The following is a 72089-nucleotide window of genomic DNA, read 5'->3' on the forward strand; positions in this document are numbered from 1 at the left end:
GCTCCCTCCATGATGCCTTCGTTAGAAAGTTAAAATACTAAAAAAGCCCAGCTTTGAACTGGGAAAACTCCGGGAGCTTCATGGCGAAGGCAGCTGTCTGGAAGAGCTCCTGGCCGTGAGGCAGGTGCTAAAGTTGAAGAACTGATGGAAATGAGTCCCCAGCCCAGAATCTGTTTAAAATCCAGACATTTAATGGTGACAAATAAAAAATCCTATTTGTGGAAAAAAACCTGTTGATAGTTTTTATTGATTCCAAGAGGGTTAGCCTGATAAGGGCTACTTGGCTCCAGCCGAAGCAGAACACTCTGCAACACTCTTTATACTCTCACTGTTCCCGTGTTGCGTCTTTCCCTTTATTTTAACCTCAGTCAGATGAAGTGCCTCTTCAAATAATGTTTTAGAATATATAGATGCAGGGTATATATTATAAATACATGTGTACATATATGCATGTATATATACACATATATACACATATACACATATATATTCTATGTGTGTATGTGTATACACAATCACATGTGCCAGAAAGTGGCATTCTATTTCTTTCCTACACACAAAGCAACTTGTCTAGCTAAATAAGCATCACAACTGGCATTGAATGTTGCAGGGAGGAATACTGGAGAGAGAGGTACTGAGACAGGAAAACTCTCTATTCGATTCTAACAAAACCATACAATACAAAAGCAATAAATTCAAGGTATAAATGTGACAAGCAGAACTGACTAAATTGACTACTACCTTTTGATGCTATGGCCATGGAAACTTCACAAACCCTTTGGCTATCTAGATAGAGGACTTTCGAGTAAAGAAAGAGGGAAAAAATAGCAAAATATAAAATCGAAAGTGAAACTTTTATTAATCAGGACTCAGGGAAAAAAACAAAGAAACAAAAACTGAATACAAGAAAATAATTTACTAAAGAAATTATTTTTTCCAAGGTGTGGGCAGAGCGTACAGGAACCACGGGAAGATAATGCAGATCCCCAGGGTTAGCAACCACTGGCAGCCACTTGTACCTCACGTTTGAAGGGGCAAGATCAGAGGATAGTTCTTGGAATATACAGAGGGTAGCTAGAGAGAGGCTCCCTCAGAGGTAGCGTGCCAAGTCTCAACAAGCTGGAACAAATGAAGCTAGGAAAAGAAATATTCCAATAGAATTCTCCTCTTGCAGGTGTTCCCATTGGCTGAACCCAACCGGAAGCCAGAATGTTCTCTAGCCTGTTGCTGAAGTTCATACACAGTAGCTTCATGGGGCACACTGTAATGTCACACAGGGTGATTTAGAGGGGCAAGCAGAAAAACACCTCAGTGCAGAATTTATGAAAAAGTGTATTGCAAATGAAGGGGGAACAAACTTCATCCTGAGGCAAAAATGAAGGCACACATCCCAAAAGTATTTACTTGTGAGCTAACAGAGCATTTTAAAATATCTTTGGCATTCCCAGTAGGCTATGGAAAGGAAAAATCTATATGAAACAGGAGCAGAAAGCTTATAAAGAGGGAACAGATTAAGACCTAAGTAGAAGCAAATAAAATAATAACTTTAAAAAAAGATATAGAAGCAAAACAGTAACAAGAAAATGGATATGTTAGAAAATCAAATGGGTTTTAGTCAATGCAAGAACTTTAGCTGATACTGAAAACCTCAAACACAAAAATCTTGTATTACTTGTACTTCCCTGTGGGAAGTAAACAAATGTCCCACAGAGCACGTGGATTTAGTATCTGTCTACGTGGCTGGGTTTTTAGGTGGAACTGCAACTTGATACTTACAGAAAGCACAATATCAGAAGAAAGTGCTTTACCAGGATGGAAATGGAATCTATAAGGAAGGAGTTCAGACACAGTATTTTTAAGGTCTTCATCTTCTCCAGGCAGAAGATATGATGTATCTTAATAATAAATTTTGTCAATACATATGTGCACATAACAATGTAACATAATCTATAAAACAGTGGTTCTCAGCTGGAAATAAGTGTCTCTTCTCTGGAACATTTGGCAGTGGTGGGAGGGGTTTTAGTTGCCAAAGACCAGAGAGGGGGTGTGCTACTGCCATCCAATGAGTGGCGATTAGCATGCTCTTAAGAAGTGTCCTACAGCGTACAGGACAGCCCTCACAACAAAGAATTGTCTAGCCCAAAAGGTCATTTGCACCACCGTTGAGAAACTGCAATTCAAAAAAATACAGCAGAGAGTGTAACTTTGAAGCCAGCAGAGGAAAAGATGAAATAAGGATGTTAGCCAAGGAAGAAATGAATCCAAAGAACTTACTTCTTTACATATGGTAAAGAAATAAGATGATATGAATATAATAATTATAGTAAATACCAATATAAGCCAAATGAGCTTATTTAAAAGGCATATATTCTCAACTTGAATAAAAAAATAAAATTCAGCTATTTATAAATCCATGCGTACCACTTAATGGCATAGGAAGTTTTGAAAAAGAGGAATGGAAATGATATTAAGCAAGAGAAAGATAATATAACAAATAATATTACCATCAGTGAAAACAGAATTCAAAGTTACAACCATTTTTATGTTCAAATATGGACATTACCTGATGATATGATTATTGTGAACTCAAAGCATATTATAACATGTCTATTATAGCAATATAAACTCAATATATGAAGTCAAAATATATCAAACAGCTTTCAAAAGAACTCATAAATTTACCAGATAAAACAAGAGTAAAACTGGGGATAATTTGTACAATATGCTTAAAAGGCTTGATCTTATATGAAAAGAGAGGAATAAATATTAAACTGTCTTCTAGTTCCAGTGCCATGACAGAAATATCGAGCATTTTACAAGCGCGCCTGGCTCTGGCCTAGGTTAAAAAGACCTGTAACTTTCTACTCTGCAGCTGGCAAGATGTTCCATTTTTGACTAAGCATAAGAACACTGATAGAGCCTAAACCTCCAAATACAACATTTTTTCCACTCTGGTATATGGAAGGAATGAGAAAGGTGTGCACATTTATCCCAGTTCTTAAGGCCTCTGTAAGTTCTCTATGTCTCTACAGAGCAACAACAGCAAAGACAATTCAGCCCCATTTTCTGGATCTCAGCCCGGGTGAGGCAAGGGCTGTCCCTTGGATTCTGAACCTCACCCTAGACATATGTCTACCACCCACGTATTCTTTACAGTTCTCCTTAACTCTCACAGTTTAACTCTATGTCACCTCATTTTACTATTAGCAGTTCTTTATGTTTAACTTCTCCTGTTCAAAACACTCTGTGGTTTCTGTCTCCTGACCTGATCCCAAGTAACAGACATGTGAGTCAGGAAACCACTTATCACTTGGGCCTTTATTTAGCATCACAGAAAGAGGGAGGGTGGGAGGCAGGGGGAGAGAGAGAGAGATTAGTAACAACAAAGCTAAGCTAGCATCAGAATGCTAGGCTCCTGATGGACATGTGCTTCTTGACTCCCACAGTGCCCTACGAGGTGTCCATACTATTAACGCCACGTGACAGATGAAGAAGCGTGCTGAGATTCCCACAGCAAAGGAGGCAGGAGTGACACTTGGCCCCTAGTGTTTCCAACGGCTGAGGGAAAGGGGAAACCCTAGGGAAGTGTGGAGGGGACCAAGTGGCAATAGAGAAAAATGTAATAAAGATTAAATTTTAAAAATAAATAAATAAAAGAATTATACAACCCTCCCAGGTACATGATACCTTAGACTGAAAAATAAATTTTTCTTTTTAAAGTGTTCCTTGTCATATTATAATATTCCATTCTTAAATTATCCCAAATTGTAATAAATGAATTATTGGCTTAGTATGCTCAGCTTACTATAATAAAATACTGTAGACTGGTTGGTTTAAACAGCAAAAATCTATGTCTTGCAGTTCTGGAGGCTGGAAAGTCCAAGAGCAACGTGCCAGCCCACTCTGTCCCCGGTGAGAGCCCTTTTCCTGGCCTGTGGACAGCTCCCGTGTCCTTCCCTGATGGAGAGAGCAAGCTCTGGTCTCACTGCTGCTTCTTCTTATAAGGACACTCATTTCATCACGTAGGATCCACCCTCAGGGCCTCATCTCAACCTACTGACATCCCAAAGGCCCCACCTCCAAAGGCCATCACGTTGAGGATATGGTTTCAACTTACGAATTGTGAGGGGACACAGACATTTGGTCCATAACATCACGGGAGGACTAGACACTCATCTGTCATTTACGCAGTAGTCCCCTATTTTTACATGAAGTGACTTTTAACCTGGCAGTACTAAAGGAGACATCCAAAGGTTGTCGAAATCATTGCCTAACCTTTAAGTTCAGTAGACAAGTAGTTCTATAAAGAGCAAAAAATTGTTCCTCCAATAAAAACTGAAGTCAGTATTTCTAAGATACTGTATCTAGTTGCTCAGTGAGCAGTTAAAAATCCTTATAGTCTACCATTCTTTGTATTATGCCAGCAGAAAATACCTTAAGTATCCAAACTAACATTTACGTGGTATATTATAGTCAAACTTAATTTTCCATATCTGTAAAATGTCTTCAGTGATTATTATCTTTTAATATTCAAGATGATATTCTAATTACAGAAAATAGCAATTTAATCTAGATTATCATTCAGAAGCAGCAATAAATTAATTTGTTAGGCATAACTAGAAAGAGAAAAAAGGTTAAATGAAAAGAAAAAATGTATAAAAAGTCTCAGACTCCCTGACATTTATTTCTGTGAAAGTGAAATCAATTAATAATAAATGATACTAACCTATTATATATGCAGCTCTGCCATTGCCTTTCTCAGGTGTACTTCATAATGGGAGCTTGGGCAGATTTTTAAAACCTCTTTACACTTGTTTTCTTATCAAAAAAATGAGCATAACAGAAACTCTTGAAGATTGTTGTGGGTATAAGTGACCATAGAAACGCACGCGTGGAAAGCGTCACAAAACGTCTCTCGTCTGTCCCCTTTCTCGGCACACTGTGGAGGATGTGCTCCTCCTGATCAAGGAAAGGAAGACATGGAATTCAGTAACTAGAGATTTAACAAAGGAATCACGGGGAACCACACCCCCTGCCTCCTGGGGATGGTGAGAAGAGCCCCAGGAGAGCTACTGGATTGTAGTGGGAAGGTGGAGGGCTAGAGGAAAGATATCAGTAACGAAACCAAATCTGGGGGCATGAGTAACTGATTGATACACAGGAAAGTAAAGTAATAGCTGTTAACTCCAAGGTTACTCAACACTGGATGACAAGGGAGAATGAAATGAAAATAAGCCACCTGACTCATTAGTGAACAATACCTACAGTCAGTACACTGTCTAAATACAGCGTTGTGCTACCCAGATATATTGGGATGATAAAAGAAGGGCTCTAAAAGGTCTACATCCTCACCTCCCACTAACAGGAAACTAAGAGATAATACATAAAACTTTTTTAAAAAACAAGAAATGGAAGAATAGTCATGCTTTTTGATACTGATAGTCATGCTTTTATACTGAATGATTGGAGCTAAAAGTCAAATCATTCTAAAATGTGTGAAGCAACAAGATAGTAGCAGCCCCTGCCCCACCCATTCCCACCCCCAAAGTCTCTTTCCCAAGGAAACCACTTCCACTCTATTAGTGGTTTTTTCTGGTATTTACCACCATATTGATAAAAGTTAAGATTAAATTTGTGAAGAAACAGACTTTGGGTTTACCCACCTCTCCCAGGGTCTTCTAGTGCACGGTGAGCAGCTACTCCTGCCTTTGTGGTGTTGCCATGGTGATGCGAGGGGAGCGTCTGTCCTGTTGCAGACACTGGGGTGCAGTGCAGGCGCATTTGTGCTTTCCCCCCTCTGCGGCAGTCGCAGAGAGGACGTTAGAAGAAAAGTAAAGGGAGAGGGGAAAGAGGAGTTGAAGAGTCTGGGCATTCTTTCAACTTAAAAAAAAAGGTCAGTAATCTAGAATTGCCCTCTTCAAAGAAAAGAAATTCCTTCTGGTAACACCGCAGTATTTCAAATATGTCAGAAAACGGTTAACACTAACATGGTACTTAAAATTGGCCAAGCAGTAGCCAAGAAAACAGACATATAGTAATTCAGTAAATACCAACAACATTAGGTGGTAAATATACTACTTTTATCCCCATTTTACAGAGGAGAAAACTGAGACACAGAGAGATGAAATGATTTGGCTGACCTTTCACAACCAGTACCTGAAGAACCAGGTCCAGAATCCGCCCACTGGCTCTGAGATCCTGCTCTTCACAACCAGTCCCTGAAATGGGGCCGGTAGAGACCCCTCTCTTAGACACTGACAGGAAGCAGGGCAGGGGAAGTGGGTGTGGACTCTGCCTTCAGGGACACCTGTCTCTGTTGGAGGTGCTATTTGGTAGACGGAGGAGGTGAGTGAGAATGAGCTGGTTGGTATCAGATGTGCACGTGAGGTCGGTGCTGTGCAGAGAGCCCACTCTGGACCCAAAGTTACATACGAAGGCTGCACATCAGGCCTTGCAGTATAACTCCTCCCACAAGCTGAAATGTACGATTCCCACAATGGGGACAGGAAACGACATCACAACCAGGGCTGGGAAGTGACTTATTTTTGGCTCAAGGACAGGAAAACGAATCTAAGGGGCTGCCAAAGCGGAGTGTCCTAGAGCCAACCAGGAATGACTGCGATCAGTGTGTCTGTTCACGAAAAGTGGGATGAAGAGAAGGGCAGCGGACAGCGCTCTGCCCCGAAAGTGCTCTCAAAATAAGATACCGTTCAACCACAATGAGCTTTCAGGGTGTTTAAAAAAGAAAAATGAATTTACAAAAAGTCAAAAAATAAAAAAGGTGAAACCTCTTTCCAAGAACTTAATAATTAGGAACCAGAGCAGGGCAGGCCTTCTGCAAATCTGCTCAGATGTTCCCATTATCGGTAAAGCTGTTCCAAGGCTCAAATGCATCCCTAATCCTCACCTGAGCAGGTTCAGTCATGTTCTAAAGTTCCCTGGAGTGTAACATGAGAGGACATAATGGGCACCTTCGGGATACAACCGGGATGTTTAGTATCTCACTGCAGAGTGGGGTAACCTCCTGCTCTCCCCCACCTGCGTCCCGGCACTTGGCTGCCAGCAGAGCTCCCCAGAGCTCCGCCAAGTCCCATTCTTTGCTGAAGGGATTTCAGCTTTCAAGAAAGAGATAAGCATTAACCCTTGGCTTAGTGACTAAACTCATCTAATGTTTTCCAGAATAAAATATAAGTCACACAAGAATGGTTTTTCCTGGTTGCTAACACTAATGCCAACTAAGAAGGTTGATTTGGTTAAAGGCACATGCGGGTCCCACCTCTGGGATTCCCAGGTCAGTCACAGCGACTTCTCCATGGTGCAGCGTGGTCTCACCAGGGTCAGCCTTGGAATCCCATGCTGCACAAAGTAGAGGCGGGCAGGCCCTGCCTCTGTCAAGTGAGGGAAAACTCCTTCACTTTCAAATTGACATCTTCAGGGGTTACTGCTTGATAGGAACTCTTATATTAGCGGAACCTAGGGAATCTAGCGAGGGCTGTGTCTTCCAGAACCCATTTCAATGGGTAATAACAAAGGGGCAAGAGATGATGTAAGCATCCTGCCAGGTCTCTGTAAAGAGAGAGGTCTAAGGAACTCACTGTGGGGTGTAGATGTGATCAAAGGAACAGCAAACTATTATGGCATCTCGACATGAGTGTTTTAAGCTGTGAGACATTTTTCAAATTCCATCACTAAGTTATAAAACACAGTTTTTGGCTGCTTTGAATAATTAAGAGGGTGTTTTTCCTGAAAGTGCCCATGTGTCTGTAGTAAAAACATCTGTCCAACATCTGCCACGAGCAAGAATGCACACACTGAGGAAAATTGCTTTTGTGCATGAACAGCAAACCTCTGGTGACAGTCAACAAAATTCAAAAAGAAAAGCTTCTAGTTTGTTGAAATTATGTTTTTGATTTCTGGCATTGCAAAAGGAATATTTAATATGTAAATTGATTCACAGCGGTCCTGTTAACCGAGGCCAGCTGTGCAGACGAGCACTGGACATCATTTGTTCGCATATTGATTCCGTTTCCCTTCCCCAGTTCCCTCTGCAGGCACCCTCACAGTGTGAAAACACATTCCACTATTTGCTCAGTGTCATTAAGGTGCAAAGAAATGAAACGAATTCACAATTTACAGCTCCCTGGGGAAATGCTTCCAACAAGCCATAGAAGAGAGATCAAACTTTTAATCTATAAAAATGAAAAATTTTTACATATCCTATGGCCAGGCAAATTTGTTTCTTGTTAGCTACCTGCATCAGTTAGCATTGCATCAGAGAAGCAGAACCACCAAGGAATTTATAGACATTTCGTGTATATAATATATATATTTTATATACATATGAATAATTACAATTAGAGGAGCTGGTTGCACAGTCTTTGTGTAGCTATTGTTTCTCTGTCTGGTGCTGGAGCTTGAAATCTACAGGGAAGGAGATCAGGAGGGGAAAATGGAAGTAACATAAAGAGAGGAAGGATGAACTTGAACCTGGGAGGCTGAGCCTGAGGCCACCAGGAAGGATGAGAATCTGCCTTAGTCTCTCACCCCCACCACACTTCTCAATTGAATGATCAGAATGGCCTGTCGAAGCCGGCTCTTGTCATCATGGAGCTTAACATGTTCTTTCCACAGAAGTAGGAGAAGCTGCAGCAGGAGAGTGGGCTGCAGCTGACCTCGCCGTGGCGCTACTGCTGCCCCACAGACTCCCAGGGGCCAGTAGACAAGCTGTCTGAAAAGAGCATGGCTCCTGCTGGCGTCCACCTTCCAAATCCCACACAAAATAATGTCTCATAGAGCCCACACCGTGTAGGAACTATGTACAAAAGGGAATCCCAGAAACACAGTTTCAGCTTAGCAAAGGTGAAAACATGCAGATCTGTCACTCCACCCCAAAGAAATACACCCTTATATGCCCAAGAAAGCAGGTACAGAATATGCTGGTTACATTGTACTTATTGAAATCAGAAATGCTTTAAAGTACCTTCATGCATGAGCTATGTCCATGTAAGACACACTCGCAAATTCCAACAAATGAGACTGAGATACACACTGCCATGGAAACAGTTCTGAACCCTAGTGTTAAATATAAAAAGCAGGAGTTGTACGTGCAGTATGGAAGTATGTTTTTAAATCATATGACACAAAATACTATTAAATAGTCCCATGGGTACATTTGTTCATTTATTCAACACACACTTATTACCTACTATGTATCAGGCACTTTTCTAAGCACATGGGGTATAACAATTAAAAAAAAAAAAGCCCTCAGTCCTCGGGGAACTTATATCTAGTTGAGGAGACAAACAATAAAAAGTAAATAAATAAGAAATGACTTAGATGGTGATAAGCGCTACAGAGGCAAAGAAAACTGGGGGGAAGAATAGTGAACATTTGGGGTAATTGAAACTTTAAATGAGGAGGCCAGAGAAGGCCTTTCTAAGAAGATGGTAGTTAAGTAAAAGTTTGAAGGAAATGAGAGAGTAAGCCATGTGGATGTCTGTGGAAGAATGTTCTAGGAAGAGAAACTAGCACAGGACCTACTGGGGCTTAGCAAGGAGAATAGCAAGGAGATCATCATGGAGAGGAATACACAAGGAGGAGTCGTGTAAGCTATAAATCAGGTCAAGGTCAAGTAGAACCTTGCAGGCCATAATACACCTTTGGATATTACTGAGAGAGATGGAGGTCTTGGGAGGGTTTCAGGCAGGGACTCTATACATTAAAACACATCATGCTGGCTGCTATAGTAAGACTAGAGAGTAGAGAGATCAGAATGAAAACAGACACCCGCTAGGTGGCGACTGCAATTATCCAGGCAAAGGATGGGGTGCCTTGGACCAGGGAGGTAATGATAAGCAGTTGGGTTCTGAATCCATTTTAAAGGTAGAGCTGAGAGGATTCTCTGACACACTGGATGTGGACTGTTAGAGAAAGAGGTGTCAAGGAAAATTCTAAGCAAAGTTTTTCTATCCTGAGCAACTGAGGCAGGAGAAGCCACGAGAGGAGCAGATTCTGAGGAGATGAGTTTTGGACTGCTTAAATCTGAGACGACGATTAGACATCCTCATGGAGGTGTCAATGGCTTACTGACTTTTCAAAGCCAAAACCTTCCTGCACCCATTTTAAAGAGAGATCTGGCTCCTGGTCATGCCCACTTCTGACAGACACCGCTGCAACGTAACTGGTTTACATGTGACCCTCAGAAGTTCAAACGCTACCTCCCAGCCACCAAATTTGTCCTTGGAAATAAGGCAATATGGCTGGCTTTCATTTCTCAGTCATCAAGCTCCTACCACCCATACCAGGAAGCAAACTCTACTCACTATTCCATCACGTACACAAACGTTGGGGAGAAATGAGATGGAATTCAGTTTACAATCTACTTGAATTAAACCTTTATTTTTCTTGTTAAAGATAACCAGTTGTCTGTCTACATTTTTCAAACATTTTAATGTATTGATGTAGCTCATTTTTTGTTTTGTTTCTTAAACTGATACGGCTGAAAATGATCTGTAAGCCCCATATCATCATTATTCTTTTATTTTACAATGGTCTTCTGGGTCTGTGAACAGTAGTTTCCTGAGACACCATTACTGAAATCCACCACAGAGAGTGGATAAGGCTTTAAAACTCTAACTGGGCAAATCTAATGGAGACAGTGCCAGGCTCAAATACCCTATGTTAAAGTTCTTAAAATACAGACGTGCCAGATACAGATGAATGATATGAATAGCAAAAACTCTTCTCAAAAGCAGACACTTGCATTGTTATTTTTATTTTCTACTATAAATTGCTTAAAATTAATTCATAAGAAGGCAATTTTTCCGTTAATTGAAAGAATCAGTTTGTCTTGTTTCTCTTTTCTTTGGTTCCCAGATATGAGGGACTGTGAGGCCGAGTAAATCATTAGATATTCTACATGCAATTCTCCGACAGCCTTTCAAGAAGCATTAGGAAGCTTGAATATTAAATGCCAACAATCCATGACTAGGATAAGGTCAGTTTCAAGGATAAAGATATTTTTGAATTGAGTGGTTTGTTACACTTCCATAGAAACAATTTCAAAAATCAGGCTTTGTTATTGTGTTTCTACTTTATGAAGAAAGTCATTGTCTCCCAGTAACTTCATTTAAAAAGAGAGAAGGTGTGTACATCCTCATTCTCTCTCTCTCTCTCTCTCTCTGTCACACACACACACACACACACACACACACACACCACTGAAGGGAATGCCAATGGCTTTTTCATTCAGGTAAAAAACACACATTTTTACAGAGAACACAGGCACAGCTGGCCTTCTCTTCTGGAACAATATCTACTTTTGTATTCTCATTGATTTGCTCTTTAAACTGTCATCATCGATGGCCACGTCTTTGTGTGAATGTGATTAACTCACACTAAATTCTCTATTTTGACTAATAAGCCAACCTAATGGGACAACATTTCTTCTGGACTGTTAAAATTACACATGTGTCTGGGAGTGATGGATTAACTGTTTTTTATTCACCGATTTCTATGCACTTATTATTGAAGCCCCTAAGATATGAATAGTTCCCTAACATTTAAGAGTTATTTGGGGGGTGCCCGTTTTTTTCTCTTCACAGAGTCTCTTTACACATCTACATTTTGGTTTCAATCACTATTTAATTAGATTCTGTTTCTCCAGCTTCAAACTCATGTATCTAGCTACAAGTTATCGAATGTCCTGCGATCAACTTGGTCTTGCCACGCCCCAAACTAATTACTAGAGCCCCAGTGAAAATGCTGCTCTTACCACTACATTACTGATCTCTGTTGGTGGCCATGTCATTCACATCAGATCGAAATCTCTGAGTCATCCTTGATGCCTTTCTTATCATTACTTTCCACATAAAATCTGTTAAGATCTGCTTGATGTCTATACAAATCATTTCCTTGATTCCTCCCTTCCCTTCACCCCCATATCCAATAGACCTCAGCGGTTTTCTAATTTAAATTCCTAAACCCTTCTCAAGTCTATTCCTTTTTCTCCAAACCTAGTAAAGCCGTGTTCAAAGACAGCCTCCCTGCTTGTGTCTCAGTCTGGACTTCTAACTGTTCTCCCACCTTGCACCATCCCCCCTTCAAATGGGTCAGTCTTCAGTGACACCTCACACTATCAAAAAAATGAATTTTTTTTAGGCTAATGTGTGATGTTCTCCATGATATTATCCTGGCTTCTAGTGGCTTCTAGTCTTTTCAAAGATAAGAACCCCCATTTATATTATGACTCAGGACACATACGTATTTCAATAACTGAAATTGTTTACCTTTACTGTGTATGCTATTGATATCTGTTCTGCTCTGATTTATTTTTATTCGTCAGCCCACATTGGTTTGAAAAGCACAGGTCTCATGTCAGCCTATCTCTAAAGTCTCATTTCGTTACTTCCTGACACACAGGCGACACTAAAGGGATGTGCTGACTGCACCTGGGAGCACCTGCACAAGGACCCTGGTCATTAAGGGCTGTTCAGAGAGGCACAACAGTTGAAGATGCTGAACTTTCATTGTTTGGAAAAAACTTAGAGTTTGGGAAGTAGAAAGAAATAATAAAGACCTGCCAGATATACTAAATAAATACAAAACTCACAACCAGACTGTGTATCAGTTATCATTAGCCATGTAACAAATCCTCTAAAGCAGCTAAAACCAATGTGATTTATTATTTCTCATGAATCTGTAAGCTGACCTCCTGGTTCTGCTCTTTACACCCAGACTCACTCACGTGGCTGCATTCAGCCAGTGGGTCAGCAGAAAGAAAAGGCCCAAGACGGCTCGCCTCACACATCGGGAGGTCGGTGCCAACTCTTGGCTGGGTGCCTCAGCTCCTCTCCATATAGCCTCTGACTTTCCAGTAAGTGAGACTGACTTCTTACATGGAAGTTTCAGGGGAGCATCCAGGAGGGCAAAGGCAAAGCTGCAGGACCTGTTAAGGCCTGAGCTCTGAATGCAATATGTTGTCACTTTCATCAAAGCAAATCACAAAAACAATGCAAATTCAAGGAGTGGAAAATACAATCTATCCCAGACCCTGTAGTAATCAACTTTATAGTTCTCCTAGTCCTATTGGTCATCCCTTTCTTTAATCAGGTATCCTCTTTTTCCCTCCGCTCTTTCCACTCGGCACCTGTAACCTAAGAATGAAAGGCAGGCTAAGTTCTTGAATATGAAGAGACACGCAGAAAGATAAGGAGGCTTTTTTTAATGACCATCTGCTGAAATACAGTTTAGATAGAGATGTTTCATGTTGGATTTTGACACCCCTAATTTGGGTGGTGCCTACCTGAGCTCCCATACTGTAACCTGCTATAGACCACTTGGCTGATACTCCCCTGGAGAGGAGTAGACCTTGCGCACGGAGGCAAACACTTCTTCTTTGGAAGTATTTACCCCTGATTACTCTTTCTTCATTAGACCTCTGTCATTCACACTGACCCACCCGATACTGTCATGTGTTCACAAATCATAGTTGAGCTCACGTCCTGTATTAGCATCTGTCTTAAGTCGGCCTCTGGGAAGCACCGCACTCACAGTGCAGCCAAGGAAGGTTTGTGCTTAGCCTGATGAAGCCAGTGTTTCAGCATCTGCTCATTTTGCCTATAGCTGTGATTAAAAAAAGAAAAAAGACAGATTTAGCCTAGATCTCTGAACACCAGGGACAGGGCATAAGCAACATACTTATGCATACAAAGCACCTTCACAATGACCTGCAGATCATGTAATACTCCACGTTTCCATTCAAGTCTGTCTCAGTTGCTGAAATGCTAGATTCTCTGTTACAGAACCATATCAGAGATACCCAGGCCCAGTATTAATTTTTCCCTTTAAATTAGGGCAACTACCAACTCAACCTGTTGAGATGCTAAACTCTAAATAAAATATGCATTTCCCTTTTATTTAAGCAATGAGTAAGTAAGCAATTTAAGAATTTAATACAAGTTTGAATCAGCCTTTATGAAGTTAGCTTTCATTTATTCAATAAATATTTGTTGATTATTCATGTGCAAAATAGTATGTAGTGAACACCTATTCTGTGCCAGGCACTGTTCAGAGTGCTAAAGAAATAACACTGTGTCAAACAAAGTTCCTTCTTCCCAGAGCTGACATCCTATGGGAAAGACAGCGTGGAAGATATAAAAACCCGTCGGTCTCTTGGGTTCCTGCCTCCCTGCACTTTCAGGTACTGTCTAGAGAATGACACATGCTGTAAAAGGAAGTAAAATATGCTTTGGGGCTTTAAAAAAGCAGTGTGTTGTTTTGGTTGTTTTTCCAGAGAAAATGGTTCAAGCCTTTGAACTGGACTTAGAGAATAGGTAATACTCACACCTGCAAATGAGGTGGGAAAGGCTTCCAGGAAAAGAAAAGGGGCAAAGATGAAGTGCTAGGGATTGAACTCATGATTCCACGTGGCTCACAGGTGGTTTCCAAGTGAGAGTGGTAGAGAGGAAGGTTAAAAAGGTAAGTTGTGGCCCAGGGCCAATCCCAACTTTGAGGCCTCAACACTGAAAAGGAAATGATTCCCACGCACGATGAAATAGACCTTTAAAAACACTACAGAAATGAAAGTTCACACTTTTCTCCCCCAAATTCTGATTTTTTTCCATGATGGCTTCTGTAATAAAGACTGACACTATATTTGGTGCTTGGTTGTCGACATCTTTTAAGTCTCATCCCTTCCTCTTCCCTCCTGCTCTTGATCTGGTCAAGCTGATACGAAAGCCCAGGTTCTCCCTCCTTCGGCACCAGCGGGAGTGTTCAAACCATACAGGAAGCCCAGCCCTGGCCCACTTCCTAACTGCCACGGAGAATCTTCTTTGCTGCTCTGTTAGGTTCAGACCTGCCTGGAAGGTTAGCAATCAATCTCTTCGTACGCCTGGGCCCAGTGTCATCATCAGTCCTGACATCAAACCACTATTTGGGGTGGTGCCCATCCCGTACCCATGGAGGGCCGCAGGGAGAATTTTGATACCCTTTTTAAAAAGGTAATATTTTTTGCCCTGGCTGGTGTAGCTCAGTGGTTTGGACACTGACCTGCGAATCAAAAGGTCACTGGTTCAATCCCCCATCAGGAGAGGTGCCTGGCTTGCAGGCCAGGTCCCTGGTTGGGGGCCTGTGACAGGCAACTGATTCATGTTTCTCTCTGTCTTTCTCCCTCCATTCCCCTCTGTCTAAAAACAAATAAAAATAAAATATTTAAAAAAATAAAAAGGTAATATTTTTCAAAACAATTCAAGGCCTCTGCTCTGTTCTAACTGGAAAACTCAAAAATCTGAGGCCCCATCATAGAAGGTTTTAAGGTACTATGGCCATCGGCATTTTACAGTATTTTAAACTATTTTCTCTGTAGCTAAAGAATCCATGTTTCTTGAAGTTAGGTAAAATAATTGAAAATTTTATCTTCTCTAAATACACAATAAACATTTAATGGAAGAATATCTTAGCAATACTTGTTGCAAAGCCAGCAGATATTTTGATAAAAGTAAATCTGAAAAAAAATATAGTTGTAGTAGACACATGCATTTTACCAAAATGAATAATTTGAGAAGTTGACCAAATTTTCATTTATTGAGGCACTTATCACTTGCAGCACACTCTGTTTGTCCCTGGAGGGGACCTTTTTTTTTCTCCGTAGTTACTTTCTATGCATACCTGCCACATGCATTCAAACAGGTGCACCGCAGGTGGTTAATTTGCCTACCAAAGTGAAAATAAATGGATGAATGATGAAAATGAACTAATTAGTTCATAATGAGCCACTTATATGCAAGCCATTCAGGGGGCATTAGGCTCTATTCTGGAATGAATTTCATGTACAAGTCATTCCTTGCAGAAAACAAACTGCATTAAAATTTCTAAAAGCTGATAATTCTAGATGATGAATAGCAGTTTTCTAAACTAACAAATAAAAGCTATTATGTGATTCTCATAATTAACTATATTTGACAGTCATACTGAGAGTATTTTATCATTGATGATATGTTACATCTTTTGAGAATTTCCTGGTTCTATGGAATGAGCCAATATCACCTTTGAAAATATGAATATTTTTGAATTATTTTCTACTAGTACAAACTGGAAAATAAAGTGCTATCATTTATAAACATTTTGTCCGAGAAAGGTTTCCAATTCCTATTAGAAAGAAAGGCCATAATCAAGCTAGACAATGGAACAAGATGAATGCAGGAACTAATCAAGATATCAGATGTAAATTGATGGTTGTCAGACTGGAGGGCGGTTAGGGGGATGGATGAAAAAGGTAAAAGGATTAAAAAGTACACATTGCCAGTTATAAAAGTAGTTACAGAGATGTAAAGTACAGCACAGGAAATACAGTCAATAATATTGTAACAACTATATACAGCATCAGGTAGGTAGTACACTTACAAGGATGATCACTTCGCAAGCTGCATAAATGTCTAATCACTGTGTGGTACACCTGAAGCTAATATGGTATTGTACATCAAGTGTAATTGAAAAAATTTTCAAAACATATCAGATGTTTTCACATATATATGTTCCTGGATTAACTTGGGAGATTTTCTTTCTGTAAATCTATTTATTAAATAATTACAGAGAATGAGAGTTGCTAAAAAATTTGCTAATTTCAATTCCAAAATAAAATACAAGCATTAAAAGAGAAGCCTAAGTAACGTCACCAGAATGTGTGGTTACAACAAAATTTAGTACAGAATTGAAAGGTGAGTTGCTTGACTATCAACACATCGAAAGGGAATATTGTCAAATTACTTACCAAGCTTTTGTCAGAAGTGGCAAAAGTTGTCGAAACTAACTGAAAAGCATTTGGTACAGATTGAAGACAAGACTAACACGGGGGAGCGTGTAAAACACACGCCATTTTTTTCTTCCGATGGCAGTACTAAGTCTAAATATGGAATAATTGTTATCCATTTCATGATAAATCTATTTCTAATGTGGACAAATTTAATAAAAAAGTAGCCATAACCCTTTGACAAAAGCTTCCTAAGTGTGGGTGTGTCTTTGGCAAAGACGCCTCAAAGGAAAGGAAAAATTAAAGAAAATGGACTACTGTCTAAAGGAACTAGGATGCAAATGTGTATAATTTTTTCTTATGGATGGAAATTGTGATATGGAAGAAGCTATTTCTTCACAGCATTTCAAATCCCTAAAGCCAGTAGTCCCTTTTGTGTCTGCTAGGAACTGCTTTCAACTATGGAAAGAGACTCAAGGTCAAATGTAAACAAAGAGGGAACACTAGCCTTGTGCTTTTGCCTTTAGGCAAATCCTCAACCTGAAATTCATAAAATATTCTTTCAACAAATATGCTAAGTGCTTCAACAAATAGGCACCAGGTTTCATCACAGACGTTCTGAAACACATCTGGAAAACTTAATGACAAAGATGTCTGAACCAACATACTCTCTCGGGCAGGTTTCCACGGCAGCCTTTCCTCTCTGGGCAGTGACTGTCCCAGTCTCCTCAAACTGCCAAGCCCCTCTGCCTCAGGGCAAACTACCTCATTTCTTATTCCTCAGAACAATTGGAAGCCAAGAAATAGAAAAATCCCTCGACTTCCTGCCACCAAATTTGCTTCTGCACCTTCCTCTCTTCCCTGCTTGTTATGTAAGCCATCACCTTTCAACTGGCTAGAATCTTAGGCTACCAATGTTCCCTCTTTTTCCTGTAATTTAAATAACTCTGTCTCTCCACTAATTCTTTCCTATGAGTGTTTGTTTGATCTGAACTAAAATCCCCATTTAAAATGCATGCAGACACCCTCCTCCCCCACCAAGATCCCACATCACCTTCAACCACTACTCTACCCTGTTTCTCCCAAGGCCATACTTCTTTAAGAAGGTACAAAATTCTTACTTTCCAGCTTTCTTATTTCACAAGTCCACACACATTTCAATACACCATTGCCCCCTCCACATCACTAAATTTATTTTTATTGAGGCCGTCGGTGACTTCTGGGCTAAGTGCAATTACCAATTTCATTGGTCATCTCCTTCAGAAGCATTGGACATGTTTACTGCCTCAACATCCTCTCTTCCCATGGTTTTTGTCACATCACGTCATGTCTTCTCATTTTCACCCTCCTACCTTTCAGCCACATTTCCAATTCTCAATTCTCACTTCCCTTTCCTCACCTATTTTTAAATACTAGACATCCTTGGAACTCAGCCCAAAGCCCTTATCCTACTCATACTCCTCTCCCTCCATCTGGTCAAACTCACTCATTCCCACAATTTCAAATGCTATCAACATTTTAATGACATCAGAAATTATAGCTCTATCCTGACACTTTCTTTTTACTGTGGAACTGTATTTGTAGAGTTTTTTTGGATGTCACAAGAACCCTCAAACTCAGTGTGTCCAAACCAATCCACAATCTTCCCTCTAAATCCTGCTCTTCATCCAACACTCCCTATTGCAGTAAATGGCACCACTATCTGCCCAGCTGATCACAAAAATACACTAGATGTTGGCCCTGTCCTCTCAATGCTACCTCCCAATGTGTAGAAATGTGCTACCACAAATGTGTCATTTCGGCCCAGTGTCACAAATTTAGGACAAGTCACCATTATCTTTTTCATGAAGATTCTCATCAACCCTTCCTGGAGGCACTTGTCTTTCTCCAGTTCTTTTTTTACACGGAAACTAAACATTTCCCCCTCTTCATACACATATTTCTTTAAGGCATTGTCCTACATAAGCCCATCGGTAGTTTCACATTGCTTTTAGGATCAAGGCAAACGTCTTAATCTGGCCGACAAGGCCCTTCAGGATCTGACCCTTGACTGCCTCTCTCACCCTTCTCACACCTCCTTTCTCCTTGCCCACCTCACTCCAGCAACTAGGAGACCCTCCTGCCTCAGGGCCTTCACACCTGCTGCTGCTTCTGTGTGGAGCTCTCTTTCCCTACCTCTCTCATTTCTAGCCAGATCTTAGCAGAAATCTTATCTCTTGTACAACCTTCAGCAATTTGCCAAGTCACTCATCTCCTTATTTCCTTCTCTGTAAAGTGGGAGTGGACATGAAGATAAGGAGCATTAATACAAGTAAAAAAATTACAGTGGTGCCTGGGATAGTGCTCAATATACGGTAGTATCATCATTTTCATTATTGTTACTATTATTGTCACACTTATCTTGCTTTTCAGAAAGGCCTTCTCTGATTCCCCTCTCTATATCAGATCCTTCCAGTATATGATTTTGTAACATTCTGAACTCTTCCTTCACTAGATTTAACTCAATTATGATTAATTGAATATTTATACATTCCCTACAAAACTCCAAGCTCTAAGAGGGCAGATATCACATTGCCTTGTTCATCACGGTATGGTCAAGGTCAATTCATTTCTAGCACTTGGAAGGTCCATAATATACAATGCTGAATGAATGAGTGAATGAATGAATACATAAATCACACTCCATAATTTACTTTTTGTCTCAAACATCTCAGAGCGCTCCTAGCCTATTGCTACAATTGATTCAACCCTTTCAGCTAGTGCCAGAAGAAGTAATTCGCCTCCTTGGATCCTGAAATGGATTGAACTGTGTCCCAAGGTGACATGGTAAAGTCAACCCTGGTACCGATGAGTGTGACTTTATTTGGGAATATGGTCTTTGCAGATGGAATTCAGTTTAAGATGAGATCATTAAAATGGGCACTAATCCAATAAGACTGTTGTCTTCATACAAGGAAAAATCGGTCACACACACATGCAGGAGACCACCAAGTGAAGACATGCACATAGAGGGAAGCTGGGGAAGACGACCAGAGGCAGATAAAGGCAGAGATTGGAGTTATGTCGCCAAAAGTCCAGGGATGCCTAGGACTGCTGAAAGTTTGAAGAAGAAAAGAAGAATCCTCCCAGAGACTGTGGAGAGGGCATAGTCCCCCAACGCTTTGACTTCTGTCCTTTAGAACTGTGAAAGAGTATATTTCTATTGTTTGGGGCCAGCCAGTTTGGAGTACTTTGTTACCACAGTCCTGAGAAACTAACACAGATTCTTTCAGAAAAAAAAGTTAATTCAGATGCAGATACACTGAGAGCCTGGACAAGTAGACAAACAGCAGAATCATCTCTGTCTGCCCCTCTGTGACATTCCTTGTTTTTTTTTCGCCCCATTATACATAGGACTCCCTTTACCAGAAGCCTGGGCTCTCTGATAAATGAGCCAGATTAGGTGCCCTCCAGGTCCTGCACCTGGCTCACCAAGCAACCAGAGGTTTCCAGACAGGACAGCAGTCCTGGTGGTTCCTGGGGTGGCGTCCCATCAATTGGGGAGGTTAGACTGACTCCATATAAGCCATTTTCAGTAGGTGGTTTTGACTACTGTTTGCTCCTCAGCTAAAAAGGAAATGTGTCCTTGCAATGCATTTAGCACAGCTGATTATGGAATGACTAATTGAACATGAAAAGCATTCTTTCTTTATGCCAGTCAGAAAGCCATGATTAGTCTGAAAAGGCTGAAAAGGCCAGCTCAAAGAATGTGTTTTTAAAAGCATGCAGCAATAATATACACTTAGTCAATTGGTGGAAAGTATTTGTCCTGTCGTCTTTTGTATGCTCAGTGATTACTGAACTGCCAACATTATTATTCTCACCAGTTCGCATGACTGCTTGACAACCTCTTATCCATTTGCATTTCTCAGTGACTTTCCAGGGGTGTCACTGGGAAGCTTTAAAATACAAAAGTGGAAGGCTAGAGAACTCTATTGATGCTTCCTATCTTATTTTGAATTATTGTAGCCACAGTCTTATTACTACTGATAGTCCTTAATTCAAGTATAATCAGAGTCTTTTGTTCAATATGAATAACACTGTAGTATAGATGTTTTGATAGCCTTGGAACAGGAACATTGAAAAATGTAATGTTATTTCTACCCCTCAAAAAAGAACATTAGGAATACTACCATTCTACCTCACAAAATATTTTTAATAAAATTTTATAGTATTTTCATCATTAAAAGAACAAAACCTTAGCTGTTTATAATTAAAAATTCAGAAAAAATCTTTTGATTGAACTTTGAATGAAGAAAATAGAGCAGTTGGCAAAAGTAGGTTTATAATTGTAAGTGTGTGAAACAGTGTATTTTTGTATAATTATTTACTAATTATTTTATTATTTATGTGTATTACAACTGCAAACCTAATTTGCCCACCCATATATCTAATGATAATAATTCAATTAACTTCAGAACTCAAAATCTCTAGAGGGTCTGGCAAAAATACATTTTCATCTTAAGAAAACTAATACATGAGCCACTTTTATCAGTATTTTCTTCATAGGTCAGAATATATTGATATTCTCCCTCAAAACATAGGGTTCTAAAAAGTACACGTAAGCACATTTATTCTTTATGAAAACATAAGACAACCTTAGAAAAATAAAATCAGTTCCCAATTCACATAAAATTTGGTCGGTCTTGAAACCCACGATCAAGTCCACGAAATTCGTGGCTGTTTGGATTGGATAACTACATTTGTGAAAGCAGGGGTCACCGCAAAGGAGCTTATCAGTTCAGGCATTTAGCCAGCTCAGCAAAGATCAGTACAGTGGTTCCAACCCACATATCTTTGACCCTTGGGAGGCCATTAATTAAAACTTATCTAAAAATCTGCATCCTAAAACATATCTAAAATATGCATCCTGGCATTGTCTGTAGTTGAAGTAAATAGTTACACAGATAATTTTTCAAATGTAAATAGAACATGATGTGATTAAAATAAGAATGTTCTTCAAAAATTACTGAATTCATAATAGTTTTTAATGGTAGTTTTAAAATTTACTTTTTCAATCCTCAGATTGAAAGAGCAGTTACTGTCATGCAGCCTCACCAGAATATCTCACAACTACCTATAGTCAGAAATAGAGATCAGTGATTGGATGCTTAGGATGTTTCAGGAATTGTGTTACACACTTACCTTATTCAATTGGCACAGCAAACCTTTGTAGATTTAATAAATTCCAAATTATTGGATAAAGCCAGAGAGATTTTCCTCTCAAAGTCATACTTCACAAAAATATAAAACCAAGAATTCTAAACTAAGATCATCACAACCCGTGTCTTACACTGTCCAATAGTCTTTGGTGTGCTGGAGCAACCTATATGGGCTATGTCAACTATTACATATCCAGCAACTTCGCAAGCCAGTCGTTAAAATCTGGTAATTCGAACTTGGCAATTGTGGACATATGTGCACCACAGGATTCAACAAGCACCAAATATAAGGGCTTCCTCCCCAAGCTCCGGAGAGTTCATTTAACTGCACACAACTGAATACAGCAAAAGAATTCAGGTGTTATTTCACTTTTATTTTGGTTCAAAGGGTTCAGAAGGATCTGTCCTTTCAAGAGTCTGTTAAAATGGGGATTTGAAAGGGGTTATGGGCACATCTGAAAAGTAAAGAGTTTCCTGGTAGGAACTCCAAATGTGTTTTCTGCTTTCTGGTATGGAGAGAGCTTTGAAAGCACGTATCTGCCTTTTCACAATGTCCAGCATTCAATCTCCAAAGCCAACAGAGTAAGAACAACATTTTATTCCTCCCTAAGGTTTCTAATCTCCAAGTAACCACAGGCCATAAAAAACTACCCTCACACATTATATTTTCAAGTTTTTTACTATTCTGTATTTTTCCCCAAAGTACAAAAGGCTTTTTCCCTCAATCACAAAATACGTGATACGGGTCAGAGTTTAGCGCAGACATTAGAGGTTGTTCATTTTCTCTGCCACGTATTTGGTTTCATGGCCCCATTCTGCTCAGTTCTTCATGAAAAACAGAAAAGTTAAAAATAACCTGCTGATGGAGTCAATGTCATTGCAATATCAGCATTCTAAAATCTTCCCTAAAGATCCTCTCTTAGTCAAGTCTCAAGCTTTTTCTTAAAGGCATGCTTTTTGTCAAAAGGATGTTGTAAAGCTATGGCTTTCTGCTACTCTAAATTTCTGAGAACTGCTTTGGTATTGAAATGAGACACACCATGTACTCACTCATCCAGATGAAGGGAGATGCTCCTCACAGCTCAGTGGGTTGGGTAAGTTCAGCTAGATGCATCCTGTCTGTCAATACCCCTAGCATCTACTCTCTGTGGTAGGTTTTATAATGCACAAGCAATTTTTCATTATTAGTGAAAACTAGCTGTAGCACAAATAAAAACTGCAGAAAACCACCCACTCATCAATGAGCAGTATTCTTCAGCGGCTTTGTTGTTAAATAATAACTCACTTGTATGTGCGAAAGAAAGACATTGTAAAAGTTGAAGTGTTTATTTAATGAGAGTACAGAAAAAATAACTGCTGTAAAAACTCCTTTAATAAGAATGAAGAAGTGACAATATATTCTTAAAACTTACTTTAATAAATAATACTTTCATTTCCTAACCATCGCAAGTTTCTTTTTAGCCGATAATTTTATAACATTAGCAGCTACTTTTTAGGACTTAATCTAATTTTAGCAAGACTCCCAATGTCAGCCATGATGGATTTAACTAATCCTGGATTATGCCTCCTTCCATAAAAACTAGAAAACTGACCAAAGCATATCATTGGTTTTCAAATGCTAAACAATAAGTAGCACAGGACTTTGAGAAGGGAAATAAAGGAGAGAAATCCCACAACTGACTCAGACTGCTCATGAGGTCACTTTAAGAACCAAGGAATGTAAGGCAGAAATTAAGCTGAGTACAGTAGTCCCTTTGAGATTAGGAGACAGAGATCAGAAGCTAGTAAGGTGAAGTCACCCAGAATTCGAGGGGCAAGAGAGAGCCACACAGGGAAGGAGCCCCAGAAATCAACCTTAGTCCCCTTAAATTTTTGGTTGAACACTAAGTTGCACTTGGGTGGAGTGAAGTTACATGGAACCAGGCAAAGAAGAGCTACTGACTAGAGAACAACTACCTGAGGCCATAACCAGACTAATCACCAGAACTAGCATAACGTTGAGAAATATTCTGACCAACTAGTGTGGAAAGTCTTTCTTAAACACGCAGGACATTCAGAAGAGACTCCAGAAAGACGACAGCTGAGGAGAGGGGCTCATTCAGCAAAATCTACTTTCAACTTGTCATAACAGAGCTTGAAGAGACAGAGTGGGATCAAGCTGGTCTTGAAATATGTTAAGTATCTGACATAAAATTCAACAATTTCAGGGAAGGAAACAACATCCAGACCTTCACAAGCAAAACATGCACATTATCTGGGGTCCAATAAAAACTTTTTAGACATGCAAACAAGAAGAAGGACATGACCCATAATCAGGAGAAAAATCAGAAAACAAAAATAGAACTGGAAATTACAAAGGTGATTCAATTAGCAGACAAGGACCCTGGGTAAAAGGCATAATACTATACTTATGTTCAAAGGTTTAAAATAAAACATGAGTATAATGAGGAAACAAGTAGGAATTCTCAACAAATAAATGGAAATCATACAATGGAACCACATGAAAAGTCCGCAGCTAAAAATATAGTGTAATGAAATAAAAAATTAACTGCATGGGCTTCCCAGAAGATTAAATATGACATGAGAAAAGTACAGTGAATTTCAAGATCAGGCAATAAAAACAACACAAACTGAAGCCCTGGAAAGAAAAAAAAAGCTTAAAAATGAACAGAGCTTCAGTGATCTCTGAAGATATCAAACAGTCTAATAAATATGTAATTGGAGTCCCAGAAAAGGACAAGAGACAGGGTGGGGCACAAAAATTTGAAGCAACAATGGACAAGGATTTTCAAAATTTGATTTGAAATATAAACATAGTTCCAAGAAGCTCACAAATCAAGAGCAGAATAAACATAACCAGAATCACATCAAGACACATCATAATCAAGTTGCTGACAATGAATAGTAAAAAAAATCCTTAAATCCTTAAAGCAACCAAGGGAAAAAAGAGACCCTACATAATAGAGAAAAATGATAAAATAACCTTTGACTTGTCATCAAAAACAAGCCAGAAAACAAAACAAACAAAAATGATAACATTAAATTGCTGGGAAAAAATGTCAGCTTAGGATTCTACATCTGAAAAAAATATTCATTAAAATTGAAAATGAAATAGACATTGTCATACAAATAAAAGCTGACATAACTTGTTACCAGTAACTTTCCCTACAAGAAATGCTAAGGGAAGTTCTCTGGACCGGAAGGAACGATACCAAGTATAAACTTGCGTCTTTACATAGAAAAGAACATTGCAAATAGTAAACATGTGGTAAGTATAATTTATTTTCCTTATTTTTAAAATTCCTTTAAAAGACAGTTGACTCTTTAAAGTGCAATTCATAATGAAGTCTTGTAGAGTATATAAAATGTGGAAGTAAAATATGATAACAAAAGAACAAAACATAGGAGAGAGTAAGTGGAAGTATAAGGTTGTAAGTTTCACAAATTATACATGAAGGTATACAGTAATATTATTTGAAGGTAGATTATAATAAGCTACAGATGCTTAACATAAATCCTCAGTTACCATTTAAAAATTTATAGATAGTTGTAGCAAAAGTCCAATGGAGAATGTAAAATAAAGTATTAGAAAACAATAAACCCAAAGCAAGGTTTAAAAATTAAAAAGAAGCAAAGCTTATACGAAATAAGAAGAAAACAAGAAGACGGTAGACAAATGCAAATATATCCGTGATTTCACAGAAAAGGACTAACTACACAAATTAAAACGCAGACATAGACAAGCTGGATGAGAAACAACAACAAGTTCCAACCTACTTGAAATATAAAAACACAGGCAGAACAAAAGTAAATGACTGAAAAATATAAACAGGCACCCCTCGTTTTACTGGGTGGCTCTCTGATCCACTTCACAGACACTGTTTTCCTCCAGTGGAAGGTTCCTGGCAACCCTGCCTGGGGCCAGTCTGTCGGAACCATTTCCCAACAGCACTTGCTCATTCTGTGTCTCTGTGTCACATTTGGGCAATTCTCACAACACTTCACATTTTTTCAGTATCATTATATTTGTTATGATGATCTGTGCTCAGTGATTTTTAATGCTACTGCTGTAATTGTGTAGGGGCACCACAAACCACCCCTATATAAGACAGTGAACTTAATAAATAAATGTTGTGTGTGATTGGACTGGTCCACGAACTGGCCATTCCGTAGTCTCTCTCCTTCTCCTCAGGGCCCCCTACTCCCTGAGACACGACAATATCTAAATTATGTCAGTTAATAACCCTATAATGGACTTTAAGTGTTCAAATGAAAGAAAGAATTTCATATTTTTTACTTAAGTAGAAATCTAGGAATGGTTAAGCTTAGTAAGGAAGTCATGTTGGAAGTCGAGATAGGCCAAAAGTCAGGCCTCTTGCACCAAACATTAGTCAAGTTGTGAATGCAAAGAAAAAGTGATTGAAGGAAATTAAAAGTGCTACTCAATGAACACATGAATGATAAGAAAGCAAAACAGCCTTATTGATAATATTGAGAAATAGTTGTCTGGATAGAAGATCAAGCCAGCCACAATAATGCCTTAAACCAAAGCCTAATCCAGACAAGGCCCTAACACCCTTCAGTTCTATAAAGGGTGAGAGAGGTGAGGAAGCTGCAGAAGAAAACTTTGAAGTTTGTGCAGGTAGGTTCACTAGCCTTAAGAAGCCACAACCATAGCATAAAAGGGCAAAAACGTGAAGCAGCAAGTGCTGATGTAGAAGTTGCGGCAAGTTATCCCATAGATCTAGCTAAGGCAACAAATGTGGCTACATCTACACTAAAGAAACAATTTTTAGTGTAGATGAAACAGCCTTATACTGGAAGAAGATGCCGTCTAGAACTGTCATGGCTAAAGAGGAGAAGTCGATGCCTGGCTTCAAAATTTCAAAGGACAGGCTGACTTTATTGTTAAAGACTAATGCAGCTGGTGAGTTTAAGTTGAAGCCAATGCTCATTGACCATTTCAAAAATTCTAGGACCCTTAAAAATTATGCTAATTCTACTTTTCCCATGTTCTATAAACAGAACAACAAAGCCTGAATGACAACACAACTGTTTACAACTGTTGAGACCTAATGCTCTGAGAAAAGATTTCATTCTAAAGGCTGCTGCTCATTGTCTAAATGACAATGCACTTGGTCATCCAGGAGCCCTGATGAAGATGTGCAATGAGATTGATGCTATTTGTATGTCTGCTAATACAACATGCATTCTGCAGCCCGTGGATCAAGGAGAATTTCAACTTTCAATTCTTAATATTTAAGAAATGTATTTATTGAATTGTGTGTTTTGGGGGTGCTGAGTCATATAAGGTCTTTATAAATTATTAGTTACATCATTGGCAAATATGTTCTCCCATTTGATGGGTTGTCTTTCTATCTGGGTGGTGGTTTCCTTTGCTATGCAAAAACATTTTAGTCTGATGTAGTTCCATTTGTTTACTATTCTTTTGTTTCCCTTACCTGAGGAGATATATCAAAAAAATATTACTGAGAGATATACTCAAAATTTTATTGCCTATGTTTTCTTCTAGAAGTTTTATGGTTACTGTTTGTAGAAATGCACGTTGGTGCAGCCACTATGGGAAACACTATGGAGGTCTCTCAAAAAACTAAATATGAAACTGCCTTATGACTCAGCAATTCCACTTCTGGGTATATATCCAAAGAAACCCAAAACACTTATTTGAAAGAGTATGTCATTGCAGTGTTATTTACAATAGCCAAGCTATGGAAACAACCCGAGTGCCCATCACTAGATGGGCAGGTAAAAAAGCTGTGGGACATATATGCAATGGAATATTACTTGACCATAAAAAAGAACAAAATCTTATCACTTGTGACAGCATAAATGGACCTGGAGGGTATTATCCTCAGTGAAATAAGTCAGTCAAGGAAAGACAAATACCACATGGTTTTACTTATGAGTGGAATCTAAACAACAATATAAATAAACAAAATAGAAATGGACTCATCAATACAGGGAACAGACTGATAGTTGCCAGGAGGAAGAAGGGTTTGGGAACTGGATAAAAAAGGTGAAGAGATTAAGAGGTACAGATCAGTAGTTACAAAATAGTCATGGGGATGTAAAGTACAGCATAGGGAATATAGTCAATAATATTGTAATAACTATGTATGGTTCCAGGTGGGTACTGGAAATATCAGGGGGAACACTTTGTAAAGTATATGGTTGTCTAACCACTAAGCTGTCCACCTGAAACCAATGCAAAATAATATTGAATGTAAACTGTAACTGAGAAGAAATTTTAAAAATTAAGAGAGGAAATATATTTCGTAAGGCTATAGTTGCCATCAACAGTGATTCTTCTTGACAGAGTAAATTGAAACTTTTCTGGAAAAAAAATTCACCATTCTAGATGCCATTAAGAACACATGTGATTCATGGGAAGAGGTCAAAATACCAACACTAGCTGGAGTTTGGAAGAAGCTGATTCCAACCCTCCTGGATGACTTGGATGGGTTTAAAACCTCAGTGGAGGGAGTAACTGCAGCTGTGGTGGAAACAGCAACGGAGCTGCAATTGAAAGTGGAGTCTGAAGGTGTGACTGAATTGCTGCCGTCTCATGATGAAACTTAAATAAATGAACAAGGAATTGGTTCTTATGGATAAGCAAAAAAAAAAAAAAAGCAGTTTCTTGAGATGGAAACTACTCCTGGTGAAGATGCTGTGAAGACTGTTAAACTGACAAGAAACGATTTAAAATACTATAGAACTTAGCTTATAAAACTACAGCAGAGTCTGAGAGGACAGACTCCAATTTTGAAAGAAATTCTACTGTGGGTAAAATGCTATTAGACAGCATCCCATGCCACATAGAAATCATTCACAAAAAGAAATGTCAATTGATGTCAAATGTCATCTGATGTTAAGAAATTGCCGCGGCCATCCTCCCCTTCACAACCAGCACCCTTATGAGTCAGCACAGCAGCCATCAGCATCAAGGCAGGACCTTCCACCGATGGGAAGGTACGACTTGCTAAAGGCTCAGATGGTAGTTAGTGTTTTTAAGCAATAAATTTTTCTTTAATTAAGGTATATGCATTTTTTATACAATACTATTGCACACTTAATAGACCACAGGATAGCAGGAAAATAACTTTTACATGCACTGGGAAGCTAACACATTTATAACTCACTTTATTGTGATATTCGCTTTCAGTGGTGGTTTGGGACCAAGCCCACAATGTCTCTGAGGTATGTCTCTGAAGGGTGTCTGTGAAACCCCACAGCAAACATTGTAGTTAGTGGTAAAAGACAGAACACTGTCCCCATAAAATTAGAGACAATGATGGCCCCCACCACTTTTATTCAACAATGTCATAGCTAATGCAAAAAAAGGCAGAAAAAGGAAAATAGGCATACAAATTGTAAAAAAAAAAAAAAAAAAGTACAACTGTCTTTATTGTCAGATAAGATTGTATAGATAATTCTAAGGGATCTGTAAGAAACTTGCTCAAAGTTGTTAGTGATTTTAGCAAAGCCATATGATACAAGGTCAATATAAAAAAATTTTAAACAAATATATGCATTAGCAATAGAAAACTGAAAGATAAAATTTTAATTGTACTATTTATAATTACATCAAAAATCAAAAACACCTAGAAATAAATTTAACTATATATGTGCAAGGTCTCTACATTTAAAACTACAACACATTTCTGAGAACAATTTACACACTAAATAAATGAAGAGCTATACCATGTTCATGAAGTTAAAGACTCAATGTTGTTTTAAGAAGTTGATTCTAGCCAAATTGGTCTTAGATTTAAAGTAATCTTAATCAAAATCCCAGAGGCTCTTTTGTAGAAATGGATGAGCTGATTTTAAAATTTCTATGGAAATACAAAGGAATGAAAATGTCAAAGAAACTTGAAAAAGAACAAATTAGGGAAATACTACCACCTGGTTTCAAGATTTACTATAGAATTACATTTACTATAAAATAGTGTAATACTAGCACACAATTAGACAAGTATAGCAATGGAACAGAATGGAATGTCTAAAATAGACCAAATCTTATACAATCAATTGATTTTTTTTTTTTTTACATAGAGTCCAAAGTGATTCAGTGGGTGGAAAAAAAAGCCTTTTTATCCAGTGCTATTAGGACAGCTGGACATTCATTTGGAAAAGGTAATCGTCAGCGCCTACCTCAATTATAAACAAACAGTCATGGACACAGACGACAGAGCGGCAACTGGGGGGGGGTGTGGAAGAGGAGATAAGGGGAATAAATGGTCATGAAAACAATACAACAAAAATAAACTATTAAAATAATAATAATAAAATAAAATAGATCATAGACGTAAGCATAAAGGCTAAAGGTATAAAACACCTAAAAACAAATGTAGGAAAGTACTGTACACTCAAGATAGGAAAAAATTTCTTACAAAGAATCTAGAAAGCAATAATTATTAAAAAATACATAAATGTTCTTCATCAAAATTTAAAATTTCTCTTTCTCTAAAAATAGAGTTTATAAAACAGAGAAAACCACAGCTTGGGAGAAAATATTTGCGAATCATACATCGACCAAGGACTTATATCCAGGATATATAAAGAACAATTGCACGTCATAACAAAACAAGAAACAACCCAACAAGCAATGAGCAAAATACCTTAACAGTTACTTTCAAAGAAAAATATGCAAATGCACCATAAGCTCATAAAAACATGTTCTACATCATTAATTATCAGGAAATATCAAATTAAAACTACAGTGAGATACTAGAAAACACCCACTAGATTAATAAAATTAAAATGAATAAGAGTATAAAATGTTGGCAAGGGTGTGAAGCTGCCAAAATTCTCACAAACAACCAATTTGAGAGTTAGTTTGGCAGTTTGTCATAAAATTAAACAAATCTACTCAGTAACGTAGCTGCCCACTTCTGAACATTTACCCAAGAGAAAGAAAAACACATGGACACAAGAAACGTTCTGTTGGAATGTTTAGAGCAGCTTCATTCCTAATAGCCAAAATCTGGAATTAACAAAAACCTCCATCAACAAGAGAATGGACAATTTGTGGTACATTTGTAAAATAAAATGCTATTCAGCAATAAAAAGAGACAGACTGCTGGCACACACAAATATGGATAAACTTCAAAATCATTAAGGTTAGCAAAAGAAGCCAGACACAAAAAATATATACTGTATGTTTCTAATTATATTATACTCTCAAAAAGACAAAATTAATGTATGATGAAACAAATCAGAACACCGATGCATGGTGGATGGGCCATTAACTGACGGGAAGGAGGAATAAAGAAACTCTTCGGGTTGATGAAAATGCTCTCTATCTTTGTGAAGTAGATGTCTCTTGCTGTACACTTAAATCTTTATATCTCTGTGTGTATAAATTATACCTTGAGAGTCTAATTCTACTAAGATTTTTTTTAACACCTTTATTTGCAAAGAGCAGCACATGGAAGGTATATGGACAAATAATTGGAAGGACATACTTACTCTGGCCTTATTTATGGCTCTATGAGGAACAAACATTTAAACAACTCACAGTAATGCAACACAAATTAGTGCTGTACAGGTTAAAGGCAGAGTGCTTTTGGAGCATGGTCAAAAAATTATTCACTCAACTCAGAAGATAAGTCGAGGGCCATCTTTTATTTCAAAGAAACCGTAAACACTAATATAAATGGAGCCACTTTAAAATGAAGCCAGAGCTGCCAGTTCAGAGGCATAGGCCTTTCCTGTTATGTACTCCAAACCTTTGAAGGCTAAACACAGGGCAAAATGACCTTTGGGCTGAACCTGAGCAGCCTACTGCCTTGCAAAGGAACTGTTTGCAAAGACATCGAGAAAGCAGTCATCATGACTATTGGACCGATGATTACTGGACTGAAAATTCAAGATATTGTTTAGAATTAACATCACCATATTATGTTATTTGTGTCGATAGAAATGCCTTCCTTCTGTTCCTGTAATTGTTCCCTTGCCCTTTCTCTTAAATACCCATTGCCTTTGTTTCCCGATCGGAATAGATTTGGACTGCTGCCAGAATCAGTGCTCCCTGAATAGCTATTCTTACTGATCTCGATAAATGCTTGCTGCCTATCATTTTGAAAGGCTTTAAAAAAAATTAGGTATTAGGTTAACAAAACAAATATTTATTGAGCACCTGTAATAGACTATGTACTAGAAATGAAAAATGAATAATTAAAATGTACTTTGTTAATAACAAATAACATGTACTGAGTATCTACAGTGTGCAGGCACTGACCCTACTAAACATCATCTCATTAGAGCGCAGTAGTTAAAAGTCAAGTGGGTTTGGGTTCAAGTTTAGGTTTCGTCACTTGCTAGCTATAAAAACTTGAAAAATTACTAAACCCCCAAAAAACTTAAAATTCCACATGTGAAGTGATTATAATAATTAAAGTAACTATTTTGTTGTAAGTTTGTGAAGATTAACTAAAAAAGACATATCAAGACATGGTCCAAGTCTTGAATAATTCACCAAAGGGTGGCCTATAGCAAAGCATTTCATTACAGTATATTTAATAATATATTACTGGTGCTATGAAAATACAGAATGTAAACAATTTTATCTGAGGGGAAGGATCCCTCAGAAAGATGCTCAGTGGGATCTTACATAAAAATAGGATTTTTCAAGAGAACTAGGAAATATGTAAACTCCAGGCAAAGGAAACATCAAACACAATCTGCAAGGCAAAACATATTAAAAAAATCATAATTGCTGAGATGTAAAGCACAAGACAGAAAAGGTAGGATAAATTCAGAGGGAACAGGTTTAGCAGAAGATTTTATATTGCATGTTAAGAAGTCTGAGCTTTATTCTGCAGGCTCTTAGGAACCTTGAAGGGTTTTTAAGAGATAGCTATTTTGCATTTCAGAAACACTGGTAGCTCGCTAGAAGTTTTATTTGGAAATAGCAAGACATCAGGAAAAACAGCTGGGAGTCGTCACAAAATCTCAGGCAAGAGACGATGATAAGGTGTGAACTAGGGCAAATGTAAAGGGATGGAGATGAGGGGAAAGATGTAAGAAATCCCGAAGAAGTAAAACTGGCAAGGTAAAGGTAAGTGATGAGGCATGAGGGGTGAGGAAGATGACACTCCAAGCTGCTCCATGGGTGGTGATACTGTGACAAGGACTATGAAAGGGGGAATATGTTTCACTTTGGGCATGTTAATTCTGAGATACCCATATGAATCCAAAGTAGTATGTGTAACACCAGTGACTCTGCACGTGGAACTCAGAGGAGAGTTAAGGAAGAAGGATGTGGGTTAAAGAATCATCAAATACGAGGAAGCAGATGCACTAAAACAGCTGAAATCATCTGGGGAGAAAACAGAAAATACAAACTGTGGTGAGCCAAAGCATAACCCGAGAACACTGACCACAACAACAGGAGAATGAGCTAACCAGAAGGAAGGCAGAGAGGAATATAAAGAAGTCGGAAGTAAACAGAGAGGAAACATCACAGAAAAAAAATGGACCAGAATATTGGCCTTTGAGCAGAGAAAGGAGAAAGTGTGTATTAGGCAGAACAAAAGCCTGACCCTTCCATGATGTCTTAAGGATATTACACACACACACACACACACACACAAATGTGGTATGAAGAGAATTAAGAGGTTGGGACCAACTCAGGGAGGGTCTTGAAATCAGAACCTTTAAGTCCACATTTTATTCTTTAGTGTTGGGAAACTCCCCCCACCCTGCCAGCTTTACTGAGGTATAATAGACAAATAAAAATTGTCTACATTTATGGTATACACATGATGAAGCCAGGTGTGTGTCCACACTGTGAAAGTATTGAAATTCAGGAGAGAAGTTACGTACTTGGGTATTTATTTCAGAAATAAAACTCTAACCTTTGAGTGAAAGAAAGAGCATTTGGGCAGCATGGCAAAGTATGAGAAAGGAGGGTGGGAGCCTTCATTAGAGGATGGGGAAGTAAAAATAAGGCAAGTCCTTGCCCTGGGAGAGTGCGGGGTGAGGGGCATTACCAGTGACTCAGGCAGGAAACATCTCTTAGCAGGACCTGGTTCAGGGAGGTGAGAACTGAGAACATCTGTCCACATGACTGAGATAAGTCTGTAGACCACCTATGTCAACATGACGTAGTTCTTTCTTCCAGAAAACTTCCAAAGATAAGAGTGCAAGCCAAGAAATAATTCCACCAATTTTTGAGGAAATTCCTACAGATAAAGTCATGGAAGATAAGGGTCTGCCGTTCACCTGAGCAAATAGCCCACTCACCAAACAGAAGTTTGCTTATCACGAAGACTTTCTTTAGGAGATGTGTGCATTCCCAATCAGCTGCAATGTAAGGGACCGCTCTTAAACTACTTTCTGCAGCCAAATTCTGTAAACATCCCTCTTCTGAGACACCGCTAAGACTGCCAAGGTCATGGTCTCCCTTACTGAGCCAACTTCCAGTTGTTTGACTTTATTAATATATTCCCCGGTGGAAATCTGGGGAGTTCAATGGAGGGAAGGTCATGAGCGCAGAGTGGGACACGTAATTTGACAGCTCTGTGGGACTTCAGCAGGCACTTCCAGGTTTTCATGGAGAGCTAAGGAATTGGTAGAGATAAAGATGACATTTGATAAAGCTTTCAGCATACCAAGATAATATCATGCAAGTGGACAAAATATGAGGTCAGGTCAAAATGTTGTAAACTGATAATGATTATATTTTTTGGAACTTCCACCATCAAATTTAACAATCACTTTTTCCCCTCTGTCCATTCTCCATTTCATGAAGGCCTGCCTCACCAAACTCATTATCAGCTCCATGATTTTGCTTATAGCTGCTTTCCCTACCTGAAATAGTTTCCCCTTCCTTCCTGCAGTTCTAATCTCTCAGTATTAGCAGCCTCCTGCCAGCCGCCCCTGAAGCCACTGCAGAGGCGTCTTTAATCCCACGTGTTGGGCTCTTCTCTCTGTTGCAGCATTGCCCTCCCAGCCATTCACGTGTGTTTGCCTTATATCCCTGAGCGTGCTAGAATCACTTGAAAGACAGTGATCAATTGCTACACTTTGTTATTGCTCCCAGCCCCCAATTTATATCTGAACTTGTTGTAAACCTTCAATGTATATATTTAAATATATTAATTTGAACTCAGGTAAGTTAAGAGGAAATTGAAATGTCTCACTATCAAAAAAGAAAAAGATATTTAATTAGCAATTATCTAGTTAATAAACATAAGCCTAATTGTACATTTGCTAGATGCAAATTTAAATACAGTAATGAGAGATTAGGAAAGAATGAGAAGAAAACCAAAAAATTTATTTGAGGTGGAATCTAAAAGATGCAACTTTTCATATGTGTTTCCAAAATGTGGATATGTAATATTTTCATCAAAAATATATCTGGAAACATTATACACCTACAAGTACGTGTGGGAGGCTGTAAACCCAAATGTTTACAGCAGTTAGCTAGGGGTAGTGAAGGCAGGAGAAAGCATTAAGGCACTTTTTCTGTTTATTTTGATTTTACTTATTTAGTGAATTTATTCTAGAACAAACTATTATGTGTTGGACAATAAAAAAAACTGAAAAAAATTTTCAAATGTCAGTGTTCCATGACTGAGTTTTCATATGATGTGCCGGAAAGATACTAACACAAAAATTCACCCTTAAAAGAAAATTGTGGAAAACAGGCATTTACTCATTTGAACAAGACTGAGTAGTTAGCTCCTTGTTCTGTATATTACGCCAGAATTTTTATTGCTGAAGCGATAAACCCGGATGCTAATTAGGATGATGGACTGAACCTATTCACTCTCCTCCACTGCCTTATTGTACGGATACAAACCAGGAAATCATTTTTATTGGAGGTCTTGCTGATCAAATAAGGACAAGATTTGAATTAAAAATGAGAACTTCAGCTTTAGAATTTAATATTCTTAGTAATTATTTTATATCCTGCATTGTCAAGTCCCCAAAGTAGGTCAGTGAGACAGAAGGGGGTTTGGACCTGAGCTGATCGTGCGCACGCTTCGCCTTCGGTGCTGGTCTGGCTGGCGCCGCTATCCACATCTCTCTGTGTCGGAAACCGACAGAAACAGCAATTACCGAGTAGGAACTTGGACACAATTAAAACGGGGACTTTTGCCCCTGAGTATAAATATCTTCTTCAGCATCTCCCTTTCCCTTTCAAACTAACAATTTATTCTCTAGGAAGTATCTTGGATGAGCCCAACTAATTTTGAAGCAGTCTCTATAATCCTTTAATCACTTTAAGAAGCAAACCAATAGGGAGGCATTTGGGAGAAAAGGAAACAGAAGTGGGTCTGGTGACAGAATATTTTATTAGGCTGGTCTCCTGCAGTTGAAGAAGCTGCATTCCATGCTCCCCTGATCCTCGAGAGCAAATTCACTGCTCCAGATCCACCGCGTCAGACGGCACACTGGGTTATTTATGTTTTGACTGCCTTGACCAGTAACATCGAGTCAATGGAGTAAAATAAATGCGTACAAATAGAAGTTGTCGTATTGGATATGGACTCCGTGTTCTTTATGGTCTATTTCTTGTCTTTATTAACATGACTGTATTTTTTTATTTTAGGAATACAATTGTGTGTATTTATAAAAATGTGTGCCTCAAGCCATAACTAAAACGGAAAAGCTATTAGCAGAAAATTAGAAAGAGGTATTTATGTGACACTAAATTTTTACTCTCTGTTTTATGTCAGTCTAGTTTGCCTCATGGCAAAATAATCCCTAATTAAACCTTACTGTAATATAAATGTTAGCAAAATGGACTGTCTTAGTCAATCAGTGTATAGAAGAAGTTAATCAAATCTAATTCCTTTCTCTAATGAACTGCTTCACGCACTGCTAGCTCACACATCCAACCCTAAGTGAGGCTGAGCAGGTAATTTGGAGAAACCCATGGATAGCTACTGGAATATTCTCACTTTGTGCTGGAAACACCTGGAGTTAAGAGGCATGTGAATTGGCCAAGGGAGAAATCCACACACTTGGTAACTTCAGAAAAAGTTCAATTGTGAAGCACCTGATGGTAAGTGCATGATAGCATACAATAATTATCTGCCAGTGAAAAACCAACAGAAAAAAAATGCATTTCAGGACATTTTGGAAGTTCCATGTAAATATCTTGTAAATCCTAACAACACTTGGTCAGCTCAATCCCTTTCATTGTCCACATGGGGAGAGTTAGGCAATAAGCTTTCAATGCTGAGTATGGTTCTGCTGCTTACAAAATGTGAGACCTTAGGAAAGCATTTAACATCCCGGGGCCTCAGTTTCCCCACCTCTAAAATGGGAGTAACAATACTCATAACAGTGTTTTTTAGAAGATCAAAGAAGTACTCACACACAAATAGACACAACACATATTTACTAGCACATACATGTTTCTACAATAGATAAAACACATGTGTTTGATGATTGCTGTCATTAAAAAAATCATAACTACATTCTAAATTGTTGTCAATGAACGCCCTTAGGTCTTCCCTCTGTCTGTCTCATGGGGCCAGTTTCCCAAATGTTCCTGCTTCCCCTGCTGCAGGTTCCAGGCATTCCGTTTGTTTTGTCACCCTTTCTGAAAGCCTCTTCTCTCTGAGGCTTCCTCCACCCTGTTCACCCTGCTGAGGCTTCGAAAAGACAGCAGGGCTGTGAGGAGAGTCCAAAAGTAATCTCCCCAGTTCCTACAAGGTCCTAGGTATTTTTTTTTTCTTTTTCTTTACTGCTTAACAGCTTAGAGGAAACAGACAATGAATAACAAAGGAAGGTAAAGTGGAAGAAATTGCGAAGTATAAGAACATCTCTCAAAATCCACTTAGATGGCCACGGATGAAAAGAGGGTAGTTTGAATTTCCAAAACCAACTGACTGAGAAGCAGTCTTTCCCCAACGTTGTCCACCCCCAAGCACGCGCATACACACACACACAAACTTCAAAATGAAGTTTCCCATTTCCTACTGTTCACCACAGTAGTAGTAGCAGTAGTTGAGCCTCTGTCACTTTACAATGGTTGCAAATATTGTTGAATGCTCACTGCTGCCTGGAAATTAAGGTAGCTACAAGATCCATGATGGGTCTTACTATGTGGTGTTTTAACAGAAAGCATATGTCTATTATAAATTTTGGTTTTTGATGTCTGGATCTCCATATAATTGGCTTTCTTTGGAATTCTGTGTATGTACTTTATGTATATAAGACATTCTATATTTAGTTTTCATTTCCCTTAAGTCCTGCATCATTTTGTGCACTTGAATTCACCAGTCTGTTTGCCTCACCGTGGCTACAATATGCGGGCCTGTTGGCTACACTGAGAGTGACAGTGGCTCCCACATGTCATAATGACACGGAGGCTCTCCTTCAACGGTGAGGTTTGAAGCCAGGGGGGAAATAAGTGATTAAAAAGCCTCTCTAAGACCTCATCATTTAATCTTAAGAACCACTTTTCTAGGGAAAAAGACAAGGATATTCCGATCTGTGAAATAATGAACTAAGCCACAATTGCTTGCAGGAGAATCAGAGGCTGAGTGCATCCGCTGGGCCCTGAACACAAAGAGTCTTCTAACTGGACTGCCCACTCTTTGCAGCACCTGCTGCACTATTGACAAGAAACACTCTGGACTGTGTCATGCCGCCCTCTGGGCAGGACCTGCCCTAACTTGCGCTTATGTGCTGCTTCCCAAGTTCACACAAATAGAGTGTGTTCCTTTGTTTCGAGCACATAATGACAGCTGCATGTTGTCACCATGCTTTACAGAAAGAAATCTCTCGTCTTTTTCAAAAATCAGAGGATCTTGAAATGGTGATTTTCCGTTATGTTGCAAAATTGACTCAAACATTATTAATATTCTTTATATTCAAGCTGTAGCTGCAAAGCTATAGAAAGAACTTGCTCACAATTACTGCAGCAGGATAAAAATTCACTGTTTTTCTCTTAAAGAGCTTGCTAATGTACGAGCAACATTACATGCCATTTTTCAGAATCAAAAAATGTCTGCTTATAGGGAATCTTTAACTGGTGGATTCAAGGTACTCATCTGAATATTAATCCAGATGTCTCTAAATTTGGACCAAATCTAGAGTGTCCTAAGAAGACAAAACCAATAAGCATAGTTGTCTTAGTGAATGGTGAGGATTTTCTCAGATGTCCACAGCTGTAGACCTCACACCAGGTAAAAATTCAGGGGAAAAATAACCTCACTTTGCTGGGATGGTAATTGAGTAATCAATTTAGTAAACTAATTACTAATTTTTTAGCCCTGGCTGGGTGGCTCAACTGGTTGGAGCATCGTTCCATATACCAAAAGGTTGCAGATTTAATCCCTGGTCAGGAAGCAGCCGATCAATGTTTTTTTCTCTCTCATCAATGTTTTCTCTCCCTCTCCCTCTCCCTCTCTGTCTCTCTGTCTCTCTGTCTCTGTCTCTCTGTCTCTGTCTCTCTCTCTTCCCCCTCTCTCACCCTCTCCTCCTTCTCTCTAAAATTAATAAAACATATCCTCAAGTGAGAATTTAAATAAATAAATAAATACAAACATTTTCTGTTCTAACATTTTCTATTCTTTTGTATCTAAAAATGAAGATTAGAATGCAATGTCTAAATTTAGGAAAGGTGAACGAGGAGAGGGCTAAGTGATTACTGAATACTAATAAGGGAGGGACAGGATTAACGCGGGAAATGCTCAGAAAGTTATACCTTCCTAATGTCCGATCTATTGTATTCCCCTTAAAGCTTTGCCTAGGTCTGGGAAAATAGTATTTTGAGTCTGTTTACATAAAAGCACATCATTAAGTTTTGAAAGCAAATTAAATTTTCAGCCAGTAGACCTAGCTCTTGGCGGAGATTCAGTAGCATTGCTCTATTGGTTATGCATAACTGGTGAGGCCCACGAAAGTCAGAAGGGCACAAGTATCACTTTTGGTTGTATGTGGGGGGGAGGTGCAAAAGAAAATTTTCCTACCACCTCCTAAATTATTCTAACTGGGAACAATTAAATTAATATCAGACAGATCAACAGAAGGAAATATACAAAATTTAATGTGGATTTAATGCTGGGGTGCCATCAGAATATGAGACCCAAAGACACATTGGGCAGTGAGGTTTATGTGCCATTTTGGACAAAAAAGAAGGGGGACAGTGGCCTGGCAGTAGATGAGAAAGAGCAAACATGGTATGCAAATTCTTGCCGGGCCACTGAGAAACAGGGGAACATAGAAGGAAGTTCAACAAACAGGCTTCTCCTTTTTTTTCAAGGCGATGCTAAGGTGATGATGGTTAACTTTAAGCAAGTTTTTCTATCTGAGCTCCTTAAACAAGTAAGGAGGAGGGTCAGAGTTTCTTTCTGAGCCCTATGTTTCTTAATAACAGTTTAAAATCAATATCCCAAGAGGCATATTTTGGGGTGGCAAAACTTTTCCCCCTCGAAGGTAAAATACCCAATCCAACTGTGTTGAGCACAAAAGAGAATTTCGGACCTCTTAGGAACTTGTATAACCGAGGAGTCCAGGCACAGCTGGACACCAGGGCACACAAAATGGAGAAAGGACCCATCTTGCACGTCTTCTCTCCTCTGGTTTGGCTTTACTCATACATTATGAAGTTAGCACAGCTGTCAGAAGTCTGGGCCTGCATCTTTCCATGTTTATTTAAACCCAGAAGAAAATGGCATGGCTCTCCAAGGAAAGGCAGATTATCCAGACTCTGTCTCATGGGAACATGTGACTGTTTCTCCCTCAGCTAATCACTGTGGCCAGGTGATGTGTAGGAATAGATCTCACCCTCAGTCTTAGAGCCAGGAGGACAGTTAGATCAGGAACAGTGCAGGGAATAAGTTATCCTGCCAGAGGAAATTCACCTTAGAGAAAGGTGAATGGATGCTGGCTGCAAGTCACTTATCACACAGAATGTTTACTTATCCACTAATTGTAATTTCAAAACATCTCTCTGTTGGAATATGTGCTCCTAACCATGTACGAAGTCAAGGAGCTTAAGCAAGGATTAGGGAAAAGCTCATTTCTTTGGGTAACTGACAATGGGGAAGTCAATAGAATCTTACATGAACTTTTCTTGACCCTATTGGATGACAGTGTGAGTTTTGTAACCGAATTTTGCATCACATGTTACTTTCTGACCCTTTTACTAGTATATCACACAAACTTTTGTCTATATCATATAAAATTATTAATTTTTGCACTTGAGTGTATGTGTTTGTGTGCAAAAGGGAGGGGGGGGAGTTGAGAGGGAAATGATGTTTGCTCAGACTGAGTGCAATGCACAAAACTTGAACTTCAAATCTGCCATTTCCTTAATACTCCCTTTAATTATTATGACTCCCATTTATTATTATTACTCTCATTTATCATTAGTATCCTCATTTTGGCACTATTAATGCCTAAAAATAGTCTTAAAATAACATTTAAAGAAAAGTTGGTTTACATCTAAAATTCTTTAAGAATTTTATACGATAAAATTATAGTAATTTTATATAGTAAAATACAGTAAATATAAAAAGTGAAAATATTAATATACTTCTTTTTAAATAACATAATTTTATGATTATCTTTTTAGTAAAATTTATAACTTATACATTACCTACCTTTCCTACTTATTTTATTTTACCACTTAAATACTTAGAATGGACCTGTTAAGTGACTGCCTACCTGAAACAGCGAGAAATATGAAACCGCTGCCATCCCGCGTGCTCTATGACCCAGCATCCCCAGCTAGGCCTTGGGGCAAATGTTGGAGGAGAGGTAAGAGGGCCAAAAATATAGTTTTGGGGATCTGGGCAGAAACTGGTAAAAAAAATAATAATCAGACGTTGATTCCAAGATTTATCTGATATTTTAAATAAGGAAAAAAACCAAGGATGAACAGGGTGGAATGCCGGAGCAAGGTGACAGAAGCCACACATCAGATGGAAGTAATTCCAATCCCAAAATGTGGGTGAGAGCCGGGGCTAGAGGAGAGGAGGAAATGGGGATCAAAAGCTGCAAAGGAAGCAGAAATGGTAAAAAAGCAGAAGTGGATTTAAGTCACATTTACTGAGCACTTATTAAATACTAGAATGTTCTCATTTACTCTCAACAACAATGAAGGAATAACAGCATTCCCAGTTTACAGAAGAGGAAACTGGGAGGATGTCGGGAGAACAGAAAACTAGCTTGTAAAAAAAAATCGTAAAATGACAGTGTCAACACTTGTTCCCAAGTCTCTTACTTCCAGGCTCAAAACGTGTCCCATGACACTCAGCCTGCTTTGGCTCTTACATTTTGAAAATCGATTTCTCACTAAGTGTATTTATTAGCTTGAGTATACATTTAGCAATGCTCATTAATAGTCAAACTTTTAGAGCTTAACTTAGCTCTAAAAGAAGAATAAAAAGTAGCAGGGAGCACAAAGTACAGCACCAGCTGATATTCCATTAACTCCTCTTTTACTTACAATGCTTGCCACATTCAAACGCAATACCATGAGTCAATACCACTAAAGTTAAATAGCTGCTGTTTACTGAATCAAAGTCCCCTCCCCTTAAGCTAATATTAAAACCAAAATTGCAATTATATGAGTTGGGTGATAAATAAATGGATATACTTCAGGTCATTTCCGGGAAGAGCTTTCCTGGGCCAAATGGATGTTTCCCCTTAGTGTGAAACCATGATGTGTTGAAAAGTGAATCTATCTTCCTATTGTGAACCTAATAAGAAAAAATCTGCAAGGGACCAATGTCCACACTGAGCATTTTAATGTGTGAAGTATAGATACCTGTGACTTTCATTACAGATGGCGGACTTAACAATTACATGTACTTCTCTTTCCTTCCAAAATCCAATTGAAGTAAAAATAAAAAGATGTTAGTTAGAGAACAGTAGAAACTACCCTGATGGGCAAAAATTTCGTGAAATTCCTGGAGGGAAGTTGGAACCAGTAAGAGAGAGAGTCGGTATTTAGCAAATGCACACGCATGCACAGGCAATCCAAAACAAACAGAGAGGAAACCACTACAAAGATTAAAACCATGCATTCCAAGAGTGCCAGAGAAACTCCAGAGGAAGTTCCCTGGGAGCCCAGAGGAAGTCATCCAAGAGCAGGAGCTGTCAAAAGGCCAATATTGGTTATTAGAAGACTGTAGGAATACCAAAGCAGTGGTGCCTTGTCACCCACCTCACTTTCCATAATGCGAAATACCTGGATCACTTATCCCCAGGCCAAAAATAGGAGGTTCTTTTTGAAGGAGCATTGGTTTTGTGGTGAGGTGGGTGATGTGCTTCTTTCATGGGTGCTTGAGAGAGAATAACAGATAGGAGTCTAAGTTAATTATATGCCTCTGCAATGGAGAAAGGAAAAAGGAGTATCTTCTTCCAAAAGTGAAATAAATGCAAACATAAGATAAATTCAGTTACAGAACAAAACTTAAACAATGAAAACACTTAAGTGGTTGTTCTTCCAAGTTTAAATTGAATAAATCCAATAAATTGAAAGCAGAACTCAAGTTTGTCACATTCTTGAAATACAATACATGCCACCTCACAAAGCTTTTATGAATTATTTCATGGGGAAACTGAGAAAACCTACATTACACATCTCATAGGAATAACTCAATAATAATCACACATTATATTTAACTGGTCTACCCACTTCCTTTCTTTTCTTTCTTTTCCAGCTGCAAAAATATCAAATTTTCTCTTTCTCTTTTATTATGTCTGTGCCTCCAGGGTTCTTGTTGATTCCAACATGTTCTTTCTTTTTACTTTCTTTGTAAGCAACTGTACTAATTCAATATGTTTTAGTTCGAGCAATCAAGCACACCAGGAGCTCCCAAGTTTGCCTAACCCTATAATTAATTATATATCTTTACCTACCAATCTTTTTTAATACTTATTATCCTATTTATAATTTAATTAAACCAGTTCCGTCCAGATTGCTACTAACCACCACTCTTACACATTGCATGTCTTCCCATTAAATTGAATAAATCCAATAACTTGAAAGCAGAAATAAACTTATTTATTTCTCTATAAAATGAGTCCACATTTGCCTTTTCAACAATTCTCTCTTCTCTGCAATATTTCCCATTACTTAGGGTAATTACTTTCAGATACATTTAACCATGCATTCTGCAGTACAAAAGGAAATGTAATACAAGTTGGCTCCTCATACAACAAGAATAAAGTAAGTCTTTTGCGTTCATGTGATTACTCCCTGTAAATCTTCCCTTCCCATGGTCCCATTGACATGTGCCCTGTCTTGAGACACCTTGCATCTCACCTGCCAGGCAGTTGTACTCTGAGTAAAGAGGCTTTGGAAGAGTTTTCCAGAATGCCAAGAAAGTAGTCAACATGGCATCCATGGTAACAAATAAATCAATAATACCAATACATCTCAATCTAATTAGAACTTTTCAGAATGGCAGCTGGAAAAGTTAATTTCCTTGAGAGGTCGAATGGCATTTTCAATGGCTTGAAATTTCTAGATCAGCCTTTGCAATTCCCATACACTGATAGAAGCGTGAAACCCAATTTGTTTGTCTTGGCTAATTAAGTTCTACCTGTGACAAGAAGTGCCACCACTGCTTGTCTATAAATTAGAAATGTTAATTACATGAGAATATTCAGTGTGAGCATGCTTGGGAAGTCCATTGCTACAGACATGTTTTTAAGGACTTGACTCAAAGTCACTTTGAACTGATGAGTTATAACTATTCTACTGGAATGCCAATGAATCCTGTACAGCCAAATCCCCAGCAGTTACCTACTTGCCTTCTATTGCTTAGTTTCAGCCAGATATATTAGCTGGCGTTTTCATAAATTATGCATCATTTGCAAAATGCACAAAGTATACAACATCAGAAACACATGCCAAAGATGGTATGCAAAAAATCATGAGCAAGAAAAATAAATTTAAATTAAAACCAAGGTTAAGAGAAAAAAAAGCAAATACAGAAAGGTCATAAAGATACATGCATAACTTACAAAACGTAATTTTATGCTACCCGTTTTCAAATGAAAAGAAGACCCGCTTCGTGTTTCTAACAGACACTGTTTGTTCCTCCCCGAGATTTATTCCTCTCTCCTTATTACCAAAACTCTCTTTTATTCAGTTAACTATGTAGCTTAGAAGTAAATTCTGATTAGTCTAAACCATTCATGTAATCTCATTCTCCCTGCTAGTAGATTTCTGCTGGTAGCTGTTCTAACTGTGCGCCTAACCTGGTTTGGGCCAATGATATGGGAGAGGGTACCAGGGGGATGTTTCTCTGAAATTAACAAAAATACGCTGAGAGAGTTTTGCATATTTTATTCTTCTGAGTGTTACTGTGTAAGGATTTGACTCCGGGTGCTGCTATAACCATCTAACAACCACAAGCGAGGCTCATCTGATAACAAGCTTGGTATTGAAGGTGGCAGAGCTGAGAAAAAATGAGGTCAATGTTGAATTAATCATACTCTAAGCCAATCTATCCCCTGACATCTTGTAACCTGAAATAATACATTTACTACTGCTTTAGGAATTGGAGATAGTGTGACAGATAATGCTCATTGTCTATGAGCTAAACGTATCGGTTCTTTGGGAGAAGCAAATTTCCCTAGTAATTAACAGAAAATTTGCTTAAGATCATTCTCATATGGAACTTTACAGGGAAGGCAACGAACATTGGGCTGGACAATATCCTCAAACAACATTCCTGTAACAATTATAGAGAAAACTTTCATAAGAATTTTATGAGGACATAGCACCAAAAAGCAACTACATGAGAGCAAACCACCAGGACAACACATTCTAAACGATGTTATAGTTTTCTGCTGCTGACTTTATTTCAAAACAATTCTAACCTGTCTAGAGTTTTCCAGAAGCATGCACCAGAGGTCAAAATGTGTTAAGTGTAGATGTTCTGCCAAAAAAAAGGAAGGAGGAGGAAAAAGAAGGAGAATGCAGAATCATCAGATAAGTTTAGGAAATGCCAGGATTACAAAGTTAATTTCTCAAATGTTCTTGGTTTGCTAAGGTATGTTAAGAATGTTCAAGAGAAGCACATGATATATAGCATTTCCTCCATTATCTGAAACCAAACGCCCTTTATTCTTAGAGCATTTAGGGAAAATATTTTTCTATATTCTTATCATATAGATTATAAAGAATATAAAATTCTATATATTCTTCTGTGTAGATTACACAATAGAAAACTGAGCAAAGGATGCACTGGATATCTTCAAAATCACCACGGGCATCATTGCTCTGTACCAGGCTTTTGACCAAGGTGCAGCCTGCCCCCTCGCATGTGCCTGAGGGAGGCCTCCTATACCTTCAACATTATTTAGGAGGGTATTGTGACTGATGCTCATTTTGTGGAAAACTAAGAGCCTGGTAGACACTGTGTTGGACAGATAAACATCCCCCATACACTGGCCTTGGATCTAGAGGACTGGCAGGAAATAAATATTAACCAACATTTATTGCTATGGTCTTTACCCAAACTCTTAACTCCAGCAACAAAGGTTTGTTCAGATTTCATTCAGGCAACTTAGGATACTCTCATTTATTTCCTGTAGTTAAAAACAGATCAACTTCCTTACTTGCATTATTAGTATTTAGTAAGAACTCTTAAGAATAAATGTCATAAACTGAAAAGTATTTATAGAAAGAAATTCCTAACAAACTTTTATCAGATCATTAAATTTAAAAATCTTAATCATAAGCTAGAGTGGAGAAAAAATAATTATAAACTTATTTTTTGTGAACACCCCAGACAACTCTGAAAATGAGATAGTTAAGCAGATTATATAATACAGAATGTTAGTATGATGATTCCCCCTGTGTCCCACTGTGTCTCACACGCCCCTGATGTGAGCTGATTAAAAAGTAATGCATTGTAAAAAGACAAAAAGAAAGATAATACATTGTTGACTTGCGACTGGTTAGAGACTAGTCAGTTACTCTGAAAATGTTATGAATATTATGGTTCATAAAAAGCTGCAATCACTTATCTGCTGTCTTGAAAGTGTTCTCTCTTTTTAATTAGTCTAAGAAAAAAATCATTTATTTTTTTCCTGTGCAGTTCCCCACCCAATCCTAACCTTGTTCATCAGGTCTGGACTGCGCCATTCAGGAAGCATTGACAGAGCTCACACTTAGTGTTAGACGCTGTGCCAGGTACCAGATGCACAAAGCTGAACAAGACATGGTCCCTGATTTCAAGAAGCTCAGAGTCATATAAATCTTACAATTAATTCGTCTGCCAGAGATTGATGGGTACTTAACTGTCGATGATCATAATGAGAACAGAGAGTGGAAAAATACCTACTAGTAATTATTAATCAATAGTAATTACAATAAAGAGGAGTTGATTCTTATAATTCGTGTGAGACATTTGCTTCGAGCAATGAAGCTAATACGCAGAGGTTGCACGCACAGAACACCAAGACAACTGGACAACTAGCCGATTTGATCATTTGAACTAGAAACTGTTCAAATGCAATGATTCTGATGTTATGTCACATTTATCAAGTGAAATAACGATCAATTTGAAAAATAAACAGTGTGTACTCCATTTAGACCATGTGGTCTAAGAATGGGAGTGGAAAAGAGGGAGAAAAGGTCAAGGGAGGACAAATGACCACAACAGTGAAAGGGAAGTGCCTGAGGGCTCCTGAAATTTATAAAACAGTGGGAAGGATTAACATGCAAACAGCTCCTTTTAATAGAAGACCACATCAAAGGGACAAAGAATAAAATTGTAGGGAAACAGAATGGGGAACAGGCGATTAAGAAGGTTTTCTGGGGTAAGTAGCATTTTGACTAGCACTGGAAGGAAGGTATGATTTCATCACAGGTTAAACAGGAGAAATGCATCCATCAACACAAACACTCCTCCAGCTTTAGGCTTTAATCTGACTCTCTTCTAAACCCCTGCTTTGCCATCATTCTGGGCAGATATCATCCTTGTTCTGTGGACCGAGCCTTGAATTTATGGCACATAAGTACGTCTAAGGTTGTCAGGAAGAAAGTTGTATTTAATAACAAATTTTCGAGGCTGTAATGGGATTTGGGGAAAATCCACCTGTCATGAGGGCTATTTGACTCTAAATTTATATCAGTTTATTGACACTTAGATCACGAACTCATTCTATATAACTCAAAAATAGAATCCATATATCAAATATTATAGCTAAAAGGTACACAAGCCAGCACATTACCACCCTAGCTTAAATTTAAAAATGAGAAAACTGAGGCCTAATGATGTTAAAGGAATTGCCGAAGGTCACATTGGGATTTTTGCAGAGGAAATGGCGCTAGACATTGGGACTACAGCACACCACACTGTTTTCCATCCATCACACTGCCTTCCTTGATGGCTTGGACTCGCCACTGGTTAGAGAAGGGCCTATCATCACAACATGGGCTCCACAGGGAGCATTTTGTTTGGGTGTTTTTACTGACATTCTATATCTAGAAGTTACTGTTGGTGTGATAAAGCAGGAGCTGGTGTCTTCCTCTGGCAAGGCCCATATAAACCCCTGTTGTCTTTTTTCAACCACAACTTATGTATATTTTCTTGTCAAAAGGAATGTGTTTTATGCACAAATTAGCATCTGTCTTGTTCATGCTGAATCTGTGTAGTCATGTTATAATGAGAGAAATGACTCATAATTTTTTCTGTTTTTTCAATTTGATAAATGAAAAGGCAGTGCCAGATTGCAGCTACGAAGGCACAGCCGAGGATATGTCACTGCAGCAACCTCGTATCGTCCTCACGGGGAGAGAAGCCGCATCTGGTTTTTCGGTAAGCTTGTTTGAGGGATGATGATACTCAGGGGAGAAACACCAACCCAGGAATTCGTGTACTTTATGAACCAAACCAAACTAAAAACCAATCAGCATGTTCTTGAAAAAAAAAAGTGATTTTTAGTTTCTCTAGTTGGTGTTATACACTTTGGGGGAAAAAAACGAGTGGGCCAAATGATCCTAATTTTAAGCTATTTAGCCCTTTTCTGACTAATTAATATGGTTAAATATTAACAACATCTCAAGGGTGCTCATCTAGTTCCCATATTTAATGCTTATAATTCTCACTTAACTTTAGCATGCAATAAAAACATTTATGTCTGATATGTTAATGCACAGTACTGATGCGGAGAAAATCATCCGCAGATGACTTTGTAGCTAAGGGTAGAATTATAATAGTTTCCATAAATATTATGTGATCATTTTTATTGTTAGGCCTTGCAGGCCAGTGACAGAAGGTAAATAAGCCTGTAGGAGAAAGTATAGTAAGAGGCCAGAAAAATACACTGTCAGTAGAGAGCTTTGTAAACATAAAAACTAAATGTCAAGATGCTCGAGAAATAGTAATGTCCCTTATGATTTCCAGGAACATTTCTAATTAGTTCTTATACTTTAATGCTCTAATATACCATGAATAATTTAAAATTCTACATGTTCGAGTGGAGCTGCAGTTTGCTCTCTGAATGAGCGAACTGTGTGACCTGATTGTGAAAAATAACTTACTGCAACCTCAGGCTGCATTACTGAAAGTGTAATATCCACATCGAAGGGGATCAAAAGGACTCGAAGCACTCAGGAAAGTCAAAGCTCTTCTTTCTAGAAGAATGCCATCCAATACAGTTTAAAGGAATAACATTAGAAATGTTGCAACTGTCATTGTCACAACCGATGACAGCAAGATCAGCAATGGACGCAAAACCATAGGTGTAAATTGTTGATGAACTCTACAATTTGTGGATGAATTACAAAGCAGATCAACCTTTCTAATGGAGAGTCTGGAAACACCATCTTAACTAAATGATCAAAACATTTGCCACCTACGGTGGGACGAACGGATGCCATGCATGTCTGAATGTGATAGAGTGATATGGCCCATTACCTATGTAGTTTTCTTTTTAAAATATTTAACCGGAATCTATTAATTAAAGAAATCAAACAGGCCAACCCAGACTGTGGGACATTCTGCAAGACAACAAGCAGAATTCTTCAAAAATGTCAGAGTGATCAAAGACAGGGAAAGGTGAGGGGACGCTAAAAAAATTGAAGAGACATAAACTCCAAACGCAAGGCATGGTCCTTGACTGGATTCTGAGGTGGGCAGATGAAAAGAAAGAAACACCTATAAAGAACGTTTGGGGGACAACTGGGGGTATTTGAGTTTGACCACATGTTATCATTACTGTGCTAAATAATCATTGGATGTGCTGATGGCATAGTGGTTCCATGAGTCATTACAAAAACATACATGCATGCATTTAGGGGCAAAGTGTTATAATGTCAGCAACTCAATACCAAAGTTTCAGGCAAAAAATCATACACATATATGGAGGGAAATAAAGCAAACGTGGCAATATATTAACAATTTGTTAATTCACATGAACAGCATGGAAATATTCAATGGAGTATTCCTTCAACATTTCTCTAGGGTTAATATTTCCTTTTAAAAATTGGGATAGAAAGGGTACATGAGGAGTTTTGAGTTCAGTTCCTTGATACCACATTTTAGAGGAAACCACTGTGTCCCAGAGAATGATGGGAGGACCAGTATCAAGGCAGTAGGGGGTGAAGAAGCAATAAAACACTGGGAGCTGTTCACAGGCAGAAGCAACAACTATTGCTCTGGATCTGAAAGCCCGGTTACACAGAAGATCGAATAGGTTTTTTTCGGTCTTTTTTCTGAAAGAATGCCTCAGACGAATGACTGAATGGAACAAGCCCCCGGTGGATGAGAGATCAGTGGAGAAGACCACTTCGTGCCCCTTTAACGCTGAGTCGGTGGTGGAAACCAGTAACTGGTCTCTTACATAGTCTTCTGGGAACATAGTACGTTCACTAGATAACAACCCCTACCGTTTGCTTCAGTGCTTTCGATGGACAGATACAAATCTGAAGCAATTTTTTTTAATTAAAAATATGCATTTACAGAGCAGCACACCCATTTCGGGAAGCGTTAGGATTCCAGCAGTGACGAGAATGCAGAGGTCCCTGCCCTCCCGGCTTTTCGGCTCAGCCCACAGCTTCAGGAAGCCAAGAGGACTAGGACAGAAGTTTTCGACCACTTTACAGGAGTGTTCTCTTGTGCTTACGGAAAAACTATGAAGGTTATCCTGAAAAGCCAGGTCTTGTTTACAAAAATATTTATAATGCAATGTTTTGTCCCTTTAATATCTAAGCACATTTTTAAAGAACATGTCCCAGTATATCACATTTTAGGAAAAGAAACACTGTCACTATTTACTTTTAATGTATGATACCCAATTGTATGATTTGGCATGTGAATATCTTCTAAATTTGTGTTAATGTGAATTAATGTGGTTTTAATCACTCCTTTATAATTTTGCAATAGATACTTTAAGATAACTGAATGATCCCTGCAAAAGCAAAGTTGATAATTACTGTCTGCAATTATATGGTCAAAAACCAAGTACATGGTGAATGTTGGTAAATTGAAAGAATAGGCTTTTTTCAATGGTTTTGTCTATTTTTCTGGCTGTATAAGAAGGGTTTCTGGTGGATCCTGTCCAGGATCTGCATAAAGCCAGGGCAAATCTGTTGTTCAGAGGGGTCTGTGCCAGAGGAGGTGGTTCTAGTGGACCAAAATAGGTAGGATTGTTTTTTTTTTAAGGAAGCCTTTCATATTGACAGAGGGAGTTTCAAACTGTGTGGAGGGGAAAGTGGTGAAGAAGCCCTGAGCACTTTAGAACCAAAGATCGTGGTAAACCATAAACCAAACATGATTCGTATGAAACAAAATCAGTCGGAGTGGGTCAGGATTAAAGCTTTGAAGGTTTAGAAACAGGCTTTTACATGAATGAATTTATTTGTTAAACCTGACAGCTTAAAGAAAATGAAATCACAGAAATCAAAACATCTTTTTTATGTCAAACTCAACTTTTATACACTTCCAGAGAGGCCCAGACACATAACTATAAACTTAGCACAATTTATCCTTGACATTCATATTAGACCAAGGTATCATGCATTTTCCCACAAGAGCAAACTGATTTCTTCAAGTCCATATTGGCATCTTATGTTTGTGACAGTTGGCCTTGGTCCTCCATCCTCAACCTCATGAAAATTACTGCTTATTCACCCTTAACTACTGAAGTCAGTACCATAGGGATCCCAGGAAACATTGGCAAGTCCCTTAACATAAGTAAGCAGAATGTGGAACTACAATAATGTATGACTCTAAGGCTTTGCTTTATTATTATTTATCAGTTAGGATGATTTCATAACTGAAAATCACTTATGAAATAAAGTAACATAATATCAGACACAGCAAGAAATCAGAGTTAGTTCCAAGTAAGTGTTCCAGGATTGGTTAAGTTTTGGCCCACTGCCATTGTCAGAGACTTGGCTCTTTCCCCTCAAATTTGCCTCCTATAGTGGCAAACAGTATATCAATGGAATAAAAATTCAGTAGCTTTTTGATATGGGTGGAAGATGTACCTTTCATATTCTCCCTAGTATTTTAGATGGAATTTAAGGCAGTAAAGCCTAATGGACTTAAGAGAAAAAAAGTAAAAGTAGTGTCCCCTATTGAGGGCCAAGCACTATAATAAAATATTAATGCATTGCCTCACTTTTCCTCATAATCATCCAATATGGTAATAATAATTACCCTAATTTCACAGTTGCAGAAACTGAAGCCTATAAAGTCAAATGCCCACTATGACAACTCTCTTAAGGCAAAGAGCTGGGCTTGGCACCTGGCTGTCTGATTCTAAAGATAGAAATTGGGAGTCCAGAAGGCTGGCTTCCACCTGAAGCAAATCCTCACTTTCAGATTGTGGCTCATCTGTGACACTAGACACTTTGATAAACTTAGTAAACTTAGTCAACTTGAGCTGTTCCGTATTGCCATACATTTCCTTCTGCAGTCAACTTGTCAGTCAGCAGGCACCATCCAATGAGAAGGCAATCTCTCCATTCAGTTCAGCCTGTTGCCAAGCACAGCACGGAACCCAGACTAGACTGGAGGAGACCGAATGATGCATCAGAGTCCTCCGCCCGTGGACATTTAGACAAAGCATGCTTGCCAGGAGAGCTCTGTGCTTGGGCCCTTGCTTGTTCATGCTGGAGTCCGGGTGATTGCTCTACAGCGTGGGCTGCATAACAGACAACGCTAAGCTCTGTTGGCCACTGTGGAACCTGACTTCTGAGAGCGAAAATCCTCCTCTTAGAGCTGCTATGTGAGTGCACTTCCAACAATTAACTATCTTCTTCCCCTTGGAGAGGTCTGACTTCCCCAAATTACTTACAGGATTCCAATTTTAACACATTAATTTTCCAACATGTGCTAATCTGCACAGCTGTGAAGGATGTTTAACATGTTTGAATGGCTTGTGGCACCTAAAATAATGAACATCTAAAGATGTCCACGTCCTAACTCCCGGAACCTGTGAATATGTCACCTTGTATGGCAAAGGGGAATGAAAATTACAGATTGAATGCTAATTCACTGACCTTAAAATAAAGAGATTATTCTGGAGTATCTGGGTGGACCAACGTCATCACCAGGGTCCTTGAATGTGGGAGAGGAAGCAGAAGAAAAGGTCAGAGTGATGTGATGGGTAAAGGACTCAGCTCATGTTGCTTTGAAGACGGAGAAGGAAGGCCACCAGCCACAGAAGGAGGGTGGCCTCCAGAAGTTCAAGGAAATGGATTTGCCCCTAGAGCCTCCAAAAGAAACACAGCCCCATCATGACCTTCTTTGACACCTGCCAGACCTCTGCCAGACTTTTCCAGCCTACAGGACTGTGAGACAATAAAATTGTGGTGTTTGAAGCCATTGAGTTTGTGGTCATTTGTACAGTAGCCATAGGAAAATAATACAGTGCTAAAAGATGTTTCTCCAAAAAAAAAAGATAAATTATTGAGGGAATACTTGAAGACCTATGACTTTGTGAATTTCAAAGTTGCCCCTGGGCCAAACAACATCACAGTGAGAACAAGAATGTGTGCGCCAAAGGTGGGGATGGTGACCAAGCACAGCCCGGACTGAACAGCACTTTGAAGCTGATTGAAGGTGTACGAGCAGGGCCTTCCTGTCATGTCAGCACTTTCACTTGCCTGCGGAAGTGTGACAATGCCTGTGGACTAGTTATGTTTAAAGGATGGAAGTAATGAATCCAGGTTTTAGAAGGGCATGAGCTTGTGAGACAAAAAAGATGATGGAAAACCACCAAAGGAAAAATACAATTTTTTAGTATCTTTGCAAACTTTTACTCTACTTATTATATCTATGTCATATAGAAAATATTATAATGTTAATTTCCAAGTTTCTTGGGGAGTATTTATAATTCATAATGCAAAGCTAAAGAGACTGACATAGAATTTAGTGTATCCTAAAATGCTAAAATTAAACTAATATTAATTTTTTTAGTTAGCCAAGAAACAATTTTGAATGCTTACCACATTTAACATACTGACCTATGTGTCATAGAGTGTACACATATGTTTCTTCCATTTCTCAAAAATTAGTAATACATATATATATACACACAAACAAATAATTATATTGTAAGGTAAAGGGTAGAAAGAGAAATATAAAAGATACAAATAACCATGAATGGTTACAGTACAATGAACAACTCTGTTAACTATGCATAACCTTGTTTCAAAGATACTCTGCAGCCAGGTACCAAATATATCCCTATTTTAAGATTAGTAAATCAGACGCAGAATACTCAAGTCTAAATGACTCGGACAAATTGCTGGAAGTAAGAAACGCTGGTTTAGATGGTCACGGCCATGCACCTGGTACTGTTCTCAGTGTTTTATTTCCACATATTATTCCCACTTTACAGGTGAGAAAACAGAGACACAGAAAGGTTGGGTATCCTCTCCAAAGTCCTGTGCTTAGTAAGTGTAAGTGTTATGAGCAAACCCCACACATCCTGGCTCCATAGTCCACTGTTCAACCACTAGGAACACGAATTCTCTGTAGTAATTCTTTTCTAAATGTACGTTGAGGCTTTCCTTAGAAATCTGTTCTAAACCGGAGCCTAACATACTGTCTCATAGGGAACCATGGAAGTCGTCATTTTAAGAGATCTGTATTAATATTATAGCATTGTTGCGGGGGAGTGTTCAAACAGAACAGAACCTCTAGTGAAGTAGTAAAGAGTAATTGCTGTAATTCATGACAAGCGCTGGAGGCTCATTGTAACTCCTGCTGTGACTTCCGTGTTAAGGTCTCAAGGCCCAAGTCATTTATTCCCAAATTCCTGAAGGTTAGAGAATTCCTGAAGGTTATTCCCAAATTCCTCTCATTAATTTTCTTGGTGCTGCATAATTATTACATGAAATTGTATTGCTTGCTCTATTCATACCATTAAAACAAAGCTCTTTCGCATGTGCTTTTTTTCTTTCCTTTAGTTTTTTAATTTTAATTTTTTGTTTTTATTAAATTGATTGGAGTGACATTGGTTAATAGGATCACATAGGTTTCAAGTATACATTTCTGATACGATACCTGTATATTGCACTGTGTGCCCACCGCTCAAAGTCAAACCATCTTCCATTACCATTTATTAGGCCCCCTCCGCCCGCCACCGAGTGTTCTTTTTCATTTAGTTCTTAATGTCTTTGAATTGCCCTCCAAACACATTTTTAGATTCTGAGAATTGGACAGTTGACTAACTGACAAAATATGTGAAGGAGAATTTGAAATGAGAAATTTTCTAGGTTTTTACTTCTCCACTTCAGATTGATACTATTTTTATCTGTTTCAATTTCTCAGACTTGTTACAATGTTGCAGCATTTTGGCAAAGTGATAATAGAGCTTTTCTGGAAGAACTGGAGGAAAAGAACCCATCTTTCTCCATATGGCACTTCGTGATTAGCTGCTGGTCAGTGAAGTGTGGCAGGAAGGTGTCCCTGCCTGTGTATAAGCCTGGACTCACATTTGGGTTTGGCGTGAGGTTATTTTGTAATGATTTCCTTTCTCATAATGGGAGGAACTCCAAATCTTTTATTCTCAACTTAACTTGAATTTTCAGATTAGAAGCTATGAGTTTTATTCGCAGCTTTTGATTTACTGTGAAAGAACAATGTGGACGGTAAACACCGCCACTGAGCTTGCATGAGATCAGGCACATAATTATAAGAACCCCCAGTGACTAGGCTTTTGGCGCCCATGTCTTTATTCAATCCTCAAACAACCCTACTGTGTAGGTACACAAACAAACTTAGAGACTGCGAAACGTGCCCAAGTTGACATGGGCAGTGATGAAACTCCTATCGGGCGGGTTCCGGCTGAATCCTTCGAGTTCCTGTACACGCCAGGCGTTGTCAGACGTAAATTGGGTACACGGCTTTAACCATTGAGTTTCCATCCGAATTCAAATTTTGGTCTACTCCTCCCTTGCATGACATTGGATTTAACTATCTCAGCCTCAACTTCTTTGCTTATGAAAAAATATTACCTTCTTTGCAGTTTTTGTGAGAATATTAGAGATAATTTGTATGAAATGCCTGATATAGTGCCTGGTATGCCATAGCTACCAATAGTTCATATCTAATACTAATTTGCAAACTGCTTTTTATTACCTTCCAAATCTGTGTAATATTCAATAAGAAAAAGTCTGTCCCCTTCATACCTATGTGAGGAAGAGCTGCCAGTGAATTGCTAAATACGTGTGTCTAGTTGCAGAGGTACCCAGATCAGCTATCTTTATAGCAAAATGTGCAAAGTAATCTAAGGACACTATAAAGAATGAATCATGTAACCCATGCCAGTGTAGAAGGGCCCATGCTGAGAACACACAGCAGCAGGTGACAAGGGTCACCCACTGGTAGGGATGGTCTGTCTGGGTTCCCATTGGCTCAGGCATGTGGTCTGAAATAAACCTGGAGGCTGATATTTCCCAGAATTCACAATGTGGTGGGGGGTTCAGATCAATGGCCTACGGCTGATTCACAGGAAGCCAGGATGACCCTCCCGGGCTTCCCAGATAAAAGGGCCGAGTTCCCAAAAGACTGTGCCAACTTACAGCCCAACTAGTGGTCCATGGGACTGCCTATTTTACCAAATTCTAACAACTTAAAAAAGATTTTTCTCAAAGAATTAACTTTTTAGATTTCTTATCAAGCTAAGGGCAAAATTAGAAGACAAGACTGACACTTCCCTCCAATGAACTAAAAAATTAGCTGGTCTGAGATCTCAAAGACTTGAGCAAGCAGGGATGTCAAAACCAAATAACTAAATAAATCCGGATAGCAAGCCTACCACCACAAAGCAAAGCTGCAGCTGCCATGACTACCGTTTGTACTTTAGAAGGCTTCTGATAATAAAAAAGAAAGAAAAATCAGGATTTGTGGCAGCATTTCTCCTTAGCCTTAAAGTAGCCTTGAGTGCTAGGGAGGCACCTTCTTAAAAAACCTGGATTTCAAGGCCCCTCCCCACAGATTCTGACTTCAATAGGTCCGTGGTAGACAGGCCAGGGACCTGCAGTTTTAACAAGGTCCTGGGCGGTTCAGAGGCAGGTGGTTTTCAGTGCACAGTTGGGAAACACTGACCTCCTGGCCTCAACTCAGACTACACATTGAATCAACAAGGGGAGATTTTAAAATGTCAGCTTGCAAAGTGATGAAAAAATATGATTATTAAAAATATTTTTTTAAATTTATAAAATGCTTTAGGAGTATCTGGAACTTTGCAGTGGATTCCACAGTATTCACATATCAGTTAGGAGAAAAGTGTGCTAAACATAAAATTTTAGCTATCCAGATTTTATGACATCCTCTACTTTTTATTTCACTAGAACAAGAGCAGGAACAGAGTAAAATCTGATTATATGTATTTATTTATATATAAATGCATTTATTTTTATTGTTTTTCTGATAGAGTCTCTCCTCAATTAGAATGAAAATGTACTGTTGCTGTAGCTGAGTTATGTGTCCCTGAGTTTGAAGCTAGGAAAAGGTTTTAAATTCTGATAAACTTTGATGCCTCTTTTCTAGTATTAAAATTAGTGATCGTTCACTTAATTATTTTAACAACCTACTTGCAGAAGGCTTAACTCTTCAAGGTTAAACCTTACTTCATCAATAGTTGTCTCTTTAATAAATGGTCCATAAAACGGTGAAAGTAATTTTTATAAGTGATAAATTTTGGTTCTTACCACCATCAGCTGTTGTAGAGGCTAATGACGAGCTTGTCATCTCTCCCAGAGTTTCATTAGGCGGATATTGTCTGAAAGGTATTTACCAGCACTGACCTGTTTACAGCATCAATAGTGGTAATGAGGAGCTGCTTTCTTTTGAAAGTGGAGGTAAAATATGGGTGTTATTTTGTTTGTCACATGCCTTGAATCAATGATCTGGGTCTTCCTGAACTAGCCAGCTGTGCCATCGGTCACCCCCAAGCAGGCAGGGAAGTTGGTAACTGACATCAAACTGCAAAGATTAAGATGATAGACAAGCATGTAACACTTTCAGCATGTTTCTGAAAAATATTATATGGCCACCAGATAGGAAAACGGTTATTTTAAGTAGGTCATGATGAATGATAACACATGTCACCTCATCTTTATTTTCAAAAACAAAATTTAAAAGGTAAAGCATTTCATTATGTAGGACAGTGATTTCACTAAGAGGATTTGGGTTTGAAACTGGCTCTTCCTATAGCAAAGCCCCGAATGTTTTTGTCTTGGCCTTGATTGACACTCATGTAGATCCCTCTAGTTCTGTTCAGTGATTTCAAAAACTTGACTCATTAAACCAAAACCTGAAGCTTAAAGAGATGATAAACCTACACTGGGTAAGTATTTTACCTGCATATTTATGAGCTCAACACAGAGAAGCATACTCATATATTGCCAATTAGCAAATATTAAATTAGTTTCTCATTTAAAAAGAAAAACAACGAAAAGTGTTGCATTTAGAGACATTTGCCTTGGTTGGTTTGGAAACTTACAGTATCCAAATTCCCTTATGATGGAAGCTGGGGACTTTCTATTATAGCTTTATCCCCAAGACTTGGACCAGAGTCCACTTGGAGTAGGCACTCAGTAAATACTTATTGAATGAGATAAATAAACTCTAATATCAAGAATTTACCACATTTTACTAAAATGCTACCTTTGTGTCAAAAGGGGAGAAAACAATGACGTATTTGCAAAACGAGTGGGAAGTAGGAAGCCAAGTGTTGCAAGCTGAGGGAAAACTATGGATAAGAGGGCTCTGATAGAAAGTATTAAAGATCTCCAGGGGGACAAAAACTTCAGTAGAAAAAGAAAATTCATCATAGTTTATAATATAGTTTAACCGTTAATAGTCATACCAATGTAAACACTTGCTATTGTTCTAAGCAAAATTACAATATGGCAATTAGAAGAATAGATAATGAGAAGGTCTGGGGAGACATCACATTTCATCTTCCATGATAGAAAATCAATGAAGCCTAAAACTAAAAGTCAAGAAGTAGCAATACAAGCATGAAATTTAAAAAATGGCAATAAATCCCAAAATAAGTAGCTAAAAGAAATGAAATAGTTGCTTGTGAGAAGGGAGAATGGTGAAACTGCCTGTGTATGTGTGTGTGTTTTGTACTTGAAACTTTTCTTTAGAAAGCCAGCAGGTGTGTCACATCAAAACTGGTGGACTAGCTACATCCCATGACCTTGTTGATTATCTCATATGCATATGACCTATGGAGACACTAAGGTACTAAGGAATCAACATCAAATCTAGAGCAGGCCCCTACCCACAGCCTTACTATGTGTAGTTTGCTCTATGACCATATTGATGTTAAATGTGACAAAATCATAGACTTTATTATAAAATCGTATCAGCCAGTTACAAAACAGTAGACTCTGTATGACGGCTGGGGACCTAAAGACCTGATTGAACCCTCTCACTTTGCCATCGAGGAAACTGAGGGGCCAAGAAGAGATGTTTTCCAAGACTGGGATTAGGAAACAGTCTATTACTTCTTGTGTGTGTCTTTCCATACTCCTCAATGGATTTATTGGGAATGCAATTGTTCAAGATCCACTCTTACAGACTGAATTACGTCCCCACAAAATTCATGTGGTGAAGCCCTAACTCCCTGTGTGATAAGAGGGAAGATGGGGCTTTGGGGCATAATTAGGTTTTTATATAACGGCGTGTGGCTGGGGCCTCAGGTGGGATTAGTGCCCTTATAAAAAGAGAAATGGAAGAGCTCAGTTTCTTCTTCTTCTCTCTCCCTTTTTCTTTTTTCTCTCTCCCTCTGTCTCTCTCTTCCTTCCTCTTCCCCCACTCCTCTCTGTGATGATACAGCAAGAAAATGGCCCTCTGCCAGCTAGGGAGAGAGCCTTAGCAGTCCTGCCTCAGAGAATTCAGATGGAAAGGCTTGCTTCAGAAAGGGAATCTCAGCATATTCACCTTCGCCTATCTGAATTGAATATGGAGATGGGGAAGATCCAAGCAAAAATGTGTTTGGATTTCCTGCTGTGCCTCATTTCTGGGTTGCCCAGCAAGAATTTGGTTTTCTTTCTGTGAGTTTCCTGCATTCCCTTTGAAATCCCCAAACCCAAACCCCCTTCTTCATTGTCCAAAATGGCACCCCAACTGCCTGATGTGTCCTCAAATACTATGTCTCATGGTACCCCCAATGTACATCTGTAATAAATTCTGGACATTTTGTCTTGTTAATCTTTCTCATGTTAATTTGATTATTAACTCAGGTAGAAGAAGTTGGTGGGAGGAAAGTTATTTTTTGCAGCCCCACAGGGCCTTGACAAAATTGAAATGAATAATGACTTTTATAGAATTCATGATGGATTTTTACACAATTCCTACTGTGGTCTTTAATAATCATTTATTTTTATCTTTTGAAGGCCTTGATTAATTTACAGTCAAATCAAAATTGAATAGCAAAAAGAGTTTTCAATAAATCACTTGTTTGTTCAAACTTTAATTGTAATCTTCTAAGATCAGCTTTTGTCTCTGCTTTGTAACTAACAGTGGTTACCTATGACTGTCCCTCGCTTTTAATACCCACCCTCCTGATGGTCTGACACAACATGTAATAAGCCTAATGCAATCTGAATAAGTATTGTTTCACTTTAAATGCTTTTAAAAATACATTTCCAATACATGCAAAAAAGTACAAAAATTCTGCATGGATGCAAATAGCCTCAAGGGCTTCCTATTGCATACATTTAAGTGTGAGCTGCAGAAACACTCCAATGGATAATGTTTCCATCAGTGGTAGATAGAAATTTTTCATTGTTTACCCTGATAACAATGTTCTGAAATATCTAAGTATAATTTCAAATTATAAAACCATCTGTAATAAAAAGGTAGTTTTAACCTATACTATAGAGTGATGCCTTTTAAAATTCAGCAATAGTTCCATCTTGAACTAACTTGAAGTCAGAGGATGAGAGCTTCAAAGGCACACTTGGCTGTGAACAGGGTACTTTACAACCATCATCTTCTGGAAGCGACCTTCAAAGTTACACAGATCCATTTCACAGAAGAGGGTGTCGATCATTAGACTGAGAAACATGCTATTTCTAATTTCTGTACAAAGGAATATTTGGGAAATGACTTGGTATGAAAATGAAGTTGATACCAAAACTGATTTGATAAGGGGTTAGGGCAATTCACTAACTCAGTTAACAAATAAATCACATTAGAGAGATATTAAAATGTTTCTCAAAATATATATATATTGTATTTGTTAACAATTTACTGTTTCTAATCATGAAGTCCAGATCTGCTTATCTGTTGCACACCAAACAATTTCTTGATCCACCATCCAGATTACTTGTTTGAAATCCCATGATGCTTAGCTCTATCAACATACGACATAGATTTTTAAAGGACACTAGAATGGAAGCCTGTAGGCCTAAAGTATAGACTGATTTCTGTCAATAATTCCCATGGGCAGGTGGTTTAACACAACTCTGCTTCACTTTCTTTTCTGTAAAGCACAGGGATGAGTCTAAAGAGCTCTGAAATCCCTTCCAAAGTTTACATTCTATCACTCCATTACTTTTATCTCTACTTTTTAAAAAATCACATTGCATGTGTCTGTCAACATTCATATATGTTATCCCTTTCTATGTTTTTATTCCTGGAATCCTGCTGTTTCTATAAAGAGAGTAGCTATCATTTAAAGAAGAAATTCACTCAAAGCAAAGGCCTTAGCTTCTAGGATATGTGATTTTGCAATCATGCGCCGCCCTGCTTGTTTTCACATTCACATTAAACAGCTGAAATACAGCCAAACAGCAATGCCAGCACCAGAAAAGGAATGTGAAGAAATTAAGGAAATGTGCAATAGATTGCATGTCTTAAGCTATAAAAGTATGTTAAATCTCAAGAAAACTGTTATTTTTTTAAATCTGATGTTGCCTTGTTGCCATATGGTCTGTATCTGGCACTTCGTGATAGCAGGCAGCCTGCTTCTTATCATTATTATTGCGAACAGCAGGATGTAAATGGCATGACCTGAGCCAGCTGGGCACGAAGGTGTTAACTCCCGCGGTACTTAACTGGAATGCACACCACATGCACGTGTGTAATTAGCCTTATGCTTTTACATCCCGACCTTGAGTCTTTTTCTTCTTTTTAAAAGATGTTATAATTTAGTTTTGTGGTTTTGCAATGATACCATTTTTTTTTCAATTGAGAAATCTTAGTTATTTTTTTTCAGTCATCACCCTCTTATCTGAGTTCATCACTAGGAGAGAAAAATTGCTCCACATTATCCTGAGAAACATTTGGATGAGCTATCAGTCATCAACTGAAATTAACTTGAACACGTCTCCAATGAAATGAAGAACATTTAGGCATGCCAGCTGGAAGGCATTTACAGTTTCATTTTTCCAACTTCCTCAGAAAATCTTTCCTGTGCACATCTGTGAAGGTTTCATAATGATCAGAGAGATGTGAGCTTTGTGTGGCACTCGGGCACTCACAGCCACTTAAGCCACCCTGAAGTGTCAGAAACGCACCCAAAAATTAAGAGCAAGAAGCTTTACAGTTCACACATTGCAGCTCTGCCCTCTGGCTTATGATTGATTTAAAGGCTACTGCCAACTTTCTAAAAGGCAATGGAGAGCGTGCAAAACCTCCTTAGTGTAGTTTTCACTCATTAGCCTTAAAACTGAGAGGACGCTTCAAATCACCTGGTCCAACCCTATGATATTAGAACTTCATATACCCACCTTGTGACGGCGCGAGGGCAAAGCTCCCTTCTCCAAGTGCAGAGCTGTTTCTGCTACATCAGCTGCTTTCCTTGTTCTGTCAAAATTACAAATACGTGAATTGTGTTGATAGATTGTTTTCACGTGTCAAGACTTTCGTGAGCCATGATTATAAACCAAAGGTGATGTGGAAAGCAGTGTAAACATACTTTAGCCGCACAGGAAAATCACCGTTGGTCACTGTGAAAACTGCGTTCATCCTGTGGTAGGCAGATTTCCAGTACACACACAGCTAGATTGCGGCAAGCAATGATCCGCAATTTTCAAAATATTGTAAAAAGTAAAAAAATTAGTATTTGATAGCTTTAATTATCACAATATTCTAAGTCAGATCTCTTTTGAAATTAGTGCTATTTAACAAAAAGAGGAATTTAGCATCACCTAATTTCTATTAACAATGTTAAGAGCAATTTTTCCAGAGGAAGTCATGTTCAATACATCACCCCCAAGTATATAACGAAATGTAAAATATACATTCTATTAAAATCAGATTGTAAAGATTGCAAAGAGTCTCAAAATTTAATGTATTCATTCCCCTGCTTCTAGAAATTCCCATACTTAAACTATTCCAGATGCCTAAGAATCTCCTGTTTTTCAATAGGCTTTCTAAATAGCATTTTTTTTTTTAATTTTTAAAACCTAATGAAGCTTTATAACATGATGAAATCATCTCTGGACCCAAATCCCACCTCTGTCATTTACTGACCATATGATGTGGGGGGAAGCTCTCCAACCTTCAGTTCCCCCCCAAAGAATGGTGAAATATAAACAGCCAGCTCAGAAAGCTATGACGAACATTGCTGGTAACACCCTAGCTTGGAACCTAGCACAAGAGTTGCTCAAAAAATGGTCATTTCCTGTTCACTGCTCAAAAATCTTTTTTTAAACCCATCATCTGATTATTTGCTCAGCATATAGGAATCACAATACCAGAATATATACCTTGGGAAAGCAAAAGAAATATTACATGTGGAGAGACCCTCAGAGTTAAGAAGACAAGGCATCTAGATTACTGAACAAAGCCACCCATACAGGTAGCACGATCATAACCAAACGGATAGAGCAGACACTGGGTGGAAAAGAGTGCTATCCAACCAGAAGTTGGATTAGTCAGGACGATTTGAAAGACGTCTAGGCTGGTCTTTAAAAAATGAACAGAATTAAACAATATTCACGAAAGTAGAGCAAAGAGGACTGGTTGGGGCAGAGAGAGAGAAAAGGCCTACCGAGCTAATGCTCCATGGAACCTGAACCGTTGCTATTCTCAGCCTAACTGGAGAGGAAGTCCATAGACAGTATACACAGTTAGGCATCGTCACTGTGAAAAGCCCTCAAGGGGGTGATGGGGGAGTCATGTCCTAGATCATCCTGATTTCAAATAATTCCCCATTTTTACTCATGAATTAGAATTTGAAAGTTTGTCCCCGGCTACGTTCCCCCCACCCCACTAACATTTTTCATCCTCAGTATATATATTCCCATCTATCGTTGATGGGAATGCAAATGGTGCAGCCACTGCGAAAGGGGTTTAAGACTTTTATTTCTGTGTGCAACTCCCATTTAACCTAGCAACTCTAAGTCATGACAAAGTGTCACAGCGTGTCTAGTGAAATCTTCCCCAAAGGGACTGCATGGACAGATAAAATCAAAACTTACCATTTACCATATTAAACACCTGGCACTTCACAATCCCCCTCAGCATATGAAAATCCCTGGAAAGGCAGCTTCAAGTTTTGACAGGTTGAACTATCTTCTTAAGCTCTTCAATCACAGAAGTTTTTCTTGATGAAGCTATTAATATTTTACAGAACTCATGTCCTGTAGAACACATCTGGAGATGGGTAATGACAAACACAGAGCAGTACTGCACACGTCTAGCAAAGCTCACCTCTGAAGGACAAAGCTCAGACCCAGAAGTGCAAGGAGGTCTCCGAAGTAGCTCTTAGTAGAATAGCTGGCACAAGGCAAACGCACCCAAGTCTGTAAACGAGCTGCCCTCATTCCGCACCCACACTGCTGCCCCCCGAGGTGTACAGAAAGGAGACCAAACAACAGCATGCAGACAATCACACCAGCAGAGTACAATGAGACTGGTTACAGACAGGGAAAACGGATCTGTATAAGACAGTAGATTTGAGGGTATATTACTGTATTAAAAGCCAAAAGAATTTCTATTAATAATGTTAAGAGTAATTTTTCCAGAGGAAGTCATGTTCAATACATCACCCCAAAGTATATTTAAGAAATGTGAAATATACATCAGAACAAATTCTTTGAAATACTAAAAGTTAAAAGTTTGGATGCTTAAGAAAGTTCATCTTTAGGGGATACCTTAATCACAAATGATGGGAGAAAGTTCCTAAAATATTTTATGGTTATTCTCTTACCCTGGGAAGATGAACTGTGGGAATCATACTAAATATGTAGTGACTTAGACCCTGAATATAATGAGTTTGGAATGTACAGTTTTAAATAAATGAGTTAGAGAAACCTCGGCACCCTTCCACAGGTGCTAGCAACAGAAATACTTTACTTCCTGGGCTATTAAACTAATCCGCACTAAATGAGGTGGCTTCTCCAATAAAAAGTAGCTTGCCCCTCCTCTCACGTCTAATGAATTAAATGTAGAATACGGCTGTCAGAGTCAGCAAACAAGAGCATGTGATGCCCAGCCAAACTGGAATTTCTCTGAAATTCTCTGCAGGCCTAATTTAATTAGGTGTCGTATGTTTTTATCAGGTAACTCTACTCCAGGTATAAAGTATACTAGGGATACGAAAAACTGTAAGGAAACGAGTCTCCAAGTTCATAGGGCACCTTGGGGAGATGAACAACTATGTTGTTGAACGTTTTAACACAGAAGTAAGGAAAATAGATTCTAACGCTGCTAAACCCTGGTCACTGATAAAGGCTTAGCACAATTTTTTTTCAGGTGACACTGTGAAACCAAACTTTATTATGTCCTCAGGACAGGAGTCTTTGCCAAAGTCCCAGCAATGGCCTAGCAGTGGTCCTGGAGAAATGACTACCACAGCCTCAATTTCCATTGACAGCCAACTTGGGTGAGGGGGTTCAGTTACGAAAATCCCTGGGATGCCAGGGAACATAGGTGAGGATTTAGGCCTGCCTGCTTCTTCATTACAATAAATATACTCCTGTTTTGAGACCCTGGGGGTATGACCGCTGGGTTTCTCCATTTAGGTGCGTGGAGTTGGGTGGAAACAAGTAGATGTTCCCATGAGCCTGGATACAGACTATGACTTAAACTGAGTAAAAACCCCCGGAGTGACCAAAACCACAGTGTCTGCGGTCCAGGTGAAACAAATGACCATATGGATCCATCCGACACCATGGACCCCAAGGGTCTGCCTAAGGCTAGTTACTTGAATGGCATCATGCTCTTGGGAAAATTACCTCAGTGGCCTCACCTGTAAAATGAACATAATAACAGCACTTACCTCATGAGGTCGTCATGAAGATTTAATATGGACCTAGAACAGTGCCTGTCCATAACAAGCTTTCAAAGAATGCCACTCATTTTCACAATAAGATTTTCCTCTACTTTATTCTCTGTTCACCCTGGATGTTTTTTGCAGGATTGGACTCACTAACATGTTTTCTATTCCCGTGGCCTGAGATATTTAGAATATAGCTTCAGAAGAATTTTCAGATAATGACTTAGTTTTTAAAATATTTTTAAAATATTTTATTTACTTATTTTTAGAGAGAGGGGAAGGGAGGGAGAAAGGGAGGGAAAGAAACATCGATGTGACAGAGAAAGATCAATCATTTGCGTCTTGCACACTGGCCGACCGGGGACTGAACCCAGAACCCAGGAACGTGCCCCGATCAGGGATCGGACCAGCAACCAACTGAGCCACACCCAGCTGGGCAGGTTTTCAAATATTTTTAAAGCCTCAGATGTTTATAATTCAATGTCCTCACTAAACAGAAGCTGCATCTTTCCTTCAAGTCATGTTGGTTAGAAAACTAGCCCCTTACTCACAGACCTCAAGGAGACACCAAAGAAAAAGGCAGATCACTCTAGGTTGGTAGGTGGCAGTTTTAGTAAGAAAGAGAACTTAGGAGACTTGTCTGGGGTGACTGGATCTCCCCACCCATCACTAGACTCTTAGAAGTTTGCGTAGAGACCTTAACAGAGTTCAGCCAGGTATACGGGCAGAAGTTCTCACCAACGCATCACTCTCCCAAGACTGTTTCATTGAAACAGCTCCTAGTGTGGAAACAGTGGGAAGAACTTACATTTCAAGGACGGGGAAGGGGTGAAGCCTCTGATAGTGGGGCTCCAGCTGGTGGTTACACCCTCTTGATTACTTCGTACAACAAGCTGGAACAACCCCATAGCCCAGACGGGTTTCCAACTTAGTTGTCAAGTTAGAATCAGGAATAGAATTGCTGATTTGGACCGCCTTGAACTCTCAGGTAACTGAGATGCACTGGCCTCTCTGCAAGCTGGGTGAGTCGGAGGTGGTCTTCTGGATTATGGACTCCCACTTCCTGAATGGAATGCCTCTGCTCCTTTCTCTCCCATCACATTTCCCCTCTGGACTGAAAGGGCTGAGTTAACTCAACCTGGGTGAGTGTCAGGAAGAGAGCAGATGTTTTTTTATGCTGCTGCTTTTTCCCCCTAAAGTATATTTTATGGATTATGCTATTGCAGTTGTCCCATTTATTTTCTCCCCTTTACTCCCCTTTGCCCTCCACCACCCCTCCCACCAGCATCCCCAACCCCCTTAGTTCATGTCCATGGGTCATAAATATAAGGTCTTTGGCTTCTCTACTTCCTATACTATTCTAAACTTCCCCCTGTCTATTTTGTACCTACCATTTATGTTTCTTATTCCCTGTACCTTTTCCCCTGTTTTTCCCCCACCCCTCCCTGATGATAACCTTCCATGTGAAATCCATTTCTGTGTTTCCATTCCTGTTCTAATTGTTTGCTTAGTTTGTTTTTATTTTTTAGGTTCAGTTGTTGATAGTTGTGAGTTTGTCATTTTAGTGTTCATATTTTTGATCATCTTCTTTTTCTTAGGGGTTCCTAAGCCTCTCATTGTTTTGAATTCTTGTTTCTTCATTCTGCTCCAAACCATTGATTTGAGTCCTGGTTTCCTTCCCTTCATAATTGGCTCCCTGTATATTTTTTCTTAATTTCACTTTGCATAGCCTTCACTTTTTCATCTATTTCCCAACCATATTCAACCATTTCTGTGAGCATCCTGATTACCAGTGTTTTAAACCCTGCATCTGATAGGTTGGCTATCTCCTCATGGCCTTGTTCTTTTTCTGGAGTTTTGATCTGTTCTTTCATTTGAGCCATATTTCTTTGTCACACCAGTCTGGATGAATGTTTCTTCTTTAACTGCTTGGTTGTCAAACTTCCATACAGTTCAATTTTCTGGCAGTTCTGATAGTTTTTTGTTTTTAAATTTGTTGTTGTCCTTCTTTTGATTGTACGAGGAAGCAAAGTGTATCTACCTATGCCACCATCTTGGCCAGAAATCTTTATGTTGTTGCTTAACGCAGGGCATTTAAGAAAGACTCTTACAAATAATCTAGTCTCACTCAATATTTAGTTGGCACACCCTTTTAAGTTGGAGAAATATAGTAGGTACTGTGACTTTTATTCATTTCCTATTTCTGAGATGCCTTTTATTAAACATTGCCTGACATTGTTGTTGCTGGAAATCAGGTTCTTCCTCGAGATCATGAGGAAAGCATTCCAAGGACCCATTCACAGGAGGCTGTGATATGGCAAGATGGTTTATTTAGGTGGAAATCTGCCCCTGGGTTCCAATCTCCCATCTCCCTTCTTCCCACTGTGGAAAAGGTACAACCATGTCTTCAGCAAGGCCAAAACAAAGGCCAAAGTCCAGAGTTTTTGCTTCATATTAAAGCCTAGTCTAGTCCAGCCACAGATGGCTGCCAAGTGGTCTCGGTCCCCATCCAGTTAGCTTAGCTTGTGTTCTTGGCTGTGCTGCTGCATCCAGACAGGTTCTGGAGTCCATGCACCTTCCAGCCATGCTACTGCTAAGGCCATATGGCTATGGAGTGAGAATGCGTGAGTGCACGGGTCAAGTGTGGGTCACAGAATGAGGGTGAGAGAGAGCGAGCTTCTTCATTCCCCTGAGATTAGATTATCTTGGGATGGACCAGGAACATTTTCAAAGTAACCACTCAACTTTCCAAGCTTTCAAGGGCTTTTGATAAGTTCATCCTCTATTTAGACTCTATGGTAAAGCACCTCATCCTGAATGCCGCCCCCCACTCCCAACAATCCATACTGGAGGTTGGAAGGGAGTGTTAATCCCCTTGGTGGAGCAATGCTGTGATCCCCTGGGGTGTGTGAAGCTGTAACTTCCTGGCTAAGCAAACAAGCCTATGCTTCCCAGTTTATTAAACTCAATGTCAAATTCCCTTTACTCTCTTATTAAGAACTAGTTAACTACCTATGGTACCAAAATCTTTTTAAAACTAAGTAGGAGTAGTTGAATGATTTAATGGCGATCTCACCATCCTTTTTTCCCCTCTCATACTCTCATTTTTCTGTAGTCAACGTTCTAAAACTGAGACTTCAGCATCAGTGTACCTCTTTGACACGGAAAGTCAAGCCCTTACCCATCCTATTGTAGTACTCCATTATTCATTTAGATTACCAGTTTTCTTAATTAACACCTTGTCTGTATTTACCACAGAAGTTCAGAGTTGGGAGCTAATACCAAAATGTAGCTTCTTTCATGTGAATTTGCCTCATTCAAAACAGAAATGTTTTTAACCTAAGACATCAGTCTAATAATGTCTTGAAAATGCACTGGGAAGTTATGCTTTCTAATAATTTAGTTATTAAGTATCCTCATTATACTAGAAAGAATGGCTTTTATTATTTTTCATTGCTAGTAATTTACATAGGGAAAAAGGCAAGTAAACGAATGCACATGGTGTTGTTAAAATGAGGAACTTCAAAGGTAAAAGGGATACTGGTATTGTTTATACTTACAAGCTACCTAAATGAATATTCATTATGCAGAAAGAGATTGCACATCTAACATATTCCCCCAGTATTAAAGATACAATTGAGTAATTAAAATAGTTATATGCTTTCTTTGAGCCACCAATACAATAAATTTCAATAGCACATTATTTGAAAGAGGTGCAAATGACAGCCAGGGAAGAGAACATTGGAGGAGCATTTTCTTTTTTGCTATTGGTTTCTGCCCTCAGGATATTCACACCTCAGTACAACCCCTTTACCTCTACAGTATTCATAACACCAGTGTGTCTCACAGGCATTAAGATATTAATGGCTGTTTAATCCTCCTGATTATTTTGACTGGTTGGTGGGGGGTCAGAGCAACATCAGGAGCCTGGCAATGTTACTTGCAGGCTGACACTTTATTGTTTTGTTTATCACTTATTAATTGCTGTTAACTATCATGTCAGAGTGAGCTATTTTAAGAACGTGGCTACCATTAGTGCACTTTGTCTGTACACATGATTTTTGTTTTCTTTTGTACAATTTTTTTATTTGCTCATATATAACACAACAGATATTTCAGATCCAGTGACAGGAATGTAGTGTTTGGGAACAGTTTTGAGTTGTAGAACAAATATATTTCTGTCTTGCAAAATAATGTATTGGTAACACTGTGTCAAAGCAAAATGATGACAGTTATTTTGATGACCTTTGTTGGGTTTCACTCACTAGAATAGAAATTTTCTTATAAGGAATTCAAAGCACACTGTGTTTACAAACCTTGAAATACATGAGAGTAAGTTTCATCTTCATTCTCTCTCAGAAGCAAGGAAGTCTTTTATGAGTAAGTCATTTTACTGATTCATAATTTTACTGAATCAGAAATTGATTTCCATTCTATAATTACATGAGATAGTTGTCAAGGATTCTTCTTAGCTGAAAAAGAAGGGAGCAAATCAACCATGTTTGACTTCACTGATAATAAGAGTAAATATCCCTAGAATAATATGATGACTGGAAAACCACCCTAAACTTTGAGTTAATTCTTGTGAATTATTGGTGTTTTTTGTAGAAGAACAGGTGTGTCTGATTCCTTATGAGAGACTGACTACATAGACAGACAAGTGTCAGACCACGTATTAAAGTCAAACCTTGACACCACCTGCAGCAAACCAGTCTTTTGTAGCAATAGGCCCCAAACAGTCAGGACTTGATTAATAACTGACACTTCCCTATGCCTGACCCCATTTTTAACTTAGGACCAATGAAGTAAAGCCAAATATGTTCTTCTAACCAATCTAATAAGATGCTCTGCTTCTAGTTAGCTGGCACCAGCTTCCCAGTGCCAATAGATCTCCAATCACAGAATTAAAATTGACCCCCCTTTCCTGCTTTAGAGTTTCTGCCAAAATGCAAATGATGGTGGCTGACTCTTTTGTTATACAACAAGGTCTGAATAAGTAGCCCTTACTTTTTTCTCATTTGAGAAGTTTTCATTTATTTCCACATTTTGGAGTAAGCTATATTTTCCTAAGCCATGTTCCTAAAATTGATAATTTTTCTATCAATACATTTTAATATGACTTTTTGGACAACCTCCATAAGTCAGTTGCAACTTCCTAAAAAACAGGACCCAATATTATCCATAATTTGCCAGATACGAGAGTGATTTTTTTAACCAAAGTAATTAAAACTATAATTTTAAAAAGAATACTCCTAATATATTGAGTATGATGTATTTAATAACATGTTAAATAAGGCAAAATCCTTAATTAGAGATGGATCTAACTTATAAGCACAACTGCTTTGGGGTTTGGTAACTAATATTATATTAATTACTATAGGAAAGTCACAAGTATATGACACATCCATACCCATGCTTTATCTAAGATTAAAAAATATGAAAATAACATTAAGGAAGAAGACACCTACCAA

At 38.6% G+C, this 72089-nt stretch overlaps 1 pseudogene; it reads left to right on the forward strand.

Moving 5' to 3' along the window:
• The first annotated feature begins 26201 nt into the window (after positions 1-26201).
• On the forward strand, positions 26202-51052 carry LOC139440678 (tigger transposable element-derived protein 1-like; annotated as a pseudogene).
• The last annotated feature ends 21037 nt before the right edge of the window (positions 51053-72089 follow it).

The sequence above is a fragment of the Desmodus rotundus genome, chromosome 2, assembly GCF_022682495.2.
Source record: "Desmodus rotundus isolate HL8 chromosome 2, HLdesRot8A.1, whole genome shotgun sequence".
Lineage (NCBI taxonomy): Eukaryota > Metazoa > Chordata > Mammalia > Chiroptera > Phyllostomidae > Desmodus > Desmodus rotundus.